At 40.1% G+C, this 66,915-nt stretch overlaps 1 protein-coding gene across 2 annotated transcripts; it reads right to left on the bottom strand.

The window, feature by feature from the left end:
• Nucleotides 1-10,165: 10,165 nt before the first annotated feature.
• Nucleotides 10,166-62,282, bottom strand: vps54 (VPS54 GARP complex subunit). Of its 2 annotated transcripts, none has more exons than XM_004914708.4 (23): nucleotides 62,035-62,282; nucleotides 40,988-41,144; nucleotides 39,953-40,194; nucleotides 38,639-38,714; nucleotides 36,723-36,760; nucleotides 35,007-35,138; nucleotides 34,046-34,431; nucleotides 32,897-33,023; nucleotides 32,521-32,628; nucleotides 32,256-32,311; nucleotides 26,043-26,139; nucleotides 24,455-24,798; nucleotides 22,814-22,943; nucleotides 21,832-22,013; nucleotides 20,308-20,420; nucleotides 19,397-19,460; nucleotides 17,495-17,600; nucleotides 15,902-15,989; nucleotides 15,525-15,646; nucleotides 14,136-14,216; nucleotides 13,141-13,248; nucleotides 11,844-11,938; nucleotides 10,166-11,178 (listed from the first exon to the last, which is right to left on the bottom strand). In XM_004914708.4, the coding sequence occupies exons 2-23, from the start codon at nucleotides 41,130-41,132 to the stop codon at nucleotides 11,073-11,075; spliced, it is 2,946 nt and encodes a 981-aa protein (XP_004914765.1). In that variant the 5' UTR covers nucleotides 41,133-41,144; nucleotides 62,035-62,282; the 3' UTR covers nucleotides 10,166-11,072. The 2 variants fall into 2 exon arrangements, with proteins under 2 accessions (XP_004914765.1, XP_002939365.2); XM_002939319.5 differs by lacking the exon at nucleotides 62,035-62,282 and adding an exon at nucleotides 61,923-62,022.
• Nucleotides 62,283-66,915: the final 4,633 nt, after the last annotated feature.

Below are 66,915 nucleotides of genomic sequence, written 5' to 3'. Positions count from 1 at the left end.
TAAGACAAGTTTATGTACAGGGAAGGAAAGGAGATCCGGTATACAGAATGAATGACTCAGTAGTGCTGTTATTTCATAAAGGGAGTATGTTAGTCAGTGGGACATGCTGTCACTGTATAAAGGGATATGATCTCAGATACTCTCACCACCCAGCTTAATGTTCTGTCTGCACAAGATCCAAATGGGTGTGATGGATGACAGCTGTATGGGGGTAATTCAGTGTTCTCCAAACTTATCCAGGAATAATAATCCTACAGTGACATTTTGTCTGAAATATATTTATTTTAGAATGCTCAAAATTAGTTTCTTAAATGGTACATTACTTTATGGTAGAAAAATGAAGGAACCAGGCCTGGACCAAGATTTGAAATAGGCCCAAACAGACCCACCAGCCCAATAAATAGTGAGTGTCTATGGAATCTTACAGCAGCCCCTCTGGCATTTGCCAGAACCCACAGATTGCCATTCCGAGCCTGAATTAGTCAAGTGACTAAAGATACAGCATTGGTAACAGAAATGTTGGCAAACAGCAGTAATCAGTAGTAGATTTTTAAGACATTTGTTGGCCCTTTGCAAAGATTCCATCCGTGGGCCCATTTACAGATGTATTTTTGTCCATACTCTGGAGCCAATGAGCCTGCCGGTGTAGAGTGTGTGTGGAGACAGAATACTGGAAGAGAAACTCACATAGACAAAGAGAGAACACAGGCAATTGTTGGTTGCAGAAGGAGTCACCCCCTGAGTCAGTACCTTTGGCTTCTATTAGAGCTGCAAGTCACTAAGGGTAAGTACATGCCAACTTTGCACACTATTTGGGAGTGACTTTGGCCTTATTTTCTCCTGGCTGTTCAGGTTTGTCTCGTGACAGACACATTCTCTGTTGGATGGAGATCAGGGCTGTGACTGGGCTGTGGCGCTACATTCACCTTTTCATTCTTGAGCCACTCCCATGTTGGCCTTATGTTTAGGGTTAATGTGCTGCTGACAAGGGATGAACTTTAGCAACTTTGTAGGCCTGGATCACTGCTGCTATAAAGTTGCTGAACCTTTAGGCTGGTATATTATATATATATTCATTGTATTAAATATGTAATTCATTTTTAGGGTTTAGTTTTCCTTTAAGCATAATCTATATTTGCTCTTAGTGGAAAGCAGTACTGCAGCCCAAAGAGAGTATGCTGAACAAATGAATTTTTGGATAGACATACACAGCAGTGGAACAAATATCCCTGTAGCTAAAAAAAAACATAGCTGAACATCTAATAATGGACAGTTTTGGGTTTACTGAGAATTTTCTGTTATATGATCCCAAATGCTACAATGAATCCAAATGATTAGAATTAAGGTGGAGAGGTTATACAGCTCTGCTCTAAGTGTAATAAAACCCAGATGTCTCGCTTGTATACACTGCTGCAGTGCGAGGCCTAGTTATACTCCTGCAGGGACTACAATCTCATCTCCAGCCATCGGCCCAGATGTTCCCAGAGTTATGATAACCTCTCAGCTCATACATTCTCTTACTGGCAGTGCTTTATTAGCTTTCCCCACTACGGCAGTGCAAGGGACATTGTTATTGTTGGGTGCCAACATCAAAGGACAATTGTATTCGCAGTCAAATAGAGAGGATCTATTAAAGAGCTTAGAGGACCAGGTTTAAAATCAAACCTACGTTTGCAGTTATAATATTGGGCTAATTACCTCCTGCACTGCATTATATGCTTTTGTATACAGCATTCGCTGCCCCCTAGAAGAACAGCAGCAGGAGGGTTGGGCTGGTGGAAACTGGAAACAGCGGCATAACAATGGAGGAAGCCAACTCCATGGTTGCAGAGGGACCTGGACCACTGGGTCTGCCTCCTCTATAGATGAAAGAAATCTCCCTCTCCAGCTGCGCCCTGGTGTGAGTGGTGGGGAACTTGGGACAGAGTGGGTCCCTCCAAATGTTTTTTGCGGGGTGGGGGGGTTACGGCACTGACTACGAGGTAAATGAAGGTGCGTTACGGACTCTGCCTTAAGTGGCACAGGGCAAGAGGCTGTTGGAAGGGGCACAGCTGGCCTGTACTGTGCAAGGAAATGCCTTAAGAGAAGGTTTAATCCTACATATTATTGAAAATATTTTTTAACCTGTTTGGGTTTCATGCACTAATATGGATACAACAAACCTTTTAAAGGAGACATATTGTGTGAAAAACAAGAATGTGCTAGTGCATTATACTCCTTCAAATAAGTAATGTGCTTACACAAGTAGTGATTCTGGCTGATTTATTGAATTTTTCTCCAAAAACCCTCATGGTTCCGCCCATCTGTTCCACTTCCTGCTGAATCCCTTCCCACTTCCTTCCACTTCCCTTCCCAGGCCTTGCAGCGCCCCTCTCAGCATGGGAAAGGAGGCAGCCTTTAAAGCTGGAGATTTTAGATGAAAGCACGTTTGACAGGTTGGCATTCCTTCCCATATTACTGAGAATCATATGATGTGTTCCTGACCTAGTTTAATAAGCCTGAGGCAATATAACACAGGTTGGTGGCTTCTAACTTACTTACCTCCAGAGAGCAGGATTCGCAGATATCCTAACATGACTATAGGTATTAAATTGTGGCCCTGACTCTTATGTGTGCTATTAATAAGAAGAAACCTCATTATTAGTAATCATTGTAACCTTTTATAAAAAAGTTTTAAATAATCCTTGACACCTCCGCCCAGTCCCCCGTCATAATTTCTATCTTCTCAATTTTTACAATGTATTGGGCCTGTTATCCAGAATGGTTGGGACCTGAGGTTTCCCTGATAAGAGATCTTTCAGTAAGTCTACTTAAGATCCTTTAAAAAATAAACCCAATAGGGCTGTTCTGCCCCCAATAAGGGGTAATTATATCTTAGTTGGGATCAAGTACAGGTACTGTTTTATTATTACAGAGAAAAGGGAATCATTTAACCATTAAATAAACCCAATAGGGCTGTTCTGCCCCCAATAAGGGGTAATTATATCTTAGTTGGGATCAAGTACAGGTACTGTTTTATTATTACAGAGAAAAGGGAATCATTTAACCATGAAATAAACCCAATAGGGCTGTTCTGCCCCCAATAAGGGGTAATTATATCTTAGTTGGGATCAAGTACAGGTACTGTTTTATTATTACAGAGAAAAGAGAAATAGTTTTGAAACATTAGAATTTTTTGCTTAAAATGGAGTCTATGGAAGATGGCCTTCCTGTAATTCAGATCTTTCTGGATAACAGATCCACACACATGGAGTTATATAAGTTTGCAAGTTTCTGGATAACTCTGCCCTAGCCAATATTCTAACATTTGGAATAAAAGACCAAAGGCCGGTTGGTGGTAAATTGCCCCAGTGCAATTGCCCATAGTAACCATTCACATCTTTGCTTTTATTTTCTGACAGCTGACTGATCAAAAAAAAAAAATTGGTCGCTATGGGCAACTGCACAATGTAGGTCTTTTAAAAAAAAACAAACAAACAAACAAATGGAAGAGGGTAACAGTATTCATGGGCACATTAAAGCAAGTAGGCAACAAATACAGTGCTTGTATTCAACATGTGTCTTGAAGTCTATATCCTCTTATAAATAAGACAAAGAAATACTGTACTGTTGCCCCCACATACCAAAGTGCTGAAAAGACAGATGAATGGGGACAGCACAAGCAGCGGCCATTTTGCCATACTGAGAGCCATAATAACAGGGTGGCAGCTGTAGGCCCAATGGGAAATAAAGTGAAAGTGCTACATATAAGGCAGAAGAGCCGTCACTGTGTGATTGTGTGACTTGCCCAGCTCCCGGGGCAGTGCTGTCTGAAGCTGCTGTGTGCCCTGTGTCATTACCTGTGAGGCACAACATTCCAGTGTGTAACCACCGCTGACATGTACATAATGTGGCCTTTCCCACAGGGTAAGGTAGAGGGGAGAACGAGGGGACCTGGTGTTCTTATTTTCCATTTGTTGGTCTAATGTAAATATTGAGAGCTGAATGTAATTTCCTGATGTGAAGATGGACTATAGATCTCAAGTATTAGGATGAAGGGACATAGAGCTACTTGTCACAGCTACTAGATGCCAGAAAATAACCTGCCATAGACAATACTGAGAATTGCCTCTGCTAAAACACACAGAGAGACAGTTATCAGTAAATGATCAGCATTGTCTATTTCTGTAGCTGTGACAAGTAGCTGCTACTCTGCTCTGTGTAACAAATATACATAAATGGAGGGCACTCACTTTGCATATAAATAGAAAAAGATAAAGAAAAATTGTATATATGGTGCAAAAACCCCCCCAAAAAATTCCCCCATACAGGGAACCACAACAATATTTTTAAATAGAGCAGGGTTTGCACACAAAAAGATGCATAGGCACTGTGGTAGTATTAAAACTCTTTTATATAGCATACAAAAGTTTTAATAACAAGGCAATTTTAATTTACAAATTTAGCAAAAAGTACACCAATTGAACAATATAATACATACCACAAGAACTGCACAGGTAAAAAGGACACACAGGTTTAGCGGATACACTTGCCACAAATGAGAATTACCCCAACGTTTCGGCAGAAAGCCTTTCTCAAGGGGAATCCCTGCTCTAAAACTAGTAGCTCTGTGTGTCTTCACCCTTAGCTCCACTTTGTCCAAGATCTCATTCCCAAACCTACAGTATTAATGAAAAGTTGGTGGTCCCTTTGCTGCTGTAACAGCTCTAATCTCCTGGGAAGGCTTTAAATGTTGGGCCATTGTTGGTGAGATTTGCTTCCGTTCAGGCACAAGTGAGGATGGCCACTGATGTTGGGGATCAGGCCTGGCTCACAGTCGAGGTTCTACTTAATCCCATAGTTAATTCAGTTAATAACGTACACACGGTGCTGCCCCTTTTAGCTGTGTCTTTATGAATCCATTGGAAAGACTCCAGCCACACACTCAAATGGCTTGTATGCTATGCATGGTCACATCAGCAAAGGCAAAATACGCCCACTCATGCCTCCTACTAGCATTCTCTTACTGATGTTCCCAAAAGCACACTTTTATATTTATTAACATCTCTTTCATTGCACAGATTACAGTTTATTTGTTCAGTTTTGGAATACAAATAGCAATTGCAGAGCTCCAGATGCTGGCCTAGAACTCCCAGCAACCCCCTTGTGTTTAAGAATGACGCAGTTGCAGCATAAGCAATGCGGTAGTGCAGCAATGGTCATCAATGAGCCCCTTTCCCAGGAAATGTTTGCTAAGAGTTTACAAAAGGAAGCGGCCTGTCTGTGTTTGCAGTTTCCAGCTCATTAAGCAGAAGATGTTTGAGGCGTGAGGCACTCGCTGGGAGTCTGCACTGAGGCTGCCAAACATACAGCCAGCCAAGGGGACAGAAAGAGAAATGAAAGGAGAGGTTGCTCAGCAGCAGTGAGGAAACAAAGGGGAAAGTGTAGAACAAAGTGAGTATGGGGTAGATGACCTATGACAATCTTGTATCCAAGGAGGATAAACATTATTCTGCACTGACCCACACTCACCCTTCTGATACCTCTTATCCACAGTCTACAGGTCCCCATACACGGGCCGATAATAGCTGCCGATATGGGTCCCTTGGACCGACTCAGCAGCTTATCTGCCCGTGTAGGGGCAGAAACGAGCGGACTGGCCGACCGATATCTGGCCTGAAATTGGCCAGATATCGATCGGCCAGGTTAAAAGATTCAGTCGGATTGGGGGCCGCATCGGCTCGTTGATGCGGTCCCCGAACCGACTGATACATTGCCGCCTACATAATCCAACGATCGGATTTTTTTTTTTAACTTCAAGCTCACCGATATCGCCCACCCGTAGGTGGGGATATCGGGGGAAGATCCGCTCGCTTGGTGATCTCAATCAATGGGCCAAAGAATAGATAGAGAGAAAGACAGCTTAATAAACTTGTAAACAAAACAATAAAATGACGGTTTTAAACATTAAGTCCAGTTTTCTTTATATAATCGTGCCTATGAGGTCCCAAATTATAGGAAAAAAATTGGAAAGATTATAAAAAGAGGGATCAGCGTCCGTGGGAATATGATTCGTGTAAACCTCTAGTAGACTTGTTTTCCATTGTCATATCCCTACCATATTGTTTCATCATATAGTTTAGGAAGTAAACGAGAATAGGTCATTGGCGTGTGGGAAAGCATAGGTGTACCAGGGTTCCCATATTTTCAGGAATTTATCATGCTTATCTAGAAGTACACTCGTTAGTCGTTCATTAACCATAACCCAGTTCATTTTGCTTTTAAAATGAGAAATAGGAATTTGGGTTGTTTTCCAAAATTTAGCAATTGTTATTTTGGCTGTTAGAAAAATAAAGCTTATCAGGGACCTAGTATATCTATTGAGGTTAGGTATTTTGCCGTTCAGTAAGGCGTTCTGAGGATCTTTCCTCAAATTGATTTGTGTCACCGAATAAATAATATTGTATATTCTAGACCAGTACCTTTGCACATTTGGACAGTCCCACCAGATGTGGAACATTGAACCTGTATGTCCACATCTCCTGAAGCAGTCTTTACTAATTTGGGGATTTATCTTGTGTAGGCGAGAGGGGACCATATACCAGCGCATTAAAACTTTATATGTAGTTTCCAACAGAGAAGTGTTTCTAGAGCAGCTGGCCGTAGTTTGCCATATCTGGGTCCAATTCTCATCAGTAATCGTGGTGTTAAGATCTTTACACCATGCCTGAGTATATGGTAGGGGATCTTGTAAATGTATACCTGCTAATAAATTATACAAATTAGAAATTAGTCCTTTTGAATATGGGTATTTAATACAGACCTTTTCAAAATAGGTAGGGGTTAAAGTAGAACGGTCCTTATTAGTGGTGCGAATAAAGTGGTTTATTTGTTGGTAGTGGAAAATTTCCATAGGGGGTGGATTGTAGATATTTTGTATCATAGGCCATGTCTTTAAACCTGTTAAGGAATAAAAGTTGTATATGAATTGAAGGCCCTTAGACATCCACCATTGGAAAGCTGCAAAGGAAAGTCCCGGAGGGAAAAGTGGATTTCCAAATATTGGTGTTGCTGGGAGGGTTGGTGATATTAATTTAGCAGAGTGTTTGTACTTATCCCAAACTGTCATAGAATGGGACAGAAAGGGGTCTGGGTATTTAGGCCGTTTTAAGGGGGGAAGCCAGAGTAATGCACATGGAGAGGTTGGGTATAATGGATGCTTTAATATAGTAACCCACTTAGGGGGGTTAAGAGCGTGCATATGAATTAAAGGGATCAGCTGTGCTGCTATGTAGTAGTTTTGTAGTTGTGGGACACTCAAACCTCCTTGCTGTTTAGATCTGTACATAGTCTGTCGGGTTATTCTGGGATGTTTATCTGCCCAAATAAATTTAAATATTTTCCTCTGCATGGTCTTAAGGTCTTGATCTGGAAGGGGAATTGGTAATGTTCGGAACAAGTAGAGCATCTTGGGTAATAGGGTCATTTTCAAGGCATGGATTCTCCCAAACCAAGATAGGTTCATTTTGAACCATAATTGTAGGTTTTCTTCCGCCTTTCTCCAGAGTTGTGGGTAATTATCACGGTAAAGAGTTGATGTGTTGGATGGAATATTAACTCCTAGGTAATGTATATTTGATTTTTGCTATTTGAAATCAAAGTTTAATTTCAAGAGTTTAACCATCTGCTGTGGTAGAGTTATATTTAAAGCCTCTGATTTATTATGGTTAATGGTCAGTCCTGATATGTTCCCAAATGTGTCTAGTAAGTGGATTAAGTTAGGTAGTGAGGTTAGTGGTTTTGTTATAGTCATTAATATATCGTCTGCATAAAGGCATTGTTTGTGCATTATTTGTCCAATTTGGGGGCCTGTAATGTTTTTTTCCTGTCTAATAAGTTCGGCTAAAGGTTCTATTGCTAAAATAAACAAAATGGGGGATAAGGGACAGCCCTGTCTGGTTCCCCTTTCTATACGATATGGGCCCCATTTTGGGATTGCCTTGGGGAAATGATACAGGGACTTTAGTATTGTGATGAAGTGGGGTCCTATACCCCATTTGTTCAATATATAATATAGATAGTCCCATGATATGGAGTCAAACGCCTTGTGAATATCTATAGAAAGTAACATTCCCTGTTGTTTTGTTATCTGAAAATTGTGTATAAGTTGAAATGTTCGTCTTATATTATCGGGAGTCTGTCTATTAAGGATAAAGCCTGTTTGGTCTGAGTTAATCAGGCTGGGGAGAAACTTATTGAGGCGATCTGCTAGAATTTTTGTTAATAGTTTAATGTCAATATTCATTACCGATATTGGTCTGTAATTTGCGCATTCAAGATGGTCCTTTCGAGGTTTCGGTATAAAGGACAATTGCGCTTTTAATGATTCCTCATTACATTTCTCCCCTAGTCTGAGTGCGTTGAACATATTTGTTAAATGTGGGGTTAAGAGAGTAGTTAGTTTTTTATAATAGAGGCCGGAGAACCCTATACGGATTCTTTTTCATAGCACAGACCAATACTAACAGAGTCGGCACTTACAACCTTATTAGAACAATTTCCAATTTAATTCTTTTTAAAAAGGTGAAGTAAAATTATTTAGACAACCCCTAAAAATAGGATTTCTCCTATTGGACTTGATGTTGTTTGAACTTACTTTCCTGAACCGGAGCAAGATGAGATGCTGTGTGTAAACAGGACTTTGGGGGACAGGAGAGGCACCCAATTTTATACTCATCACCCCCTATTTGTGTTTATATTTCTTTTTGGCGCAATGAGCTGTGAAAATGCTTTGCACGTTGCACAGTCTGATCCATGTGACATCGTTGGCAGACAGATGGGGGGCTGCTGTGGGGCAGGTCTGTGCTACAAACTGTTCCAAGTGAGTGGATACCCCTGCGCTCATCCCACCCGGCATTATGTGTTTATCCTTGGAGCCCAAAATAACAGATTCAGCAATGTGCCGTATAATTACCTGCTTATGGAAATTATTTCTGACTTTCTATATCTTCTAATTGCAAGAACTTACAACTCTCTGGTATCCCTCTACATTAAAGCTACTGGTACTTAATTATGTAAGGTAATTACCTGAGCACTGACCTGAGAATAGTATCTTCCATTTCTAACGTGACAACAGGAGCCTTTCATGGGAAGTCCCTGCACCTCTAATGCCGTGTCATATATATAAATATATACATGTACATTTGTGCCCATTTAAATAGAATGCCTATTACGTGTTTGCAAATGAAGCCATTAAATTGTGAGCGTTTGTCTGTGTATGTGAGTGTATGTAACAGGGCGCCACGTGGAAGCGGATACTGGCGCTGCTCGGCTTCTCTTGTGCTTCATATTTCCCAAACCGTTAGGGAACCATAGCTGCACAAATGAAAGCTCCTGTTATTATGAGAGGTGGCACTTGTTTGTCTTCGGGGGGATACTCCTGTGAGACTATGTACGAGGCACTTAACACCCCAGTGCTGAGAATACAGGTATAGAACCCGTTATCTGGAAACCTGTTATCCAAAAAGCTCCAAATTACAGGAAGGTCATATCCCATAGATTCCAATAAAATCAATTCAACTTTTTGAGAATAAGTACCTTTTGCTCTGTAATAATAAAACAGTACCTGTACTTGATCCCAACTAAGATATAATTACCCCTTATTGGGGGCAGAACAGCCCTATTGGGTTTATTTAATGGTTAAATGATTCCCTTTTCTCTGTAATAATAAAACAGTACCTGTAATTGATCCCAACTAAGATATAATTACCCCTTATTGGGGCAGAACAGCCCTATTGGGTTAATTTAATGGTTAAATGATTCCCTTTTCTCTGTAATAATAAAACAGTACCTGTACTTGATCCCAACTAAGATATAATTAATCCTTAACGGAAGCAGAACAATCCTTTTGAGCTTATTTAATGTTTTAATAATTTTTCAGTAGCCTTAAGGAAAGACCCCTTATCTGGAAAACCCCAGGTCTCAAGCATTTAGGACAACAGGTCCCATACATCTATTTCCAATGACAAACCCTTTGCAGCTGGGTCCTGTGCTGGGCAGCGAGCGCCCCTCGGGCACACAACAGAACAATGAGGCCCATTCAATTTAACCCTGCGTTGGCAAGGGTTTTACACTGTGACAATAAATTCCACTTTTTTTTTTTTTCAAAGACGAGCAAAGGTCGAAATTCTTAATTAAGTCAAATTTACTTAAAAATGCAACCAGAAAATATCCACATCAAGAGCAGATACTGCAAATAAATACCTTTGCCCCCAACAAATACAGCAAAGGCAAAAATACTTTAAGTTAAAAAAAATGATCGTACAAAAATACTGATTGAAAATCCCAGCAGTTTGTAGCAAGTCCCCGAATATTTCATAAGTGACAATCTAATCAAAGCACCGATAGGGAAAGGGTTAATAATGCACTCTCAGCGCTACTGTGCAAACCCAATGGGAAGTAGTCCTATGGCTGAAAGCGTTAAAGGTACAGGTAGGAGGAAAGGCTCCTTCATGCAGAGAAATCAAGCCGTGAGCCTCGTCCAGTAAAGGGGAAATAAGAAGCAACTGAAGCTGAGGCCCTTAACCCCTGCACTGCCAAAGTGACGCAATGCATTCCTCAGGTCATTTACATGAACCCCATCCGACTGGCATATCTGTACATTTCTTAAGATTTTGTTTTTGCAAAATAATTAAAAAAAAAAAAAAAGAATCTATATAATTTTACAACTTTCAGCAGAAAGAATCAACATTGTCGTTGCCCTAAAGAGAGGAGTGAAAGCGTTTGTAGAGCGCGTTGTTCCTGGCAGAATAAACAGATATGGAGAGAGTCTCCTTGAGGGGAGCTGGGTTACAGCCATGCGCTTGTTGGATTTGGTCCAAAGAAACCTGAGCCCGTTTCCAAAGAGAATGAAAACGATGTTGTCAGCCGATCATTTGTTTCCACTGGGGCCGATGGAAAGGGCAAGGCCTGACAGGCCAGATCCAGTTACTGGATTCAGAGATCCTTGTAGCCTTTCACTTGTACTCGGCCTAAAAAGCAAGACTCTCAGTCCCGATACACAAAGTCATTTCTGTTCCTTCTGTTTTTGGTTATCACCTTTTCTGCTCCCAAATTTCAGCCAAGCTAAGATCCAGATCTTTCAGGCCTTTCAAGGCTTGTACGTTCTCAGTGTAAAAGGCAATGTCAGCTGCCACCAATCTGTAAATGGATGGAAAAAACACAAGCTTGTTATAACAGGCAATCCTCTCAGTACTCTCTATAGGCCCCAGGAACAGGGCCGGAACTAGGGGTAGGCAGAGTAGGCGCCGGCCTAGGGCACAATCACTTTCGGCTAACCAGCACCTGAGGTAGGCTGGTTAGCCGAAACATGTAGTACTTAAGATGTCTCAATAAAACTACACTGATTCACTGCAAATAAATGTTCTCTCCAGGTTTTTGGAATTATATTCCTTTGAGGGGGCAAAGCTTACATACGGTATCCAACGGAGGGTGAATGGACAGATATCACACATGGGGCCATACACATTTTCACCAGGAAATCATAAAACTTGCTTAAATGACAGACCAACCAATACCCATAATACATAGATACCAGTCAGGATTGTTCAGTCACACACGTACTAAGAGCCATACAGCGCTTTGTTGAATAAAATGTTATTAGTACATGTATGGCAAGCCATAAGGGCTAGGACTATACCCCACAAGGCATTGTGATATGTAGCAGTGATCCTAGACAAGAGGGCTTGCTATAAGGCAGACTTGTTTGTTTCACATTCACTGACCGTTGTAGACACATTTGAAGGCTGTAAATAGTGTTTAGGTTGCTATAAAGCAAGTTTCCTGTAGAAAACTAAATAACTTACCCGTATTGTGGTCCTCCATCATTAATGACATTTAAATGACACAATTGTCGCCTCAAATGGAATATGTAGCTTGAATTTATTTTAAGAAACAGAGTCTGTGAAATTAAATAATGAAATGGTTAAAAACAGGCAAATGTATAAAATATATACAGGAAATATCAGTATTTGTATATAAAGGAACATACAGGAAAAGGTGATGTACCGTGTTAGCCAGTCAAAAATGTTTACAGGGTAACCCTTTGAATTAAAAAATAACAGAAGTTGTATAAAGGTGATACCGTTATTGGCTAAGATAACCATAGCAAGCTTTCAGAACATTTTAGTCCCTTTTTCAAGCTGATTACAATGAAGCTGTGGTGCTCTCTGATATATATACAGCATTCAGCTCATAGATCAAATAACCAGAAAAAAAGAATATCTGTGTGGAAGGTGTTAACAAAGTCATATAAACGCAAGGGACAAACAGATACAAACAGATAAGGTACAGGATAATGTGGATCAAAGGAACATACAGTAATTGTGTTAGGATCTCCAGCCAGGGGTGTAATGAATTCCCGCCACCCCACCTGAAAAAAATCTCCAAACAGCCCCGGCAAGCACTGCTAAGTACCAGCCGCCTTCCTCCCTGCCCACCTACAGGTGTGCACGTGCCCCCTGCTGACAGTTTGCAATAGGTTCACTATAGAGGAATCAGAGGCTGCGGTCCGACCCCCCTGCAACCATGGCATCTGCTTCCTCTATAGTTACACCATTGTCTCCACCCAAATTCCAATTCATTTTTCAAGATAGTTATTAAAACATAATGGTTTTATAGTTATTTAGAAATGCTATTGAATGCCATATCAGTCTGTGATGCATGGTGTTGGCCATATAGCCTTGCCTTTCATCACAAGGGACTAGGAAACTGGCCAGCACATCAGTGGCCCTAAACACACAACCAAAGCTACACTGGAGTGGTTTAAAACCAAGAACCTGAATGTTAAAGCCAAGACCACTATCAGGTTGAAAATCTGGGGAAACACATAAAAATTGTTGTTAATCCATGGTCAGGGCTGTATTTACTGTATAGGCACTCAGGGCCTGTGCTTAGGACGGTGGCCCGCAGGTACCTATATGGTAAATTACAATTCTCGAGAAGAAAAAAAAAATTCCCAGCCACCGCCAGATATTTGCTGTCTAAATGTGCCAACTGGGAGGGTACAACTATTCTGCCAGGAGGAACAGGTAAAAACTGCAGAACCCATTTGTGCAAAGCTGAACTAACCCCTGTAATTTATTTCAAAAGGCAGACACCGACCTGCGTTTGCTCTTCAGGAAGGAGGTCATAAATGGCCTCGTGCATCTTGGCCATTTGCTTGCAGATGGTTCTGAAACACGTAGAAGGAACTGGGGCTTTTACCTCATACTGGCAGGAAAGAACAGAATTGCACTTTAAGCTGCGACATTGTTGCAAAGTCACCACCACATGCACACAGTGTTACAGAAACAGCATTCAGAATCTTATAAAATATGAGTCTAGATCTTAAAGGCATTCATGCTATGTGTCCTTCAATAGATGTACAGTGATATGAAAGAGTATTTGCAATAGTGCGGTTATGGCAAACTTGCCAACAAGTCCACTATCTTCTCATTATAGAGGGGAAACTGTCACAGGCATGCTCATGTCCTTTGCTTGGTTTGTGTCCACTACAAAGGAAGATGTGTCGATATATAATAATATATGTTGCAACAAGACAGCACTTTTGACCCATTATTACAAATGGAGTAGTTCAGACACAACACTATTTTATACTGTGTATTACACACACACTCACTTTCTGCATGCTTACTGTATAATAGGGCTTTATGTATAGAATTTGTTTCACTTTTCAGAAAAAAGTGGGATATATACTGAAATGTATACACAGGTATGAGCCTGTTATCCAGAATGCTCAGGACCTTGGGTTTTCCGGGTAAAATGGTCTTTCTGTACTACTATAAATTCATTGAAACATTAAATAAACCCAACAGAATGTATTGTTTTATTATTACACAGAAAAAGGGAATCATTTTTTTTTTTTAATTTTTCATTAACATGGAGTTTTTGGGAAACGGTCTTCCCTTTATTCAAAGCTTTCTGGATAACAGGTTTCCGCATAACAGATCCCATACCTGGATATAACTGAAATATATGTTCAATGTGCAAACTCCACAATCAGTTGTAAAACAGTTTCTGCATATTTGAAATCCACATAATACATGAAAAGGAAGCCCCACTTATACCAAAGCAAAATATTATGGGGAAAGAATTACCTTGGAAAGTAGCTTTTCAAACAGGCCATCCATTATTGTGACAAGCTTGGCAGAAATCTCTGCAATGTGGTCATTGTAGTCCTGTTATATAAATATATATAGGTAAAATAAACAATGCATTTAGATCATATTTTACCCCACACAGCATCCCACTTCCAAGGATAGAATATGTTTTTTTTCTAGCAAATACATTTCTCTCTGTTTCCTTTATTTTAATGCCAAAAGGCTTCATAAACTGCACATTTTTGTTGCACCACTGCTTTGTTTTTACACCTGATCAGAAGGACAATGGTGGTAGCAACACAGAGGCCAACAAGATCAAAGCAATATCATTTATCATACACAGGGGTTCATTTATAAACACTGGGCAAATTTGCACCTCAGCAGTAACCCATAGGAGCCAATCAGTGAGGAGTTTTCTTTTAGCCAGCTGAATATATAACAATGAAAGCAAATACCGGATTGGTTCGCATGGGTTACTGCCTTGTGTTGATAAATGTCCCCTTGTGAGATTTAGCCATCCATCTTGGCCTGTGTTCGGCTGGCTTAGGGCCCGGGCATATGGAGCTCTCAGCCTGTGTTTCCTCTTGAGGTTGAGAGAAGCCAGTTACACAGCGGAGTGGAGCAGAGGTTGGCCTAAAAACAAAAAAGCAAGCCGACCTCTGCCCAGCTGTGTGTGTCTGCACCCTGAAAGAAGCTGTACTTTTGAGTGCAAATCAATGAAGCTGGGGATGGGAGCAGATCCACCTGAAAAAAAAAATGCAGGCTGAGAGCAGCTGAGCCAACGCTCTGTGTGCCATCAGTCTAAAGGCGAAGACACACAGAGCTACTTAGTAGCAGCTACCTGTCACAGCTACTAAACGCCAGAAAATCCCTGCCATAGACAATACTGAGAATTGCCTCTGCTAAAACACACGTAGAGACAATTATCAGTAAATGATCAGCATTGTCTATTTCTGTAGCTGTGACAAGTAGCTGCTACTAGTAGCTCTGTGTGTCTTCATCCTTAAAGAGATAAAATGTTTTAGACTCAACAAATATTTTTTTTGGAGGAGGGTGGGGGCACAAACACCTACATGTGACAGGCAGCACTCTTCACAGGTTTTTATTATTTTTGAAAGACTGTATTACATTGATCTGTAAGTTATTTTTAATAGCCCCAGGGGAAGACCTGTGCCATATGCACATGTATTAGCTTAGTACATATGCAGTACTATTACACAGCAACAACAGTTGTAAGCAAAACTTCATCTGTCAAACTGCTACTATTGTGTTATGGAAAGTCTGCCTTTGGAAAATCTTTTACAACAATATTATAAATACTAGAATGAGTAGGACAGGTTACAGTTCAAATATAGAGTGAAAATGAATGTACCAGAAGTTCCTTACCTTGGTTATATGGTCAAAATGCCGGAGCATGCTATACTGCTTAGGCTGCATCCGAGCTTCAAAGTGGGCCCTTATGAGGGGAATGTAGTGTACTATAAGCTGCAAGCACCGCGAAGACAAGGCTGCAAGAAAAGCAAAGTATAAAACCATGGCCAAATGCAAAGAGACTGGGAATTCTATACACTGACATGTAGCGGGAGAATGTGGCAGCAAATACGTTACATTCATTGTGGTGCGTGTGTGAGATGGGGTGTTAGGGGAAAGGGAGAATTTATAAGTACAGGTAATGGGATCCATTATACAGAAACCCAATATCCAGAAAGCTCCATATTACAGGAAGGCCATGTCCCAAAGAGTCCATTTAAAATCTAACTTACCTAAGTTCTTGGTGGTTATTGTCTTCAGGCCAACCACTTGCAATGCTCCTGCTCCCAGAACCAATTGGCAACTCCGTGAATTAAAATACTGTGGCAGGGGAAGCGTAATGGGAAGGAACTGAGTTTTTTGTCACAATCAGTTTGAAGGAATACATGTATTTAAAAAGCATACTTTGAAAACTTATGTAATGGCCTCTATATAAGCTCCACATTATTTGCCAGCTTGCCTTCCCTTAATTAAGAGGAAAACCAACTAGTTTTAAAGCCTAGTCTATACTATGGGGCAAACGCAGATCTGACAGCAATAATAGTGAGAGAGAGATTCATCTCCCAGAAAAGGGAGATACTAGTATACACAAAGCTTTTGGCTGAATCTGAACCATAAATGGAACATAAACTCTACATGTAAAATTCCTTAGAATGAGCATTTGTACTATTAAAGTTATTCTATTTTTTTATTTTAATGTTACAAGTAGTTTTAAAACTTCCAATATCATGGCAACCTTAGTGCCCCCCTGCTATTGCCCCTTGCAAGGACTGGGAAGAGCAAAAAAGGTTTAAATTACTGATACAGGAAGTGTTTCCTGACACATCCAACGTTCCGGTCACATGGAGTAATAGAACTAAGCTTACAAGTATCAGGAGATGCTTCGTACTTCAGTAAAACTACCTTTGCAGACCTGCCTTGCCCTTGCCCTTGCCCAGGCTGAACAGCAGGGGGTGCTGAGGTTACATAAGCAGTATAAAACGCTCAGTAAATTTAGTTATGTGCCTTTTTATTTGTTTATTAGTATTTTAAATACAGAAAATAAATTACATAAATGGTTGGAAACTATCCCCTTCAGTTGTCCAGTACACTTAAGTACATATCCAATTTGGCTGAATACTAAGGATCTGTCTAAATCCAAATACTGCAGGAATAGGATTTGGACATTTGGTGAACCCAATGCTGGATTTATAAAGTACATCAAATCTAGATACTTAATATTTCTGATGCAAACAACCCTTTTCAAATAATGTGTGCTATAATAGGGAAATCTAAGGATCTATTTGCCTGTCCAGCTATGCAGGAAATCAGCCACATCTGCTACTTTCAGATAGAAGGTAATACACAATTCATACACAATATCCGCTCCCTCTCACATATTCTGTATTTCTTTTTTCCAGCCTTTTATTTCCACTCTCTGCATAGCCCTATATGATTGTTACAGAGTTTGAAAAGGAGGATCTTTAGAAAACACAAAGCTGGATGTTTAAAGCTCAGCAAATAATTACTCATGTATATTTTTCCTAAACAATATAAACCACTATTCTTCCTAAACAATATAAACCACTCCCTGCTCATTCTACTTGCCCCCCGATTCCAATAATTTGCTTTCTTTCCCCTTCTCCTTTAAAGCCCACAGCAAGAACGGTACATTAAATGCATGGATGTTACAATGGTAATGCGAGCAGCAGGTTTAGTCATTAAAGAGCTTTATGTACCTTTGTTATGGTAACGAGAGGAACATCTATTGTAATATATTTAATCAACAGATTTCATACAGAATTTTGTAAGCATGACACTGAGCAGCAATAAAACTGACAGGGTACCTTTAAAAGATCAGACAGCCGAGTCAACATGTCTGTAGTTACAGAGGGGATATCATCTACGCAGCTGCAGTACTCGAGAATGATTCTGATCAAAAGTAGCACTGTGCTGCAAGACATACAAGGGGTGCATTAGTGCTAAATGACAATAATCTGATTTACACACATTGTACACCAGGGATCCCCAACCGTTTATACCCATGAGCCACATTTAAATCAAAAGTGTTGGGGAGCAACACAAGTATGAAAAAGGTTCCTGATGGTGCTAAGAAGAGCTATAATTGGTTATTTAATTGCCCCTATGGGGACTGGCAGCCAATAGAAGGCTCTGTTTGGCATTATATTGGGTTTTTATGCCTCCAAAACTTGCCTCCTTACCAGGAATTCAAAAATAAGCACCTGCTTATGGCCATTGGGGGCAACATCCAAGGGGTTGGTGAGTAACATGTTGCCCCTGAGCCACTGGTTGGGGATCACTGTTTTACACCTTAAAAGGATTCTACCATCATTTTTATCGTGTACTTTTTATTTCTAAAAGACACTGTTTACATTGCAAATAATCCACTTTAACATTTACAATTAAAATTTTATTCTTGAACCAGGAAAATAAATTTTTTAGCTGTAATATTGGTGTGTAGGCACCATCTCAGTGCATTGTGCCAAATTCCGAGCTTTCAGAAGGAGCCACATTAGAACTGCTTTTAGATAAACGATTGTTTCTCCCAACTCAATGTACTATGAATATGACCCAAGTTGAATATAGGATTTCTCCTGCCTGGGTGCTATTCTCATATCTACCACTAGATGGGGCATGAAACCACATTTAGTAATGCAAACCATTCCAGAATTCATTTGGTTTCCCCAATGCTGAAATCTTATCCAGCCTTCAGGATACCTGCTTTTTGGAAGGGTAAGAGGGGGTCTGAGGTGTCAGAAATCATTTCCTCACATTGTATTTAATCTATATGGGGCTTAATGTATTTGGGCTAAAGTATTCACTGTATACAGTATTCACTGTATCAAGTATTTCTCACTGTATTCAGTATTTGGGACTCTGCCTCTTACTGTATAATGTATTTAGGATCTGGAGTTATTGTTCACAGAAGTCAATGTACCATTGTTTACAAGTGCATAGCGTGAGGGAGTGTGTGTGTGTGTATATGTATGTATGTATATATGTGTGTATATGTGTATATGTGTGTATATGTGTGTATATGTGTGTATATGGGTGTATATGGGTGTATATGGGTGTATATGGGTGTATATGGGTGTATATGGGTGTATATGGGTGTATATGGGTGTATATGGGTGTATATATATATATATATATATATATGTATGTATATATATATATGTATGTATATATATATATGTATGTATATATATATATATGTATATATATATATATGTATATATATATATATGTATGTATGTATGTATGTATGTATGTATGTATGTATGTATGTATATATATATATATATATATATATATATATATATATATATATATATATATAAATATAAAGCCCTAAATCACTGGGAGGCAGTATAGGCAGTTTTGCCTGTTTACCCACTCACTAAAATTCAGGACAGTGGCAGCAGTGCTAATAGCCCAGGGAAGCACTATGCTATCTTGTTTAGCTAAATGGCTGCTGAGGGGTAAAATGAAGGGGGTTAATATCACTCCAATTGCAGCGCAGCATTAGAGAGACTGAAGTTTATCAGAGCACATGGCTGTGGCTGGAAAAGTAAGGCAACCTAGCCCCATGTAAAAATAATAAATCTGTTTGCTTTTTTAAAAAATGAACTTAAGTGCAAAATTCTGCTGGTGCAGTACAATTAACTGATGCGGTTTGAAAAAAACAGGTTTTCCCGTGACAGTATTCCTTTAAAAATGCAGCTTACCCAACAACTGCATACTTCTGTCCGTCCACTGTAAGAAAATCTGTGGGTTTCCTTTCTTCTGTACCTGATGAAAAAAAGAATTGGTTAAAAACATTTGCTGCAAAGGAACAGTATTTTAACGATGACAGTCTGATGGAGAAGTTTGGGTTTAGCAGAAAAACACTACATTTGGCCTTATTCATTTAGGCAGGTAAAGTCTGTACGCTCTAGAGAAGAAGGACCCCACTGTACCAGTGTGTATATCGCTGAAGAACATGGCAGCAGGTAACTGACATAGGATAACAAAAACAGCAAACTTTTCTATCCCATTTGTTTTCTAAAATGATGGCTTCAATAATTTAATTTAATAATAACAGTAAAAGGAAAACATAAAGCACACATAAAAAGCATTTAGTTCACAAAATCCAACTTCATAATAATGATTTTGAAAAATTGCAGGCTTTGTGTGAATATAGAGTGCCAAGCTCAAGCATGGCTGTACCAAAACTGTCAGCACCAACAGAAAATTCTGCGTAAAAGCCCTGTAATTAGCTCTTCTCCTATAGAACGTAGTGGATAAATGTGTGGAGCAAAAGCCCATATCAGTTTTCAGTCCATATGCTCAGAAATGGGACTGTATAAGAATCAGCACTCATATGGCTAGCTTTATGCAGCTCTATGCAAACTAGGATTCTATCCATGAATAGACTGGCACCATCTTCACCAAGGCTCTACAAGTAATGATGTATGTGCTATTCAGTGAAAAAATAATGGATTGTGCCACAGAGCCAAACAACCACATTCTGTATGTGGAACAAAAAGACCCCTTTTAAGATTTAATTTCTCCTTTAGTAAAACAAATATTAAAACATTTTTATTCTTTAAACTAGTTGTGCAGTACAGATATGCCGAGTTCAAGGAAACAAACGTACCTCCAGATTTTCGCTCAGGAAGCACTATTTTACCGTCCTTTATAGAATCTACTAAGTCCTGAAATTCAGCAGGGACATCAGCTTGTTTCCAGCGTTCATTATCAAGCAGGAGGCTATAAGGGGAGAAAAGTGTTACTTTAGAACATATCCAGCTTTACTATTCTTAGGGTAATGTGGAACGCTAGCACCATTCTTGTTTTGTGTAATGAATTCTCTCCCAACCTAGAATTGTACATATACTATAGTATAGGTCCCCAAACCTGTCCTAATTAACCCAGTATTAAGGCAGGGTCTTCAAAATATCCACAGAGCAACCAGTAGAGGGGATCCAAAAATGTTCTGTTGTTTTTAGTCAATCAATTAACGATTTGTGGTACAGGTATAGGACCCGTTATCCAGAATGCTCGGGACCAAGGGTATTCCGGATAAGGGGTCTTTCCGTAATTTGGATCTCCATACCTTAGGTCTACTAAAAAAATCAATAAAACATTAATTAAACCCTATAGGATTGTTTTGAATCCAGTAAGGATTATTTATATCTTAGTTGGGATCAATTACAAGGTACTGTTTTATTATTACAGAGAAAAGGGGAATCAGTTTTAAAATTCTGAATTATTTGATTAAAATGTTTACAGATAAGGATCCCATACCTGTAATATGAAATAGCATGACAAACAGAGGCCAAGGTACATAGCACCACTGCAAGTAGGAGCTGAAGAATTTTTTGCACAATAGTTGCTGACCTCCTCCTCAATGAGAGGATGGTTCCCAAGAGGGATTTGCCAATAACATGTCCAAACTCAAGATATCTGAGAATCTAAACCCAGAAAATACATTTATGTAAACTTCATCAGGGTGCATCTCTGAGCACTTTTGCACCATACATTATTTTTCTATTTTAGTTGTTTCTGAGATATCTGAATTTTTTTTTGCACTTTGCACACTGTGCTCTGCATTGTGTAAATTGCTACAGGCCTCTGTGCTCCATTCAGGAGTTGCCATTCCTCTCTGGCCATTCCTGTATTGGTGAGAGTCAGGAATTGGGGTGGCACATAGGCATCCACCCATCTGCCCCCAAACTTGCACAAGGAACAGAGTGCAGCTTAACCCAGGTGAAAGTTGCCTGCTAGGGTAAGGATTAAGGGGCATACTCTTGGGTCCCATAGCACTCTCGTAATAGCATTTCACAGTAATGTAATTTACCCCTTATGAGTAAATAGGTGAATTTATATAGAGTTTAGGTCTTCTTTAACAGACTAGGCTGTCACTGAATGGAAAAAGCCTGAAAGTGCCAGTACAGAATGTAAGAGTCTTCCTGCTGAAAAGTTCTAGTTTTGGTGTATTCACATTTCCAATTCAAATCATGATTTTGTTCAATATCTAAAAAGCACTGCTTGCACCAGCAGCCTCAAGTTTCCCATTTGCACAGTGTTTTTAATTGCAGTGTATTTATCCTACAGATCAATAAAATAGAGAGAAAAAACGGATACTACATGGCACACTGTGTTAGTGGTTGCTCTTTACCTCAGTTTGGTTTTTCTTTCATCATGGAACCGATTTACAAATTTGTTGGCTTGGCTTTGCAGTGCCCCTCTCAGTGACATGCTCCTTCGGCCACAGATCTTTTCAGTACCCAAAACGAATGCTTCCACTGCCCGTGAGAGGGACACAAATTCAGCAGAGTTTAGCTTCTCAAGAAACCCTTCCTGATAAGGAAAACAAATTGAGAATATCATGAAATGGAGATACAGAGTTAAGCTCAAAAGGGAAGCCTAACAACTACCAGTAACATTAAAGGGATTGTCATGATTATTATGATATACTTTTTATTTCTAAATTACACTGTTTACATAGCAAATAATTCACTCTATCATTTAAAATGTTATTCTTGAACCAACAAATGTATATTTTTTAGTTGTAATATTGGTGTGTAGGTGCCATCTCAGTGCATTGTGCCTGAGTCTGAGCTTTCAGAAGGAGCCAGCACTACACATTAGAACTGCTTTCAGGTAACCTATTGTTTCTCCTACTCCCATATAACTGAAGGAACCCCAAGCCAGACTTGGATTTCTTAATATGGAAAGCTATTCTGATACCTACTGGGAGCTGCTATCTTGCTACCTTCCCATTGTTCTGCTGATCGGCTGTATATACATATATACATACATACATACATACATACATACATACATACATATATATACACATATTACATATGTGAGATTAAACAAATGTTAATAATATTGTTAAATTGAGAACATGTTTTGAAGTCCATAATATTATGCTCTGCTTGTAGACAACTACAAATGTTTTATTGTAGTAAATAATAAGCTATAGAATAGGCCAACATACAAATGTTTTGGACACTAAATTGAATCTGCTGTGGAGCCCAGTAATATCTAGTTATGCCAAACGCCATCCAGGCAGAAACGTTCACTTACAACAAAGCCTTGGCAGATATGAAGTGAAGTACATCCTAGTAATAAAACAGAGGCTTGTTATTTACCTTGGCCCTCGCTAGCAGGAACTTGACGCAGCGGTCATGGCAGATGTCAGAGGCATCATACAGTAACTCCTGTATACTGTTGGCAATTTTACCAAGTTCCAGGTCAGTTAACTTCATTTCTTCAGTTAGACTAAAAAAAAAAAAATCATTGTTCGGGGGTCACCTTACTGCACACACAAAAGTCATCTAGATATCGACAAGGGAGCTTATGAAATTAACTGGAGAATACCACTTTCCACATCACAATAACACTTTAATGGTGAACTACCCTTCTGAACATTCTACAGATGTGCACAGAACCATAGAGAAGTGATTAAAAATATAGGAGCTCAGCAAATCTAACATGCAATCCCACCCCCCTATATCAGTCATGTACAGATTTGAAGTCATTTGTGGTTATGTAATAAAAAGCAATAAGTTTGCCCATGAGTAGTAACACATAGCAACCAATCAGAGGGTAGCATTTACTGGTCACCTGTTTACAAGCAAACATCTTATAGGTTGCTATGGGTTACTGCTCCTGGGCAAACTTAGTGCCTTTTATTACATATGTGAGATTGTGAATTATGTGGCAATTTTATTGGACTGTTTCTCAAAGACCAAAAGAGGGGGTAGTTAAATACTATTGCCTATATAACTTCGCTCATATAGGTAATAACTAAATAAGCATGGGCTAAACTTATAAATAAGCATATAGTCTTTGCATGGTTTTTTGAAATGTCAGATATAAATATACTTTTTTTGTATACAGACATACCTGATTTCTCAGACTGAGGAAACCATGATATTTTGCCTGACTAGCAAGACTCAATTCAACACCACCCTTAGGGGTCATTGTGTTCCATTAGGAAGTGACAGATTCTTGAACTTAAAGTCCCTCTGCTTTCCAAGCAGGGCAGGGCACAGATTCCCTGGAATGCAGACATAAACCCAACTTATGTCAAAAAAGGGAGTATTTTGTTCCTTTTAATTACTCTGCCTTTGGCATGTCCAAATGAGCTTATGGACTGTATTGCAGCAAGAGGGGCATCTATACTTTCCCTAAATTCCCCATAGTGTCAGGACTTCTATTGAAGGTCTATATAAAATATGGGGATTGGTGACTAAAGAGAATGTGTTACTTGTTTTTTTTTTTCTATTTATCTATTATATAATCTATCATTTCAGCCATTTGTTTGAATCTGTTAAAAGAGATCTGAAACAAATGCATAATAGAATATGTTATATATTTTTCAAAAAGGATGTACAGGTATAGGACCCATTGGAATCAGTTTTAAAAATCTGAATTATTTCATTATAATGGAGTCTATGGGAGACAGGCTTTCTGTAATTCAGAGCTTTCTGGATAAGGGCTCTCCGGATAACAGTTTCCATACCTGTAATACAACACCTATAAAAGCCTTCAGGCTATATCCAAAACAGTGGTGGCGACTACTTTGTCTACAACCTAAATGCTCAGTACATAAGGTACAAGGAGTAAAAATGTGTTACTCTGTGCTCTTTGCCATAAAAAGGTAAATTAATTGATCGGCACACTGGTATGCTCATCTTAATATCATCCATATGGCACAGCTCCCTGAACAAGGCACAGTGTACAGTGTTGGTTCACAGGTTAAGTTTATAAAGTCTAGTTTTACTCACATTATTTCTATTCCCCCTTGGGTAACAGAAGGCAGTGTGTGTTCTTTGCTGGAAGAAGAGTCTGTGGTACACTCAGGATCAGATACTGTATCGCTGCCAGAGGGCTCGCTACTGCTGGGTGATGTGTTCCTTTGAAAGTTAGTGCTGGTAGCAGCATTGGGAAGCTCACCTTCACCGAAAGCATCACTTATAAATAAGCCTTCATGAGTCAAGTACGCCAATTCATTGTCCACATTGCTTTCTCTTCTGAGATTCTGTTGAGCTGCCAACATTTCCATTTCCCTCACCCGCTGATTTTTGTCTAAAACCATGAGCACTACATTACGGATGACGCTTAGCGTTGCCTGCAGGGAAAGAAATAGCCGTTATACTAAATAAAGTCTGTACCACTTGCAGCAAATTAAATGAGAACAGAAGATATAGCAAAGCTTTAAGAACAGAAAGGGAAACTGTACAGCATCTCCCTGAAGGGTTACATTTACAGTATTTAATCTTACTCTGCATGTCCTGAGGTTTAACAGCCCTTTAACAATTATGATCAATGCCTGTAATGTTGGTCACATCAACCCCCCTTATTCTGAAACTTTTTATGCCATCTTTTCAGTGCCCGTGATCAACAGCTTAGGGGTTGTTGGAAATCATTGAAACATCAGCAGAGGAGAGGCTGCATGTGTCATGGATGCTGATGGTTATTAATCAATTCTGATGCACACTGCAATGAATGATATTATTCATAAGCTCAGGCAACTAAGTGTAGCCCAGTACATGTGCAGTGGCTGCACAAAATAAGATGGGGAGGCATTTCTAAAGGCACAGATTTTGCATTTCTGGCTTTTATTATTTGTTGAGCTTTAGTTCTTCTATCACTATAGGTTACAGTCTGTATACAGAACATGTATACGAGTGTTTAAAAGTGGCTTTATTGCTGAAAGTGGCTTTTCTTTGGCTGAAGGAGAACAAAACCCTGCCCCAACCCCCGCACCACCTTTTACTGCCAAAGGGCCTCTATCTTCGTACCTGACAGGCACCCATTTGTGCCACTTCAGATCCTCTTCTGTCAGAGGTCAGCAGCTAAGGACAGAGGCAGACGGGGAGATTAGTCGCACCACAACAAATCTTCGTTGCTGCGGGCGACTAATCTCCCCGCAATGCCATCCCACCGGCAAGAATGTAAATTGCCAGTGGGATGGCATATGCGTTGCCTTGAGAGGAAACTTCGGAAATCGTAGCAACGCGTATACCATCCCACTGGCGATTTACATTCTTGCCGGGGGGATGGCATTGAGGGGAGATTAGTCGCCCAAGGCAATGAAAATTTGTTGTGGGGCGAACAGTTGCATGAACAGTTGAATGCTCCTGCATGCAAAGTGTTGCCAATCTGACAGAAGAGGGTCTGAAGCGCTGCCCGCCAACCCCGCTGAGCAACTCTGCATTGGGGAGACTTTTAAAAGTAATGCATGATGTCAATCTGGGGAAACATCTTGGCTGAAGCAACCAATTTAGCAAATCCCATATGTCTAAAAAAAATCCGCAGACGAGTGTTATGGACAAATAAGATGCCATCACATGTATTTTTTTTCCCACTTACCTTAACTCTCTCAATAAAAATTGTAAACTTAGAAAAAATATTCTGAAGCAAGCCAAACCACTGAGAAAAATTCATCATCCGAATCTGATCAGTAAGCCTGGAAGCAGAAAATTAAAAAAAAAAAGAGGTAAATAGTTAGCATGGACCTCCTTTCTCTCCCCAATATTTGCTGTACAAATGACTTCTATTTGGTATGGTATAATAAAGCTAACATAGCAGCAATTATTGGTGTGTGCAGAGCTCCCTTTATCTATATCTGGGATCCCCAACCTTTCTAACTCGCGAGCCACAGTCAAATGTAAAAAGACTTGGGGAGCTACAGAAACATCATAAAAAATTATGGGGGTGCCAAATAAGGGCTGTGATTGGCTATTTAGTAGCCTCTATGCACACTATCAGCTTAAAGGAGGCTTTGTTTGGTAGTACATCTTGTTTTTATGCAACCAAAACTTGCCCCCAAGTCAGGAATTAAAAATAAACACCTGGTTTGGGGGCACTGGAAGCAACATCCAAGGAGTTGGTGAGCAACATGTTGCTGAACCACTGGTTGGGGATCACTGAACTACACTGACTGACGTGGCCTTAGGGTCAGGGAGTCGCACCACCAGAAGGTAAAACTATTTGCATAGACAGGAAAAGCTCCCAATTCCAAAATTTTGTTGCACCTTTTTTTCCTCTCACCTGTACTATTAACATGTGCAAAATAGCTAAATACAAATACATGCAGCGCTGCCACAGCATGCATGGGTCCCTTAATAGATACTTTCCTGTTACTTTAAATAAATTTACAGGGTGATTGCTCTTCCTTCAAAGATAAATGTTTCAGAGAGCATTGCCTTTACTATGGCTAGTACAGCTAGTACTGGGGTACCGAGTTCAATTCCAACCACATCACCTGCCTGCCTTACACCTATTTTGGTATATGAGATCCCTCTGAGGAAGGCTCTTGGCAGTGCACCTAATCTCACGGTCTAATTTGAACAGATCCACTTGAAAGTATCCCCCTCTATATGATTCTACTTCTGTTCCAACCATGGAAAAGAGTTTGCACGTTTGGAAGGGCCTCCTACCACACTTGAAAAACAAGCTCACAGAATAACAAATTTCTCATGTAATTGGCCCAAGTGTGTGTATGTTTGTGTGATGCAGGTGAGATATTCTAGTAAAGTGCTTCTCAAACTGTCCAGTTTTATGATAACATTTTTTATGATTTAATGTTGCATCTAAAATAAAATCCCTTAATGTACAAAGATGCCAAATCCTTGCTAGCAAAACTAGAACTTTGGCTATCCACTACAGATTAATCAGCCCAGAGTTCATATCATTTTCTGAATAATTTTGGTTCTGTATTGTGTGGTTAATAAAATTCTGCAATAAAAGAGCAATCACTGCTTAAACTCTAAAAGGGTGAGGGCTCTGCTCATCACACAAACACTATAATATTTTCCCTCTGAGATATCCTTTGGGAAAAACACTTTGCAAAGGGCTGCTCTATTATTTGCATTTTTATTACATAGACAAGGAAAGCACAAGTAATAAACCTTATCAAGAGCTGACACTTTAGAAAACCTGCTTCCATACTTGAAGGCATTAGTTGTGATAATAAGCATTTTTTTTGCTTATGTTGATTATAAACAGCCCTTTGTGAAAAATGCTGCGTGCAAGGGGCCGCTGACATGCTATTTGCATTTTTATTACAAATAAAATAACACATAATAACGCTGACACCTGCAGAAATCTAAAAAGCTGAATACTTTTCAAGATATTTGGATTGACTTTACTCTTTTACTTTATGTTTTGTTTGCAACAAACACTAGTTGCCCACAAACTGTAGGCAGTTTCTGGGGTGCTCAATGCCACTAACCTTCTTTTTAAGAAGAATCATGGAACAAAATAATTTTCTTTCTATATTTAACCTTTCCTTCCTTTCAATACTACCTGTACATTCAGCCATTATAAAAAGGTTATACATGCGGGATTGCTTTAGTCAATCCTCCATTCAAATGAATTAACATTAAACAGCTGAGCAGGCATTTTATCTGGTTGGGGCCCAGCATCAGAAGGATCCTGAGAAGGGGAGACAGATATATGACAACAACACATTATACCCTGTGAAAAGGTAAGATATTTTCCGGGAATAAATCAGAGTGTAACGTGTAATTTTCTATTATAGTCAACATGATGTATACCAAGTATAATGTATGGGTGAGATTATACGTTAACCCTTACTCTGTAAACAAAGTATGGGTTTTGCTTTTAGCAGGCAAAGTGTCAGCCTGCTAACAACTAAGCACATACGTTTCCAGGTCTGAGGTTACTCTACACAAAAGCCTAGCAGCACATTTTCAAAAAGTGCCCTTAGCCTGGCAAATTAAAGGGTTAAAGACATATGTATTTTAGGTTTATATTTGCACTACTTATTATGATTCCCACTACTTATAACAAAAATGTCATGTGCAAAGTTGGTGTTGTACAGGTCAATAGCAAAATAAAGTACAAATGACAGTATGTTTTAAACAATATCTTGGTTGGTATATCAGCCATCACGATAATTAATCAGCATCTGTTTGATTATAGTAAGCCTTATACATATCACACATTTATTAAGAATAAGTGTCTACTGCAACAAAAGTCTATATAGGAGATTTAGGCCTTCAGTATGTGAGGAATAGGTACAGTATCACATTTTATGTCAGAGTACCATGCCTACCTAGCCCTGCCTCCCACCATGGGCTCCAAATTTTTTCAAATTTCTTTTGGGAACCTCTGGCTAGCAGGGTAAGTATGATAATGGGTAATGTTTGAATTACCAAAGTGATCCAGTTTTGAAACGTGGGGTGTTTGGGTCCCATCCATGTCATTGCAATGATTTTTCTTGAATAATATCAAAATGTTCTACATATAATTCTGGCATAGTTGTCATTAATTAGTTCATCCAAAACTCCCAATATAAACAAATGGGGTGTTAACAATCTAGGAGAGATAAGTTTGTCTACTAAAAGATTGCTCAGAGTGCTTTTTTGAGCACTTTACAGTAATTATTTTTCTCATTCTGATGCCGTATTAGTATTTTACTCAATATTAGTGGTTCACCATGAATACATGATCAACCCTGTTGTTCACAAAACAGATAATCAGCAGCTTGATACTAAGGAAGGAAGTATCTCCTGACATTTCTCTGCTAAAGCTGGCCATACACGCACCGATACTATCATACGAAACCTCGTTTCGTACGATATTCGGTGCGTGTATGGCATGTCGGCAAGTCGACCGATATCGCAGGAAGCTGCCGATATCGGACGACTCGCCGATCGGCCAGGTTAGAAAATTTTGATCGGGCGCCATAGAATGCGCCTGACCAAAATCTGCCGTCAGGGCTGAATCGGCAGAAAGAGGTAGAAATCCTATTGTTTCTACCTCCTTATCTGCTGTTTCAGCCCTGACTGTGTGAGGTGGATCTGCACGAAACATCGTTAGATCGCGTGTATGGCCAGCTTTAGTCCTGTCACACTGAGCAACAGAACTGCACAGATAAACATAAGTAAGTTAAAGGAAAACTATACCCCCAGAATGAATACTTAACCAACAGATAACATAATATAATATGGAGCCTAGCATGTATGGGTGCCTTGGTTTGTTTGTGTGCATGCTATAATCCCAGGAGGTGGCCCTTCATATTTAAAATGGCAATTTTCTATTTAGGATTACCCAAGGGCACATACTACAGGTATGGCATCCCTTATCCGGAAACCTGTTATCCAGAAAGCTCCGAATTACAGAAAGCCCGTCTCCCATAGACTCTATTTTATTCAAATATTTTTTTTTTTTTATAATTCTTTATTTTGTAATTTTTCAGGTATGGGGAAGGGATACAGAAGGCAAAAGGGAGGGGTAGGGGGGGGGAAGGAGCATTGCATATGATAATCTTGACATTTCTTATACATTTACAATTTCAAGCAAGCTGTCATCAAGTTATTTCTACATTTTCAGGTAAATATTCGTTTAACTAAACCTTATAAACATTAGTTCCAGAATGCTTCTTTTGAATGACTGATATGTGGTAATTTTTTCATAAGGATCTTAAATAATCTAGCCAGGGAGTCCAAATATTTCTGTAGTAATTGCTTTGATTATGTATCATGAAGGTTATTTCCTCCATTTGCCTGATATCTTCCGTGTTAGCTAGCCATTCTGTAAAGAGGGGGGGATCGGCTGATTTCCATTTTCTGGGTATTAGTGATTTAGCGGATTGTAATAAATGTAATGTGAGTGGATCTGAAATAGGGACATTGTTACGTAGATTGATGTTGAGTAGAATTAACGCGGGGTCACCGATATCTATATTAAATTTCGTGATTGCATTTATTGTGTTCAGTACTTCCGTCCAGTATTTTTGTATTTTTGGGCATGTCAGCCAAATATGTGTATGAGTCCCTTTATGTGTGTTGCATCTCCAGCATAAGTCGGAGGTGTTGGGATACATTTTGTTCAATTTTGTTGGTGTATAATGCCACCGTGTTACCAATTTATAAATTGCCTCATTTGTTCTCGATGCTCTAGATGTTTTATATTTTATTCAAATATTTTAGAATTTTAAAACTGATTCCCTTTTTCTCTGTAATAATAAAACAGTACCTTGTAATTGATCCCAACTAAGATATAAATAATCCTTATTGGATGCAAAAACAATCCTATTGGGTTTAATTAATGCTGTATTTATTTTTTAGTAAACTTAAGGTATGGAGATCCAAATTACGGAAAGAACCCTTATCCGGAATACCCTTGGTCCTGAGCATTCTGGATAATGGGTCCTATACCTGTACTAAAAAAATTATATTTTTATTTAAATGATTTATTTACATGAAGCAGGGTTTTACAAATGAGCTAGTTATAATATATTTTTTATAGAGACCTACAATGTTCAGGGGGATTTCTGTCTGGCCACTGTCCAGACAGAACATGGCACTTCTGTTACACATTCTATAGCAAGGTTCAACTGCAAATATCATTAAATGAAAAAATGTAATATATTAGATGAATTACAAATAATGTAAATTGTAAAATGCTCAAATAGTTTTGTGAAGGACATATATCCCACTGGCAAGCGGCTACTGGATAAAAGTGCTATTTGGCTCCTTGGCTCCTTTCTTCAGAGCAGTGGTTATCAAATGTTTTCAGCTTAAAGCCCCACTTAAAAGCCTAACCCTTGGCCAGGGCCCTCTTTAGGGCTCTGGCACACGGGGAGATTAGTCGCCCACGACAAAACTCCCTGTTCGCGGGCGGCTAATCTCCCCGAGTTGCCGCCAGTTGCCATCCCACTGGCGACAATGTAAGTCGCCGGTGGGATGGCACACGCGGCAGTGCGATTTCGGGAAATCGCCGAAGTTGCCTCGCGAGGCTTTTTCGCCAATTTCCCGAAATCGCCCCGCCGCGTGTGCCATCCCACCGGCGACTTACATTGTCACCAGTGGGATGGCAACTGGCGGCAACTCGGGGAAATTAGTCGCCCGCGAACAGGGAGTTTTGTTGCGGGCAACTAATCTCCCCGTGTGCCAGAGCCCTTAAAGATGCAGCCTTTTCTCAGAGACATTTAGTTTATGAAAAAACCCTTCAAGAATATCTGGAAATACAAATACCAAATCCACTGAGCAAAATGCAATTTTCTGTTCTGCCCTATTGAGCTTACAAAACATGTTGCTTGATTAAAGAAAGCTTGGTTATTACTTCTAATGATCTACTACCAAATAAAAACAAATGGCATGCCTGTTCTTGTTATTATATAAAGTACTCTGTGTATCCTGGTAATATAATGCGGAATAAAAGATAAATAGTGAGGGGGCGGAACAGAAATGTAAGTAATATAAAATAAGGAAGCCTGACACAATTGATCCTTTTGTGGTTGCTAGGGTAAGTTATCCAGATAAAAGGGTGGAAACCATAAAAAAGGACTAACCAGAGTAGGCCTAGATATAACATACTTAAAATGTGTATTTTAATGGAATATACTTAGCCTTTTAAAGCATAGCATGAACTGGTTATAATGGACCTGCCAAAAGACATCTACAAAATAATTACAGGGTATGGGGCATTGCAGTCATGACAGGCTGGGCAGTAATAAATAGAAGTAATATGACAATCTTAGACATTTTGTAATCTATCACTGCTTACAGAAACAAAAGATTGATTGTTAAATGTAAAGTTTAAATCACTTACTTTGTAACAACTTCTGAGTCTATTTCCTCAATCTGAGACACAGTGTTAACCACACACTGAAAAGAAAGGATACAAAAGAGAAGTACTATTAAGGCAAAATCTCTCTATATGAAACCCAAGAGGGCTAACAGGCAAACTATGAAGTTACCTCACAATTAAATATTAAACAGATCATTCCACTGTATTGCCTATATTTAACTGTTGGTTTATATTAGACAGCAATACATTTTTCACACAGACAGCTATGTGAACATCATTTTGATACCTGCTTGATGATATTTTTTGCTGTTGCCATCATTTCGTCTGAGTAAATCTCAAAGAAATCCAGTTTTCGCTGCTTTAACATCCCAAATACGAGAGAGACCAGTCTTTCCTGTTGAAAACAGGTACAACAATGAATTATAGGAATGAAATGCTACATTAAAAATAGTTTGTATACAAAGGAAATTTTTAGATTGTAAAATATTCCAGCAACCAAATTATAGATGCAGAATCTGTAAAATCTCGGTTAAAGCTGATGAGTTTGCTCAAAACCTAAAGAATGATAAGGTTATGCAATAAAATCTTTGCTTGTCAGCTTATAAGTATCTTTCTCCAGGTACAAAAATATGGCATAGAAACAACTCTGGGTAGTTATTTACCTCTTCCACTACATGACTGTCTTCTTCTAAAGGTCTGTTTAAATCGCTGCGAGCATACGAAGTAAATTCAGAGATGATCATTTTATCAATGAGTTTTTCCATTTCGCAAAGTTGTGAGCTGAGATGTCTAAAAAAAAAAATATATGATTTAGTGTGACTAGACCCTGCAAATGGAGCTGAGGTCATAATAAATGAATATTAAATTGAAACCAGCTACTATGTTTTGCCTCTAATAAGGATGAATTAAATCTTAGTTGGGTTAAAGTACGAGATACTGTTATTATTACAGAGAAAAATTAGAATTATTTCCTTATAATGGAGTCTATAGGAGATGGCCTTTCTTTCTTTCTGGATATCGTGTTTCTGGATAATGGACCCCATACCTGTATATAAAAGAGTCTCAAATCTAATCAAAGGGCTGCTTTAATATGAAAAGCCATAATAACATGGGACTTCCAATATCCCTATTACACCAGAAGACAGAAAGTAGCACTCTACATCTAGCACCAATATATCTAGCGCCTTGTTGTTTTTGCCTGTTCTTTTTGATGTTGTTATCTTCCCTATATTATTCCAGGTTTTATAGCAGTAGTGTGCAAAGGGAAAAATCTCAGCAGATGACAAATATCTAATACTTTTATGAATATCTTTATAAAGTACACTTTACACAACAGGGTGAAAGGACTAGATTCCTGCAAAGAGATGCAACAATCAGGTTCTAATCTTGCAGGACTATTATATTTCCCTATTATTTTTCCTTTTATTTTTCTACTATTATGTTTCCTAGTGCAGTTGCCCCAGGAATATGGAAAAGCAGATAGGCAGTCAACTACATGGAAAAAGATGATTAGCAATACCATAGCATACATCACTCATTTGTCACTATCACTACAAACACAGGAGTTGGAACCAATAAGAAGAACGGGTAGAAATGCGGTTTTACTGAAGGACATTGAAGGACACTGAAGGACATTGCCACACCCACTATTTTCAGCACTATCGCCATTTTGTTCTACTTAAACAATGTTCACTCCTGAATTGAGATTTGCCTAGTGTTTATGTAACAATAAGAAATATGAAAATATTTTATTTATTTATTTCCTTAATATATTGCCCCATAGCATATGTAACTGTTACCTAGCAACTTACCGAAAACTGTGAATACCCTGTAACTCCTGCTGCAAGACCTCTTGTGTCGTTGCTATTAAGTCCAAAGCTCCTACATACTCAGAGGTTGATAATAGAAGCTGTACAGTAGGCTGAGTTTGATGCACTGTTGCCATTAACTTGAGCTTATTGTATATTTTAATGCAGTTGTTCCTGGTCAGTGCTTGCCGTAAGATCCGCAGAGATCCCTCACACATGACTCTGTCTATCTGAGAGATCTTGTCTCGCAGCATTTTAACAGCCTGGGAAGTCTTCCTGAGGTAGTCCTGCAGCTCATGTTGAGAGGTCATAGCATGGAAAAATGCTTCAGAGCGCAAGGAGATTTGGTGAGCGATGTTAACCTCAACAATATCCAAATAGTGGCTTAGCTTCAAGGAGAGAAAATATACATTACAAAACTGATAATGTACAGTATCGTATTAATAAATAAGGTAACATTTAGTAAAAACTCAAGAATGAAAAATATAGCCTACGACTGGTATGCACACAATAAATGCATAAATACAAGTATAATAACAGTATACTTGTATTTTTTAAAAATAGAAACAAACACCAGTTTGCACCAAATGTCTAGTGCAATGTGGCTAAATACAATTATATTGCTCTGATCCTCACAAAGCTATAGGTGGAAACATTGCACTACAGTACTAATTGAAAGTTTACTGTATTGTAATGTATCTGTCCTTTAAAACACCTACCTATTACTGCACATGCTCTCACAGACCCATATCTCCCCACCCCCACAGCCCTCTCCTGCCTTCACCCACAATGTCTAATCCATTAATTTGTGCCCTTGCAAGTATGAAGTAAAGCATGATAAAGCAATGTGGAGAAAATTAAATGAAAAAAAAATAATGAAATACATTTTGCTGGGGGCCTAGGAAAGTCAAGTTACCCCACTGATTTTCAGTCTATCCTTACCATATTTGAGCATATACAGTACCTTTTCTTGAAGTAATTTCGAGGATGCTGCATCTCTGCTTCCTTTCCCTCCGGCACTGCTAAAATGAGACCATGGCAAAACAGCATTAAATGTTAAGGAGTCCTCCAAGGCAAAGTCTGGCTTCATAAAGATCTGCAAAAAGAAAACGATGGGAAAACTTACTAAACAGACTTGTACTGCATATTTACACAAATTGACGGCAGATAATATTGTTAGATCATTTACAGGCAGATCTCCACAAAACTGTTGTGTGCAGGTGAATTCCCCTTTTGCCAATGAACATGCATACAGAACAGAAGGGGGCTAAATCTGTTGAGTTTTTTTGTCCACCAGCAGAGAAAAAGCGACACTTGCCTAAAGCTGGCCATACACGCACCGATAATATTGTACGAAACCTCGTTTTGTATGATATTCGGTGTGTGTATGGCAAGTCGACCGATATTGCAGGAAGCTGCTGATATCGGTCGACTCGCCGATCGGGCAGGTTAAAAGATTTTGATCGGGCACCATAGAAGGCACTTGAGCAAAATCTGCCGTCAGGGCTGAATCGGCAGAAGGAGGTAGAAATCCTATTGTTTCTACCTCCTTATCTGCCGTTTCAGCCCTGAACGTTAGTGGCGGATTTAACGATCTTTCGTGCGACCGATTTGATCACAAATCACCACGTGTGTGGCCACCTTAAGAGTTCAGCAGACACAGAGGTTCTGTTGTTTTTCATAACTTATTAACTCAAATAGAGTTGGCACTTTTTTTCAGTAATTTACTCACTAAAGTGAAAAATCAAGTGATGAACCAAATTTATATTTATTGAAATAAATAGATATATTACACCAAATTACAATCAATTAAATACAATAATCTATCTAGTGAATAAAAAATATATAAAAATACAAAGTAATCAATTATATTTTATATACAGGAGAGAAACACATTAGGTAGAAATTCATTGATTACAAAAAAGGACAGAAATTACCTACAGGTAATATACCCTAGATTGCCTATCTACTAGAATTCATTTAATCAATATGGATCAGAATAGTTAGATTAGAAAGAGAATTCATTCGGCAGACTCATATTAAAAACAGAGAGAATCAGTATATACAGTTATGAATCACTCACTGCTCCCCTATTGGAAAACCTAAAAGATTGGGAACTAAAGACGCCACAGAGTAACTAATTAAATGTTAAATCCCATTATCAGATACATTGTTAAGCCCCTAGTAATAAAAATACAATAAATAAACAGAGTAACTGCACTCAATATGATGATTAGAGCAAAAAGGCCTCTATTTCCCTTCTCACTTAATGTCAGAATCCAAACTACAGATGAGTATAAAGGACGCTACTTATTTGTCCCCATGTATCGCCTATAATTATTAAACAGTAGCAGACATAACTAACAGAGGATTAGCCCCATACAGGCTTAGAAAACATACACAGACCTCCCTTGTCCCGGCCGGGAACTTACTTGGGATAAAGTTTTTCATAACTTAAGCATGAGAAGGCCTGTGCCTAAAGACAAATCATACTGGGGCCTTGCTTGCTATGTTGTGACCATTACTAACACTGTTGCACCAGTGAGTATCTAAGCTATAGTCAGTTGCATTCAGCAAGCCAGAAGGGTGGGCCCCTAATGCAGCCATTTGTATTTAATGAAAATAAAAAAATGCATTTTCACAAACTAATTTCAAAATCCCCATTTTTAGTAATATTTACCTTAGGTACTTGTTCCAGATCTGCTCTCGATTTGAGAACTGAAACAATAAATACAACAATATTTTTAGATACCAGTGGCACAAATTCACAGTAAACATTAAAACTTAATGAGCTAGTGCCACACTGTTGCTTTGGTTATTCATCCTTTTAAACTTTTAGGGCCAAGCAGTAATTTTATAGAAGGATAAAACTGGTTTTCTTTGTTCCCTAAGCAGATGAAGCAGTCTTTAATTTCATTGCCTGGCTACCAGCACTCACCATTAAGTAAACAGAAGAAAACAGTGTGCCAGTGCATGCCAGATGTCAGAATGAGTGTGCTTCAGTATCACACTGGTACTCCAAGGGCCCAAACCCTTGATTATCTACTGCTCACTTTTGTAACAATTAGCAGACAATGCTAAATGTCACGGGTGTTATATAGGCCTGTGATCGAAATAAGAAAGAACAGATGGGGAACAGTGTATTGCCGGGACCCGAAGAGCTTGGGCCCACCTGTAGATCCACTGGTATTCTGGCAGGCCAGTCCGACCTTGGGGTGTTTCATCAAGGCACCAGTACAAAGACTATACATTGTAGAGCAGTCTTGATAAAGACATAATGAAACTACAGCAGCACTTAAAGTGGTGATATCAGTAGCTTTGCAACTTAGGCATTACATAGTACCACAGGTTGGGCACAAAAGCTCAGAATTGTGCTTAAGAAACACTGACTGCCATGTTGCAAAACTTATCTCCATTTTTATTAACATACCCATTATTTCTATGCTGTACTAGTAATGGCATTTTGGGTCTCTTTTTTTTTTTTTTTATTGCATTGTGTTTGCTTCAAGTTGTGTGGTATTCTCAGCAAAGTCATTTTTATTAGCTTAATGTGTGAAAATTGCATTCCTATTTGCATTTATACACATGAATAGGATTTGCCTTTTCTGCAGCCTGAGCAGAAAAAGTTTACATAAACCACAGCAACCGCAACGTAACTTTGAGACCACAAGTAATTCATCATGAAGCATGCCTGTGTCAAGGCAGTTCCCACCAATACCTATGCGAGCAGGCATGCAAGTTAGAAATAGTGTGTCCACTACACACCCCCTATTGATACAACTGTTATATATTTTCACATAAAGCATTAACTATATTAATGCTGAAATACATAAGGGGTAAAAGGAAGCATTTTAACAGTAGGTGTTAACTTTGCTCCAGTTCTAGTTACTCATCATCTGACATTTCTGAAAGCCAGACCACATTATTTGCCCAATATTCAGCCACAGTTATCAGTTTCTGTGGTTTTATAAACTGGTACACATTTTGTGTGTATTGTACATACAGTTGCAAGAAAAAGTATGTGAACCCTTTGGAATTATATGGATTTCTGCACAAATTGGTCATAAAATGTGATCTGATCTTCATCAGTTCATTTGTGTGTTTTTTATAGGGCAGCTGTAACCAACACCTCCAATCTCATTTCATTGATTGGACTCCAGTTGGCTGACACCTCACTCCAATTAGCTCTTGGAGATGCCATTAGTCTAGGGGTTCACATACTTTTTCCACCTGCACTGTGAATGTTTATATGGTGTGTTCAATAAAAACATGGAAACATTGAATAATTTGTGTGGTATTAGTTTAAGCAGACTGTGATTGTCTATTGTTGTGACTTCAGATCAGATCAGATCACATTTTATGACCAATTTGTGCAGAAATCCATATAATGCCAAAGGATTCACATACTTTTTCTTGCAACTGTAAGTAAAGGTTTCAGAATTTAAAAAAAATATATTTTTACAGAGAAAAACAGGCTGTACCATTAAATGTAAAGCTTAACGTTATACTATCATTTTATAAGAATATATTTTACTTAAAATAACCAGTTTGCTATGTGCATATATATATATAAGTTTGAGAACAGATGCAACATACCATGAGAATAGGCTGGTCTGTCAAAGTCCACCTTTAGTGGGCAAACACTCTTACATTTTTCATGATTTTTTTCTCTCTATAAAAAAATAAACAATGTAAAATTATACCATGCATAATTGTTAATGCAAAAATAGAAATTAATCATGGTTTCTCATTCATTACACAACCCCTCCATAGGCTAACAGAGACTTTAAACCCCTTCCTTACCTTGTCAATTCTGAAGTGATGGATTCTGGACACAAGAACATGTATATTTCTGGATGTCCAGATAGTGTTTATTTACCTTTTCTTTATTTGCCCAACTGAATGAGCTCAAAATCCATTCTTTAATTTCAAAACTGTTATAAAACAAAGTGTAAGGCAGTGATTCCCAACCAGTGGCTCAGGGGCAACATGCTGCTCACCCAACCCCTTGAATGTTGCTCTCAGTGTCCCCAAACCAGCGAGTTATTTTGAAATTCCTGACTTGGTGGCAAGTTTTGGTTGAATAAAAACAAGATTTCCTACCAAATAAAGCCCCCTGTAAGCTGATAGTGTGCATAGAGGCTGCCTAATAGCCAATCTTAACCCTTATTTGGCACCTCCATGAACTGTTATGAAGCTTGTGTTGCGCTCCAAGTCTTTTTACACTTGACTGTGGCTCACGAGTAAGAAAGGTTGGGGACCCCTGTTGAAAGGCATAATGAGAATCTGAATGAGTATGTGGCCCAGCTGAGATCATGATTTAATATTATTATTCTGCATTTATCTAAGAGTTATTTATGCAGTGTTTCACAGAGTCACATTCAAATCAATCCCAGCTCCACTGGATCTCACATTGTAATTTCTCTTTCACATGACCACAACAAACTCTTGGGTCAAATACCATTAGATGCCAGTCAACCTGTCTGTATATTTTTGAAGTGTGAGGAAACTTTAAGGAAACTGAAAATGTGGAGAAAACTATGCCAGGACTGGAAATGAACTCAGAATCTGAGCTTTTTTCCCCTAAACTTACAAACTACTCTTTGAAAGGGTATAATGAAAGAATGCAATGTAAGGCTAGTGCCACACAGGGCTGATTTTCGGCCTGCAGATAAACACAAAATCTGCCCCTACGCTTGAAAAGGCACCAGGGCTAAAGCAATGGCTCCGGGTGCAGCCACAACTATAAGGGTTGTGACACATGGGGAGATTAGTCGTGCCACAACAAATCTCCCTTGTTGCGGGCGACTTATCTCCCCAAATTGCCATCCCACCGGCTGGAATGTAAATCACCAGAGGGATGGCATATGCGGCAGCACGATTTGCCGAAGTTTCCTTCCAGCAACTTACACTGATGGTTTGCTGCGAATATGATAGAAACTGTTCCTTAGTAATTGCTGGGAGGTAGGGTGATGGTAGGACTTCACTTTCCACAAAGTCTTGCCCCCATGTTTTTGTGAAAAAGTCTGATTCCCGTTTTGCAAGGCGGGGGTCATTTAATGCTGCCGGAAGGTTTACTTTAGAATTATAAATTGTCCATTTGTGCTGATCTGCAACTACAGATGGTTCATCACGCAAACTCTTAGTATCACCTATAAAAAGAAACAAAACTCAGGTTAATAGGACTCAAGAGCCTACCCATTCTATTAAATTAGCCGGGGGACATATTTTGAGTTTGCCCTACTTACACAAAAATGTAAAGATAAAACAACTAAAATTACCTTGTATTTGTCCCAAACAAGAATTGTTTAAAATCTCAAGCACTGGGCTATGGTGCAGGTTTTCAGCCAAGAATCATTTCACAGATGCCAGTATTTGATTCTTTTTAACAATCCTCAATGGGTTAATTAAGGGCAGTTTTGTGCTTATTTGACACTGTGTACTTACCCATAGATACATACAGGTCTGGACTGGGATTCAAAATAGAGCCTGGCATTTCAAGTACACAGAGGCCCAAGCATCACCAGCCCAATAAATAGTCACTGTCTATGGCATCTTATAGCAGCCCCTCTTCCATTAAGCTGTTATTTCGCAAGCACAATGCCTCAGTGTTACCAGAAATAACAGTTTAATCTATTCATGCATTTCTCTGTCCATAGTCTCATAATACAACTGAACAAACATTATCTAAAGATGTTTACCTAGTTAAAACAAATGCACTGTAGTTACAACTATAAAAGTTTGTACATGATAACTAGGTTGCATAGGCCTGCTGTGCCACAGACAGAAGACCCTTGCCATTACTTACTGCACAAGAGGTGCACTGGTAAGTACTGTATGTGTGGGGAAATACTAAGGGAGTGGCACAGTTGCCCTATGCCCTAATGCAAAGCCATACATCGTGGTTTTGGGTGCCCTTTAACACACTATGTTATCAACACTCACCTGTAGGCTCCTTGGGGCAGACATCAGGCAGTGATCGCACCATTCCCACTTGCTGAGCAGGCTGAAGACCCTTTTTGTAAAAAGCTTTGTTGCTGTTCGAGTGAGGCACTAGTGAAGAGCTGTGGCTGGAGGCCATTGCATACATTTAAGAAAAGTGCTGAAACAAGCAGAAGTTACACTGTAATATTGATCACACTTTGTTCTATACATTAACATTTATTTACTAAATATTTTGAAATGTGTAATTTTATAAATGCACCAGCCCTTAGTCTCAAAGCTTTATTTAAATACACATGCACGTGCACACCTCATTATATATATTGAACCTGTATGGGGCTATCTGGGCCTTTCTGTATTCTCTCACTCTCGCTACTCTTGAATAGGGGTGCTCTCTCTGTGGTCCATGCAGGACTATTGCAGTAAAGCACTGCATATATCGGTGGAGCCACAGATGTACACAGTAAATATATGAATACAAATACAATACAAATGTTGCCTGACATTAGTCTCTTTATAAATAGCATTTTCATAAAGTAACGTTTAGTCTGCTAACCATGTGGTTTCCCCTCCTTTTTATAGCTTCTTTCTTATAGTGCACCTTTACTACTTCACAATCTGAAAAGGATTTTAGGATCTCTAAGAAACTAATAATCGTATACTAACATGAGCAACAGAAGTGCATAAAATAGTCACGTGCAAAAAGAAAAAAGTGCATAAAATAGTCACGTGCCAAAGCCACTGACTCACACCATCCTCATACTCCCTCAGGGCAGCTCACAGAGAAACACAATTGTTCTTTTGAATAGTGTGACTTTTACTATAACAATGGGGTTCTCATTTATATTTCCTTTATTTTTATTCCAATTTTAGCCAGAAAAGGCTTAAAGGTGGCCATACACATAAAGATCTGATTTCAGGCCAGATATCAGTCTGGCAGGCCAGTCGTTGTTTCCCCTACACGGGCAGATAAGCTGCCGAATCAGTCCAAGGGACCGATATCGGCAGTTACAATTGGCCCGTGTATGGGAACCTTAAGTATGCACTTTCCAGCCAAAATCTGCACAGTGTGCCCCAGTGACAAGCGGTTGCCATTAAAGTCAAAGGCTTCCTGCATGGGTAGCTCATAGTGAGTAGTGTATCAAGCTTAGCAATGAGGGAAACTGGCCCATTGTGCTTTACTGAAAATTTTTCAAAGCGCCAACAGTTTTGCAGACAAAATTTGCAAACAGAATTGCACCAATCGCATTGGAGTCAACGTGAAGGTGTTGGCAGTTTTACAGCAACTTTTTCCCAGTGCAAAAAAAAAAAAAAAAAAAAAAAAGATTGTTTTCTGCAAAACAAAATGCAAGGAGAAATTACAATAATGCCACTGATGTTTTTTGGCGCAAAAAACATTTTGTTTGTTTTTTCATCTAAACAAAATAATTATAGCTCAGATTCACAAAAATAATTGCTGCTGGCAAAAACGTGAGTTTCATCTTATAACTGTAGTGAAAAAAAACGTTCCTAATAAGAAGTGTGACATCAGCCTTTACTTAACTTTTTAGTATGCTATAGATTTTGTTTGGATGAAAATCATTCAAACATTTCATTTCATCCCACGTCTCCAATTTTTAATTTTATTTGCTAATTTAAAGGGCAAAAAACACCTTTTTAGCATGTAAAAAAGGTGCATAAACATTTTCTTCTGAATTGCATGGCCCACAGACTGGGAGAATCATTCCAACTCTTTCTCACCTTGACTCATGTATTAATATTATATACATATATATTGTATTTATTTATTTTTGGATGTTCGGATATTGTTTATGGACATTTTTTTTACATAAGTCCAACTAAATGAGCACATAACAAAGGGGGCTATATTTTCCCCTTTAACTCAATGTAACCCTAGCGCTATTTGCAACACACTTGAGAAAACTGAAACAAGAAATGATATGTACCATGTGAAACTCTTCAAAAGGAACTGAGAACTTTATGCATCTGTTGATAAATCTGCCACTTGGTGCCAATGTTTATGGTTTATGAATTGCTTTATTATTCTAATTCTTGCCCAGATGCTATTTTAATGTCCAGGTTACTGACTGACGAGCACAACTGTATTGTGTTCAAAATCATATGAATATAAAGCTAAGAAAACTTAAATAATCAAAATCATGTATAATGCAAGGGCCAAACTTTATAATTTTATGGGGTTTTTTCTTTGCTTTCCCTTTAAGGCATTAGTAGCTTTTGTGCAAAAGTCTAAATTGAAAAGGACATGTATACTCTCAGAATGACTACATTCCCTTTCATTATTAATAAGATTTGGTTATGATACATCTACTTATCACAATAAAAGGCACAGTAGCCTCTGAAAGGGACAAGTCTAACCAGTGAGTATTGAGCTTTTTAGATGGCTGTGTAAATGGTGCGATTACTGTAAATTGCAGTACAGGTAAAGGACCCATTATCCAGAATGCTCAGGACCAAGGATATTCTGGATAAGGGGTCTTTCCATAATTTGGATCTCCATACCTTAAGTCTATTAAACAATCAATAAAACATTAATAGGATTGTTTTGCATCCAATAAGGATTATTTATATCTTAGTTGGGATCAAGTACAAGGTACTGTTTTATTATTACAGAGAAAAAGGAAATCAGTTTTAAAATTGTGAATTATTTGATTAAAATGGAGTCTATGGGAGATGGGCTTTCCGTAATTCGGAGCTTTCTAGATAACGGGTTTCCGGATAAGGGATCCCATACCTGTACTTTCGTTTAGAAATTTCAGCACAGGGGCTTTTGAATTATTTTCCTTCTTCTTTAGACTCTTTGTAGCTTTCAAATGGGGGTCACTGACCCCAGCAGCCATAAAACTATTGCTGTTTGAGGTTACAGTTTTATTGCTATTGTTACTTTTTATTACGTATCTTTCAATTCAGACACTCTCCTATTCATCTTCCAGTCTCTCATTGCAACTCTACCATAGCAAGTCAATGGTTGCTAAGATAATTTGGAACATAGCAACCAGATAACAGCTACAATTCCAAACTGGAGAGCTGCTGAACAAATAGCAAAATAATTACAAAAAAAAACCACACAAATAATAAAAACATGAAAATCAATGTCTCAGAATTTCACTCTCTAAATCATACTAAAAGTCAAAGGTGAACAATAGGACCCCCCCACTTACAATAAGGGGAATGGAGAGAAGGAAGTGAGCCGTGTGATGCAGGAGCAGTGCACGTGGCACAAATAAGAGCGGTCACAAGACAGTGTTCTCCTTGCTCTTAGCTGAACGAACCTGAACGGAGTCAAATTCTCATATATCATTAACTCAGGCAGGAGACTGTGCCAGGCTTTTGAAGTGCAAAAAGCATTACAGGCTGTGCAGTTGATATTTTATTTATGTCATGGCCATTCATTTACAAAAGCTTATGGAACAGCCACAGTGAACTCTTAATTCATTCTCCAAAGAAAATATTTTAAATCAGTAATAGTAACCCTATAAGTGAAGTTAAGGAACAAAGGTGGATGAATAATTCTGTGGTTGATCAAAAAGTGGTATCAGTGCAAACTGATCCTCTTATGTCCCTGTAGACAAAAAAGGTGCATAAACATTTTCTTCTGAATTGCATGGCCCACAGACTGGGAGAATCATTTCAACTCTTTCTCACCTTGACTCATGTTTTAATATTATATACATATATATTGTATTTATTTATTTTTGGATGTTCGGATATTTTCATTCCTTTTAATATATATATGTTTTTCCTTCAAATCAAAGAAAAGAATTTAGCTTCAAACTGACGAAAAAGATTTTTTTACATGTGTCCTTATATAGCCATGCAGGCTAAGGAGGAAGAACACACCAGCTTTAATTTGTTTGTTGTTATGTGAATGCAAGTGACAGAGGTATGTAGAGGGGACAGCATGTAAAGCCACTTTATGTAAGCAAGTGAATGTATTTTTCAGGAGTGAGTTCTTTGACACTGGGCTGAGAAACTTGCAATCTGTAAATTGAAGAGCTTCCTATCTCCCCTGCTTACTCATGTGAGGTGTGTTGGACGTCCCATGGGACAGTCAGTCTGATACTTGGCTTGAGCTATACTAACATTAGAATGGTTACACCCATAACTGAATAACACTTTCATAATTTTAATAAATGTGGCCCATAAAGTTTTATTTTGGCATCACCAAGAAAACTCCACCTTACAAAGCATTCAGCTGTCACTAGATGGTGGCAGTAAAGGACCAAAAATTGTGACATTACTGGCACATATTTTACAGACAAATCATGAAGTAATAAATATAAGCTACTGTATTATTAAGTTATGTTTAAAATATTGGCAACACTGTTCCACTTAGAGCTAAAATTGAAAACGGCATCAAACACAGTCAGCACAGCTCCGGGGCTTGCAAACATGGAACCAGCAAAGCCACAGGATTCCAAACAGAGCCAAGGGTAATTCTGCCATACAGAAATAAAAAATCCCCTGATCCTTAGCTAGTTTCTTTTAAGGAACAAGTGGCACACAAAATGTGTGCACTACAAGTGTAGGTTGATTGGAGTGTAGGGGCTGATTATCAGCCTTGTGTGCTTCAGGTTGCAGGTTAAATACTTGATTTTATAGAGAAGTTCATTGTTTTAAACATCAGCCATTTGCTGTGAAAGCTGCCAGATACACATAGATCAGTGCTGTCCAACTTCTGTTGTACCGAGGGCCGGAATTTTTCCGACCTACGTGGTGGAGGGCCGATAATGGAATCCAGTTTTGACCACTCCCCTTTTTGAAATCGCACCCACTTGAAACCACACCCATATTATCACATGACCATACCCATATTAATGGTTGTAGTACAGCAAAAACCTGCCATACTCTGCCTGCCCTACCCTGCCTTTGTGTGTGCCATACTCTGCCTTCCCTACCCTGCCTGTGTGTGCCATACTCTGCCTTCCCTACCCTGCCTGTGTGCCATACTCTGCCTGCCCTACCCTGCCTGTGTGTGTGTGCCATACTCTGCCTTCCCTACCCTGCCTGTGTGTGCCATACTCTGCCTTCCCTACCCTGCCTGCGTGTGCCATACTCTGCCTTCCCTACCCTGCCTGTGTGTGCCATACTCTGCCTGCCCTACCCTGCCTGTGTGTGCCATACTCTGCCTTCCCAACCCTGCCTGTGTGTGCCATACTCTGCCTTCCCTACTCTGCCTGCGTGTGCCATACTTTCACTGTGTGTGCCATTCTTGGCTGGTTTGTGCCAAACTTGGCCTGTGTGCCATACTCTGCCTGCCCTACTCTGCCTGTGTGTGCCATACTCTGCCTTCCCTACCCTGCCTGTGTGTGCCATACTCTGCCTTCCCTACCCTGCCTGAGTGTGCCATACTCCACAAGAGTAAGCCATCAAAGCAGCCAGACAGGTGGGGGGCCACACAGAGGGGGGTCATAGATGATAACGATTAGCGTTTTTGCGAGTGGAGAAAATTTCTCTGTGTAGAGTTTTGCTGGGAAACAAATTGTGTTTTTTTGTCCTCAAAAGAAAATGCAAGAAAAATGCCCATTTACGCCAACACATATGGTGCAAGAAAAAACACCCACTGACATTAATGCATTTGGTGTAAGAAAAACACAAAGAAAACTGTCCATTGGCTTTAATGCATTTGGCATGAGATAATACAATAACGTCCATTGACCCCAATGTATTTGGTGTGAGAAAAACCCCAGTGGCTTGAATGTATTTGGCGAGATGTTGCCATTTCACAATTTTTTCATTGTAGCGAAAGACAGCAGTTTTGCTCATTAGTAGTGGTAACACTATTTCCACTGTCCATAATAGCAAGTTAAAAAGCAGCAGGACTCATAAAAGGCTGAAGGGAGAGCAATCTCATACCTCAGGGTGCCCTATGTGCCAATACACATGGTACATTTGATGATGGTAGATTTTACAAGCACTCCATCACATGGCAACGTAGGCAATTACATCCACATTCACAGCCCCCTTGAGTACAGACCCACGGAGATACTTAGATCAGCTCACACCCCGAATCTGTCACATAGCAGAAGCAGGTACAATCACACATGTAAGGCATTGATAAGCTCATCTGAGCAGTTGCACTTTGCAGAAAAATTAGCAAAACGAATAGTCAAAGGGCCTTTTTTTGAAGCTTTCTTTTTTGCGCAAAATGCATTGAAGGCAATGGATATTTTTTCAACTCTATTTTTCTCACAGTGGAAATGTTCAAATCTGCACCTAGCAAAAAAAATTCCTTTAATTACTAGTGTAAGCTCTAGGGTTGCCAAAATATCAACCTTCCTATATTATTATCTTTCTTTCTTATTAATAACATTGGCATTGAGCATCATTTTTATTGGCCAGAGAGGAATAATCTTTGCACCCAGGGGGGAAAAAAACGTATGTGGCTGATCACCATTAAGCTGGAATCGAACCAAAGCTGTCAGGACTGGAGCTAACCCTTCCAGTCCCCTGCTCTACCACTAAGCTATTGATGTGATCGCCAGTTGTGTTGCACACAGGCTTATAACTATGCCCTATTTGCCTATTAAGTAGCAGTGAGGTTGAGCAATAATGTTGGCAGATCAGACCTGGCTTACAACCAGGGCTATGGCACACACGGAGATTAGTCTCCTGTGATTAATCTGCTCTACTTGGCAACTAACCTGAAAAATGTTGTATTTATTCTGACATGAGAACACAGTTTTTAGAAATGCACACACAGGTTTAAAATGTGTGCACAAAATAATTTTTTGAGCACATGGCCTAGAAGGATTTAAAGGGAACATTTACTAGGTGGACTCTTTGAATTAACAACAGAACTTGGGAGCAGGAAACACTAAATCAGACATTCTTAACCTGGTCAGGACCCCCCACCCAAAATTGTCAGCACCAGCCATCAGGGAACCAAATCCCTTTAGGGGGAAGAGCCCACTGAGCAACAAACCACTCCAAAAAGGCTTTCCTCCGCCAACAGTAGGAGTCGCCAGTGGAAAGTCCTTCGCATCACTTAAGTAATCTAAAGTCATGTGGAGTTTCCTTCTGCAGGAAATTTTGTGCGACTTTGGAAATCAAAGCGATGCGAAGGGCTTTCCACCGGCAACTCCTATTGTTGCTGGTGAAACGCCTTTTCGGTGCGGTTTGTTGCTCATGATAGCAGAGATCTATCGCAAGCAACTCAATCACTCTGTGAGTTCTTACCCTCAAAGAGAGGCATTTCCTTGCCAAAGACAAATTACATATCGCACTGAATTACAACAGCAAAATTAAAGAAGGCAACTGTGTTATTAACAGCTGGGGGTTGATGACAAAGGTAAGTTTCTTTACTTCCAATTTATTCTATTTACTTCTGGACTGAAAGTAAAAAATGCCTGTGGCCACTAAATGTTCTCTAGTTTTATAGAGTTACCAGAGCTCTAAGATGAATTGAGATATTTTATAAATAAGAACTCCTCTGTGATCTTCCTCTCCCTATTACACAACACAGACGCCTGAGGCAAGAGTTCATCCGAAATAGAATTACTGATAACATCAACTGCAACATTTCTTCTTACTTTTATCACTTCATTTTACTGCAGACAGGTAAATGTTGATGCAAGATTTTAGCAATAAAAGGCAAGCATAATATTTGGAAGTGTTTTGCTGCAGAAGACAAGTCACCATCAGACCCTCAGCAGATTTCAGCCAATGTTAGGTTACTGGAATTTGAGCAAGCAGTTCATGAATGAATGATTACACAGTAGTCTATTGATTCGGTACACATCACAATTATATTTACAAAGTGCATCAAAATACTTTTTTTCCTGTAATAATTAAATTAGAGGCAACAATATCCATGCAGCAGTCAAACAGAGAAACAGGACTTAAAATGCAATAATTTAGAGGGACAGGGAAGGCAAAAAAGGATACCAAACAATGAATTAATTCTTAACCTTAATTTTAACCCTTTTACTGCCAGCCATTTTGGTCAAAGCGGAACTTGTATTGCCAGACAGTTTTTGAACATTTTGCACTGTTTCACTTTAGGGGCCTTTCCTCGGGGGGACTTTTAGTTTACCAAGGAAAACAATATATCGTTTTTTTCAGAACAACCTAAGCTTTCAAAATATGGTAGAATTTTTGTGTAATTCCAATTCTGTAACAAGATATAGGCTTCTAAATGTCTAAAAATGCAAAAAAAATCAAATTTTCCATAATATAATCACACATACTAGAAACAAAAATTATTTTATGCACGAATATACAACTGATTTGGAAAGTCCCATGTCTCCTGAACGTGCCAATACCAAATATATATAGTTTTATGGAGATTTCTCACTTGTATAGGTCAAAAACTCCCAGCAGTACACTACCAAATTCCCAAAGCACTGCTCCAAAAAAACTGCATACTTTGGATTTCAAGGCCAAAATTCCACTAACAGAAGGTTTATCCCAGAAAATTGTAAATTTTTGGAAAGAACAGATTCTGGGGAATACAGAATAGGCACAACTGTCTGTCTACTCCAAACTATCAAGTCGCAATGCTTTCCTAAAGTTATTGGTTTTTATCAAAATTTGTGATTTTTTTTAAAAATCGCTTCAAAGCTTCTAGTCTATAGTATCTTATCTCCTACAGGTCATAAAGTAACCAAATAAAACACCCTAAATATGAATGCCTGGGGTCCACTGAACAGTTTGATGCCCAATATGTATAGGTTTACCTAAGTATGTGGCATGTAGGGGCCCCAATGTGAACATGCCCCCATATGTACTGTCATTTCTGTCATTTCAGCTTCTGCAAAATCAACACATTTACATCATTATATGTGGGATGAAGCTAGTAAAAAGTACGCTCACCCCAGAAAGTCATATATTTTTGGAAAGTACACATTCCCCCGAATCTAAAATGGGTACCCATGTCTTTCTACTCCAAAGTACCAAGCCGCACAGCTTTTCTAAAGTTAGCAATTTTGATGACATTTCCAAAAATCCCCTCAAAGCTTCCAATTTGAAGCATCTTATCTCCCACATAGCATTAGGTACCAAGATAAAACACCCTGAATTTGAACACCAGGGGTCCACTGAACAGTTTGATGCCCAATATGTATAGGTTTACCCAAGTATGTGGCATGTAGGGGCCCCAATGTGAACATACCCCCATATATACTGTCATTTCTGTCATTTCAGCTTCTGCAAAATCAACACATTTACATCATTATATGTGGGATAAAGCTAGTAAAAAGTATGCTCACCCCAGAAAGTCATATATTTTTGGAAAGTACACATTCCCCCGAATCTAAAATGGGTACCTATGTCTTTCTACTCCAAAGTACCAAGCCGCACAGCTTTTCTAAAGTTAGCAATTTTGATGACATTTCCAAAAATCCCCTCAAAGCTTCCACTTTGAAGCATCTTATCTCCCACATAGCATTAGGTACCAAGATAAAACACCCTGAATTTGAACGCCAGGGGTCCACTGAACAGTTTGATGCCCAATATGTATAGGTTTACCTAAGTATGTGGCATGTAGGGGCCCCAATGTGAACATACCCCCATATGAACTGTCATTTCTGTCATTTCAGCTCCTGCAAAATCAACACATTTACATTATTATATGTGGGATAAAGCTACAAAAAAGTACGCTCACCCCAGAAAGTCATATATTTTTGGAAAGTACACATTCCCCCGAATCTAAAATGGGTACCCATGTCTTTCTACTCCAAAGTACCAAGCCGCACAGCTTTTCTAAAGTTAGCAATTTTGATGACATTTCCAAAAATCCCCTCAAAGCTTCCACTTTGCAGCATCTTATCTCCCACATAGCATTAGGTACCAAGATAAAACACCCTGAATTTGAACACCAGGGGTCCACTGAACAGTTTGATGCCCAATATGTATAGGTTTACCCAAGTATGTGGCATGTAGGGGCCCGAATGTGAACATACCCCCATATATACTGTCATTTCTGTCATTTCAGCTCCTGCAAAATCAACACATTTACATCATTATATGTGGGATAAAGCTAGTAAAAAGTATGCTCACCCCAGAAAGTCATATATTTTTGGAAAGTACACATTCCCCCGAATCTAAAATGGGTACCTATGTCTTTCTACTCCAAAGTACCAAGCCGCACAGCTTTTCTAAAGTTAGCAATTTTGATGACATTTCCAAAAATCCCCTCAAAGCTTCCACTTTGAAGCATCTTATCTCCCACATAGCATTAGGTACCAAGATAAAACACCCTGAATTTGAACGCCAGGGGTCCACTGAACAGTTTGATGCCCAATATGTATAGGTTTACCTAAGTATGTGGCATGTAGGGGCCCCAATGTGAACATACCCCCATATGAACTGTCATTTCTGTCATTTCAGCTCCTGCAAAATCAACACATTTACATTATTATATGTGGGATAAAGCTACAAAAAAGTACGCTCACCCCAGAAAGTCATATATTTTTGGAAAGTACACATTCCCCCGAATCTAAAATGGGTACCCATGTCTTTCTACTCCAAAGTACCAAGCCGCACAGCTTTTCTAAAGTTAGCAATTTTGATGACATTTCCAAAAATCCCCTCAAAGCTTCCACTTTGCAGCATCTTATCTCCCACATAGCATTAGGTACCAAGATAAAACACCCTGAATTTGAACACCAGGGGTCCACTGAACAGTTTGATGCCCAATATGTATAGGTTTACCCAAGTATGTGGCATGTAGGGGCCCGAATGTGAACATACCCCCATATATACTGTCATTTCTGTCATTTCAGCTCCTGCAAAATCAACACATTTACATCATTATATGTGAGATAAAGCTACAAAAAAGTACGCTCACCCCAGAAAGCCATATATTTTTGGAAAGTACACATTCCCCCGAATCTAAAATGGGTACCCATGTCTTTCTACTCCAAAGTACCAAGCCGCACAGCTTTTCTAAAGTTAGCAATTTTGATGACATTTCCAAAAATCCCCTCAAAGCTTCCATTTTGAAGCATCTTATCTCCCACATAGCATTAGGTACCAAGATAAAACACCCTGAATTTGAACGCCAGGGGTCCACTGAACAGTTTGATGCCCAATATGTATAGGTTTACCTAAGTATGTGGCATGTAGGGGCCCTAATGTGAACATACCCCCATATATACTGTCATTTCTGTCATTTCAGCTCATGCAAAATCAACACATTTACATCATTATATGTGGGATAAAGCTACAAAAAAGTACGCTCACCCCAGAAAGTCATATATTTTTGGAAAGTACACATTCCCCCGAATCTAAAATGGGTACCCATGTCTTTCTACTCCAAAGTACCAAGCCGCACAGCTTTTCTAAAGTTAGCAATTTTGATGACATTTCCAAAAATCCCCTCAAAGCTTCCACTTTGCAGCATCTTATCTCCCACATAGTGTTAGGTACCAAGATAAAACACCCTAAATTTGAACGCCAGGGGTCCACTGAACAGTTTGATGCCCAATATGTATAGGTTTACCTAAGTATGTGGCATGTAGGGGCCCCAATGGGAACATACCCCCATATGATCTATCATTTCAGCTCCTGCAAAATCAACACATTTACATCCTTTATGTGGGATAATGCTACAAAAAAAGTACATTCACCCCAGAAAGCCATATATTTTTGGAAAATACACATCCCCCCGAATCTATAATGGGTAAATATTTCTTATTGCTACAAAGTACCAAGCTGTAAAGCTTTCCTAAGTTTGCAGATTTATATGACATTTTCGAAAATCGCATAAAAATGTTGCAATTTGCCGCATTTATCTCTCACAATTTCTTGATAAAGATCAGATAAAGACAAATCACCCCAAAAAGGAACACCAGAGGTCTACTGAACAGTTTGATGCCCAATATGCATAGATATACCAAAGTCTGCGGTGCGTACTGAACCCAAAATGAAAATAGCGCATAAGGATTTCTCGCCTGCCAGCTCAGCTTTTGCACACAGAGCCCCCTGTCAGTGTATTATGTGCCAAAACTTCCCCTAACCATACAGTGACCCCCACAAAACCATATATTTTTGGAAAGTACACATTCTGACAAATCCAACAAGGGTAAAGAGTCCTTTCTACACCAAAGTACCAATCTGCAGAGCTTTCCTAAAGTTATTGGTTTTTATGACATTTCAGAAAATCGCCTAAAAATGTTGCAATTTGTCGCATTTATCTCACACAATTTCTTGCGTACAAAGGCAAGTCACCCCAAATAGGAACACCAGAGGCCTACTGAACAGTTTGATGCCCAATATGCATAGATATACCAAAGTCTGCGGTATGTACTGAACCCTAAATGAAAATAGCGCATAAGGATTTCTCGCCTGCCAGCTCAGCTTTTGCACACAGAGCCCCCTGTCAGTGTATTATGTGCCAAAACTTCCCCTAACTATACAGATCCCCCACAAAACCATATATTTTTGGAAAGTACACATTCTGACAAATCCAACAAGGGTAAAGAGTCCTTTCTACACCAAAGTACCAATCTGCAGAGCTTTCCTAAAGTTATTGGTTTTTATGACATTTCAGAAAATTGCCTAAAAATGTTGCAATTTGTCACATTTATCTCACACAATTTCTTGCGTACAAAGGCAAATCACCCCCAATAGGAACACCAGAGGCCTACTGAACAGTTTGATGCCCAATATGCATAGATATACCAAAGTCTGCGGTATGTACTGAACCCTAAATGAAAATAGCGCATAAGGATTTCTCGCCTGCCAGCTCAGCTTTTGCACACAGAGCCCCCTGTCAGTGTATTATGTGCCAAAACTTCCCCTAACTATACAGATCCCCCACAAAACCATATATTTTTGGAAAGTACACATTCTGACAAATCCAACAAGGGTAAAGAGTCCTTTCTACACCAAAGTACCAATCTGCAGAGCTTTCCTAAAGTTATTGGTTTTTATGACATTTCAGAAAATTGCCTAAAAATGTTGCAATTTGTCGCATTTATCTCACACAATTTCTTGCGTACAAAGGCAAGTCACCCCAAATAGGAACACCAGAGGCCTACTGAACAGATTGATGCCCAATATGCATAGATATACCAAAGTCTGCGGTATGTACTGAACCCAAAATGAAAATAGCGCATAAGGATTTCTCGCCTGCCAGCTCAGCTTTTGCACACAGAGCCCCCTGTCAGTGTATTATGTGCAGTAACCCCCCCCTAACTATACAGTGACCCCCAGAAAACCATATATTTTTGGAAAGTACACATTCTGATGAATTCAAAATAGGTAAAGTTATTTTTGTACATAAAAGTTACACCTGGCAAAGCTACGCTAAAAACAGATCAGGAACACTTATATAGGGATAAAATGTGATAAAACCACAAAAATTGTGCAAATCAGTGAAACAACAAAATAAGTTACATGACAGTGTAATTAGTGGCCAGAATATCTGATCCAATAGTTACGCTGTCAAAATAAACAGTTTTTAGGTAAAAGAAAATAAAAACAAAGTGGTAAAATGAAAAAAAAAAAAAAAAAAAGCAAAACAAAAAAAAACCAAAGTGTTTGTGTATACATGTGTGTACATGTGTAAAAGTTGTGTGATAGTGTGTAAGTGTGTATATGAGTGTAAATAAGTGTATAAAAGTGTGAAAAATGAAAAAAAAAAAAAAAAAAAAATAAAATAAAAAAAATGCTAAAATGTGTGCTGTAAGTGTGTGTAAATGTATGTAAGTGTGTATAAATGTATGTAAATGTGTGTATAAGTGTGTAAAAGTGTGTAAATGCAATAAAAAAAAAAGTCCTTACCTGTTCCTGAAGACCGATCGCCTCCTTCCTCATTTGGGCCGGCGCTGGGGGAGAGGGAGGAAGCAGGAAGCAGCAGATGCGATGCGATCGCATCTGCTGCTTCCTGGAGGGTCCTGCGAGCGATCGGCTCGCAGGACCCTGATGACAGCCCCCCTGGCACATTGCCCAGGGGGGCTGTCATTGTTAGAAGCCCTCTGCAGCGGCGGCACATGCCGCCGCTGCAGAGGGCAGCGCTTAAACGCCAACGACGTATGAGACACGTCGTTGGCGTTTAAGCCCTTTTACTGCCAGCACGTATGCCATACGTGCTTGGCAGTAAAAGAGTTAAAGGAGAAGGAAAGGCTAAGTCACTTGGGGGTGCTGAAATGTTAGGCACCCCCACATGACTTTAATCATTTACCTTTTACCCCGGGCTGGTGCCCCTGTTAGGAGAAAACTGCACCAGCCCGGGGTACCTGCAGCGAGCGCTTTCTTCTTCCTTGCTGATCTATTGGCTCCAAACATAATGTGGGGATTTGGGGCAAAAATGCGTACCTGTGTGTTTCCTTGATGATATCAGCTCTATGTATCTGCACCCAGGCCGATGCAGTGCCTTTTGGCACAGACACAGGAGCCAGCAAAGGCCAGCGCATAGTACTGCATTTTATCTCTAGGGTATATGGCAACTTCTATATTTTTTTGTGGTGCTTGCTGGGTAATCACATTATATCATTAAGTGAAAACCACACAAGGAGGATTTCAGAGCCATTGCATTGGGCTGGGTGAAGGCCTACACAGCAGAATACAGCACAAAACTTTTCACATAGCTCCAAATTACACTTGGCGTGCCTGCACCAAAGCAAACACAATGGCTCCGAGTGCAGGCACAACAATAAGATTTTTGAAGTGTAGGGGCGGATTCTTGGCCTGTGTTTATCATGCAATAATCAGTACGTATATGGCAGGAGACGAGGCGACAAATATCAGCAAAAGCCTTGGATATTGGTCATCTTCTTGATTGGGACAGATGGAAAATTTTTACAGTGCGTCTTTAAAGGCACCTGAGCATCAGCAAATGTTTTGTGCTGAATCATCAGATAGGGGTACAATTCTTTTGTTTCTATCTGCATATCTGACGATTTAGCTCTGAAAGTTAGTGGAGTATACGAACAATCTTTCCTGCGATCAGTGGTCACAGGAAAGATCATAATTGTAACGTGTATTGCCACCATTAGCTGCCGTTTTTATCCCAGTATTAACCTCTCATTAGTATATTATGGTGAAAAGCAAGTCTATCATTTGTACATAGGCCCTATTTTCTATTTACATATGGAATAGCAGGACTAAACATGGCCATAAACAGGCAGATTACAGCTGATGATTCAGCCGATTCAGACCAGGCAGGTTTAAAAATCTCACTGAGGTGAGGACAGCATCGACCACAGAGGATTTTTCAGTGTATAGTCAGGTTAAAGGTAGTAAAACACAGGCAGACTTAAGCTGCCTATTTGGCCTATTCAGACCATGTATGGGGCCCTCTGATGTACCCGCCCAACCAATATATGGCTGAAAAACAGGCAGATGTTGAGCATGCAGGTTTAAAAATCCCACCAGGACAAGGGCCATATTAGTTTGTTGATGCGGTCCTTACTCTGATGGCTCGCATACCATCATTGTAACCCAAATCATTTGGTCCTTGGATAAGTTCACCAAACAAACAGATCTTTCTCAGATAAAAGTGTATCATTCACATTGTGGCCTTAGCCTAAAGGTGGCCATACACGCACCGATAATATCGTACGAAACCTCGTTTTGTACGATATTCGGTGCGTGTATGGTATGTCGGCGAGTCGACCGATATCGCAGGAAGCTGCTGATATCGGCCGACTCGCCGATCGGACCAGTTTGAAAATTTTGATCGGGCACCATAGAAGGCACCTGACCAAAATCTCCCTTCAGCGCTGAATCGGCAGAAGGAGGTAGAAATCCTATTGTTTCTACCTCCTTACCTGCTGATTCAGCCCTGAATGGTGTGTGGCGGATCTGACGATGTTTCGTGCGACCATGCCACGTGTATGGCCAGCTTTAGGCTAATCAGGCTGCAGTCACTTAGAATATTGCCAAATGGGCACTACGTATGCCAAGAATCCTCCTATCCACTGACCTTTGCTCCCTCCTGTGTCTGCATCAGCTTAGATGCATACACACAGGGCATGCCAGCTCTGAAATGTGTGAGTATGCATTCAAAATCCGCTCCATGTGTCGGCATTTTTAAAAATCAATTCTGTATCTAACAAAATAATGTTTATCAGGACAATTATATGTAAAACAACATTTTTACTTCTCTAACAAAAGATAAAATCAGGAATTATTAACAAAAAATATCTGCATTTTATTTTTGTGTTTACATGGTGATTCTTTTTCAAGGTTACTAGTCAGATGCTTTACTCTCTGCCTTCCTAGCTATAAAATCTGCAAAATACACTCAGTACTCAAGGTAAGATCAGTAACCATACACTGTATACCACAATCTATATTTACCTCACTGTGGCTGAAATAGATCAAAATATATTTAATCAGAAGCACAGGAAAAATTAGTAAGCAGAGTTGAATAAAAGCAAACAAAACCACAACCCTATAGCTATTACGAGGAAGAACATAACAAAACCTTTTTCAAAGGTCAGGTACTGGGTTTATTCTCACTTATGAACCGGTGATTCAGTCAGAATAAAGCTAGATATACACAGGCATTTTAGAATGCCAATTTGGCTCCTTTAGACTGAGTCGGCAGCTTACGTACCCACATATGCCCAAACCCACCCCCCGACTTTCTCCCAGACGGATATCTACGGGGCAGGTTTAAAAATCCTGTTGGATGGCCTTCATTATGATCCAATCATTGGCCTAAGGGTGAAAGGATCAGATCTGCCTGACATAACCCAGCAACACATAGGTGGCAAAGATCAGCTTGTTTGGTGACCTTGCCAATTGAATGTATCTTCAGGTGTATAGCAACCTTTTAAATTAATAAGCTGTTCTTTTGCTTAGATATAGTTAAATATTTTGCCCAAGAAATGGAAAGCCCTTCATTTGGAATCAACTAGGCAGGCTTGATCCAAGAAGCTTTCTACTGATTGCGACAAGGACCAGAATACTTAAAGCTCCATACTAACTGGCAGGGAATGTCACCACTTACAGTAGGTAAGAGTAAGAAGAGCAAAGGGGCTGGGCACATCTAATTGCAGGGAAACAAGCTCAGGTCTCCCACTGATTTTGTATTCTGATTAGCTATATTATATTTTATAATGTAGTAATAATAATAAAAATAAAGTGCATAATATAACATTAAATAATTACATTTACATTATATATGTCATCATTAAAATATATACTATGCACTAGTTGTGCCACCCCCTCACTCGCGGTTCTTGTTAAAATTGTCTTACTTGAAAACAGTCCTTGGTGCGAAAAAGGTTGGGGACCACTGCAATATGGGATTTAGCAAAATCTATGCACTTTCAGAATTCTGACTGGGCCAAATCTTTAGCATTCAGCCCCTTTATGTTATGTTACTTTAAAGGAGAAGGAAAGGCTAATAAAGAGTTAATCTCAAGCTGCAGGCATACCTTCAGTTCTCTCAATAGTGCCCTTAAGTCTCCCCATATTTCAACTATTCAGATGATCAGAAGCCAAACAGGAATAAAAAACGCTGAGCTGTGTAAAGAAAGTTCCCATAATGCCTCACTCTGGCACGGAGACCCAGACCAGTGTACATGCTCAGTTAGTAAGACTATGAGGAAGCTTCCTGCCGATTGGCTCAGAGTGATTTCTTAGCATTCTTGAGGGAGGGGGGAGCAGGAGAGGGGAGAGAGATGAGAGCTGTGTTTCTGGCACAAGAAAACAGACACAACAAATCTTTTGACAGAGAAGTCAGTGCAGCGTTTCTGTGAGTGCTTATGGCTGTATTTACATAGACCTTTCTGATAAAGCTTACCGTATATACTCGAGTATAAGCAGAGTTTTTCAGCCCCAAAAAAGGGCTGAAAAATTCAAACTCGGGTTATACTCGAGCCAAAGTAGAGATCCCCTGCTAGTGCCAGACCCGCCAGAGCCACCACAGCCACCAGAGCCCCCAGACCTGCCGCCGCCAGACCTGCTGCCAGACCCACCGCCAGGCTTCCTAAGACTGCGCTCTTCTGCGCGTCAGGCGGATGTGACGTCACACGCCCCCCTTCCTGCGCGCTTCTGCCCTGCCACGCTCCCAGAGACATCAGCAGCTCAGCAGCACCAATAGTGGTAAGAGTGTAGTGGAGACAAGTATGCTCACGATGGCTTGGGTATGAACTGCACCATACACTTTAATTGCTACTTTGCATTGCTCAAGCTTAGTGACAGGTGGATTTGCAGAGGCATGTAGCAGGCATGATAGAAGTCTGGGGGGGAATGAAGTATCATTTACACCCCAGACCCTGTTGTAGGGTATTGGTAGGGGGCAGGATAGGGTTGCCAATGTGCTGAAGCAGGCTCTGAAAGACATGGTGCAGCTTGCCTAACAGTTTCAATAATCAATATGTATTGGGGCATTAATATAACCACAATATGGAGCTTATTTGTGCAAGAAGCACCAAAGTGAATAAAATCAAAAACATAGAAAACCACTGTAGTGTGTAGTCACCAGTTAAATGTATAAAGATTGCCAACCTCATCGGAGCTCCATTTGATATGATATTTTTACCATATTGTTTTTGTTGACCCTCTTCTGCACTTACAGAGCTAGTTTACTGTTTTTCTTTGAAATAAATATTTAATAATATATACCAAATTGATGCCTCAATTAATGTCATTTTATTGGAATTTATTTTGATTATTGAAACTTAGCAGTAGCGGCTGCATTTCCCACCCTAGGCTTATACTCGAGTCAATAAGTTTTTCCAGTTTTCTTAGGTAAAATTAGGTACCTCGGCTTATATTCGGGTCGGCTTATACTAGAGTATATACGGTACTTAGTATCTACCTTCCTTTCTCCTTAAAGCTCCGAACAACTGAAATTGACTATTTCTTGTCCGCTGTTTTTCCTCAAATTTTAAAATACACATTTCAATTTAAACAGACTGGGTGCCACAAGAATACTTTGGAGGCCATCACTTGACTCACACACCTCCGGACACCACCGGCTCGCTGTACTTCCTACAATACAGCATGCTCAATATATTTTTGGATAAGGTTTCATGCACATACGAGGTCCAATCCAAAGCTAGAACTACTGAATAGGACTGAATGCAACTGGCTGTGTCATGTAGTAAGGACATTTACACTGTTTGATAACAGGTTCCCAGGCCCAGACTGGCAAATACCTGAGGGGCTGCTGTAAGATGTCATAGACAGTCACTATTTATTGGGCTGGTGGGGGGCTGTTTGGGTCTCATTGTTCTATAAATACCAGGGCCTATTTTGTGTCTCAGTCCAGACCTGCAACTTTGTCTGTCAGACCACAGATGAGTACGAAAGTGAGTTTAAGGCAACCTGGTCTGACACATGTATTCCTATGGTGTATAGGGCCTTACCAAGAGAGTGTCCAAAAAGCTAGCACCCAGAACCTCTTGAGCGCTACAATGTTGGTTGTTATTGTTCTATGTTAGGCAGCACATCTATGGCAACTACACTGCCACACAACAGTGTGTAAAACAACAAGCACACATGGTCCCTATAGCAGAGTACACTGCACATGTTAACAAACCAGAAGTAGGCTGCTCCGTGCTTATTAAAAGCAGAATGCACATCTATAATTTATTATAAAATATAACCTTTCATTAGACAGAGAGCGGCACAATAGCATGGAGTACAGCACACAAAGCACCTTTATTCAGGTCCGAACTTGGATTCAGAGACCCAAACAGCCCAATAAATAGTGAGTGTCTATGGCATCTTACAGCAGCCCCTCTGGCATTTGCCAGAATCCACAGATTGCCAGTCCGGGTCTGCCTTTAAGTATGCATATTATCGGGGTGCCATAATGATGAAGTTATTCTAAGTATCACAATTAATATGTGTGACATAACAAACTGTATAAGTTGGATGAAACTATTAGATATTTCTGTTTATGCTGAAATGTACCCCCTGCCCCCTCCTACCTATTGTAGCAAATGCATTGTGTAGGTTAATCTCATCTAGGTGTGTATTGTGTGTAGCCAGCCGGCTCTGTCTGGCCCTTCTAATGTAATTGCCCCTATTGTGAGGGCACACAAAGCCAGACCCCATAGTGACACAATACACATAGTTACCCCTTGTGAGAGCAGTGCTCTGTCTAGTAAATGCAAAAGACTGAACTGGGCATGCTCACTAGGTGGCTTCCCATAGGCACAGTGGGATTAGCTATGATTGGCCCCTCTAGAAGCTGCCTTTGGGTTGGCAGAAGGAGTGAAATCCTGTTTTGGTTTTACGACAGGGGCTGCTCCCTTTCTGGCTACAAAGGTGGCTGCCAACAGTTCCAAGGAGCCTTTTGTCTGGGGTGTAACCTTAGCTACAGCAGGACCCCCTCCCCTGTGTTCCCCTGGAATCTACCTTAGCTGCGGCAAGAAGATTCCCCCCAACTGTGTGTATTTCCCTATTCCCTAAGGAACAAGAGTGCAGGCTGGCTACCACCTACTGGCTTAAGGAAAACTGCTGAGGGCTACTTGCCATTTCTCCAATAAACGCCTTTCCTGTGAAACCAACTGTTTGCTCTTTGGGTCCTGCCCTATGTCTGGGAACTCACGGCCCTGAGGTTGTGACAATATGCATAGTAACTGAGGTTGAAAAAAGACAATACACCCAAAGGGTTGTGTTTTATCACCATATGTGGAGAATACCCCTAAGAGATACAAGCAATATGGCACCCCCACTCTTGTAGGAAAGGAATGTTCAGTGCAAGCAAGTACACACACATATACACACACACACACATACATACATACATACACATACACACACACACACACACACACTCCTATTTGCAAACACTTAAGCTCTCCAGGCAGCAGTGTAGCGCTTAGCAGGCACGGAGATCCAGCCACAGATATACAGCACACCTGCTGTTGTACAACCTGCCGTGCCCTTACACCACACAGACTATTTCTCTTACTAATTGAAATGATGAAGCGTACGCCGGTGCGTTTCCATAGCTAATGCTCGGAGAATATAGGCCTCAATCGGAGCCGGGGGCTTTCCTACTCACCGAAATAAGCCTTCCCGTCTCACAGCCCGTCCTCCCAGCTGCCCCAACACCGGATTTGCTGCGGCTCTTGTGACTTGCCGCCCACACTGCCAACACCCCCTTCCCTATGTACCTGAGGTCACTTCTCCAGCAGCAGCAGCAGCATCTCCCGGGCGGGCAGAGCCCCGAGCACCGGCGGCATGAGCAGGGCCCGGCATGCACAGCGGCTAGTACCGGGGGAGGGGACTGCCACACAGCAGCTGGGCATGGCGGCGCGACTGCACTGATACCGTGCCTCAGCCACGCACTCACTTAGCAGGAACCTGACCCGGAAAGCATGGGGAAGCTTCAGTGTATGAAAAGAAACCAGGGCAGGGTTGGCCAAGCTGCGGCTCTCCAGCCATCATTAAACTGCAACTCTCAGATGTTAGTGCTAACGTTGTATAGCACTAAGGGCTTGAAATAAATTCTTACCATTATTTCTTTATTGCTTTATTTTTCTGTTCAGACTATACAATGTTTCGCTGTCATTCGAACCTTATACTGGCTGCTTGGTTGCTAGGGTAATTTAACTCTAGCAACCAAATAGCCTTCATTGACAGAAACAAACGTAAACAGTTCGAAAAAAACACAAAGGATTATACCTTACTAAAAGAGCTAGGAGGCCTATTCATTAAAGGGAAATACAAAATTCCACATTCATGATCAAGGTTTTACCACCTAAAATTTATTACATTTTCCATCCGATGAAATAATTTTGTGAGACACTGGGCCCATAATGCCTGATTAATTTATATAATTTGCTCATTTATAGCTGAACTATTTGGTTGGGCTGGTTCTAGGCTTTACTAGATGGTTACTTTGCATTATGGGTCAATCTGTACTATTGCTACATGGCAATATGGGCCATTAGGGCTCATACACATACCTGCATTTTAAGCACATATGGACCCAGTCTTGCATTTGTTAGGGCCACTGGGCAATGTGATTCCTTTTCACCCAATATTAATAGTTGTAGCTGCCACATTGTAGCAGGCACCTTTAAGTAACCCTATTAGGTTCTTTTGTCCTAAGGTTTTAGTGGCGCCAGTGTTGGCCGGCGGGATGGCAGAGGCGGCGGGCGAGTCTTTTTCGGTGATTTGCGCGAAATCGCGCCGGCGACTTACATGTTCGCTGGTGGGATGGCAGGGGTAGGCAACTCGGGGAGATTAGTCGCCCGCGAACAGGGAGTTTTGCCACGGGCGACTAATCTCCCCGTGTGCCAGAGCCCTAAGTGTAGTGTGTAACAGCAGTCCAACAGTATAATCCAATTGTAGCTCAAGGATCAAACAACTGGACCAACCAAATTGACTAAACAATTGGGTGGCCCGGGCATGAACTGGGATTCAAAATAAGCCCTGATATTTCAAGTACACAGTGGCCCAAACAGCTCCCCGCAGACTCAATAAATAGTGACTGACTATGGTATCTTACAGGAAGCAAATTTTCAGAGGCAGCATAAACCAATTGCTGTATTATTTGGGAGCAGTGGGGACATTGCTGCCTGTCAAATATCCTCAGTACTAGTCCTCTTTTTCTTCTGGTGGCACAATGTACAGGTCACGTTTAGGTCCTTAAAGAAAAGAGGACACTGTTCCTGTGCTGGTCACGGTAGGTGGTGGTGGTGGGTGGCAGCAGGGTTGGCGGTGGTTGGCAAGCAGGAAGGGGTGGCCTGATCTGGGAGTGCAAAGATTTTTAAATCCAGCCCTGGAAACATCACAGTCCATGCACAAGGCCAAATGATACAAAAAAAGCTTCATTTACAAGTGCAAAGGGGTAAATGGACACAAAATCTCCATTGATGCAGATACTTGCACCATTACATGCTCCTAGCATCTTGTGACCAATGGCAATGCACCCCCAGCCTGCTTGTGTATGCACAAGGGACCCTGGAATTAGACCTTTCATTTGTTATGGCAACATTATCAATAGGAAATTACAATGAAGAACAGCATTATTTCATTCTGGCCGCCCCACAGTGGCTGCTTCAATAACTGTTTTATGTGGCTTTCATCACCTTTTGCAATATTCTTATCTTCCCTATTTCCCGAGTGATAATTATCCAAATGAAGCCATCACAAAGCAGACTCAGATATGAGGAGCTGCCTGAACATAGCAGGTACATGTAGATTGTATTTACTGAACTCACTCCATAACTGGAGCTTGTTACCATGGCTTTGTTTCACATCATGCCATAAAACATATATACCCAAGGGTTTATTGATCTGAAGCAGCACACTAAAAGATGTTGAAATGAAATCTAATACTAGATACATTTCCTTTATCTCTAGTTCATTAAAAGTATAGCAATCCCTCCCATACCCTTAAACCAGTGCGTCCCACCCTCTCCTGAACCATTTTCCCAGAGGCTGCCCCCTTCTCTTGTAACAGCAGGTCTAGGAATGTAGAAGATCCAATGTGACCCTGAAAGACTATTAATACTCTTAATAGTCTTTAATATTCTGTCCTTCACCCCTCATATCCAATCGCTTATCAAATCATGTCACTTTCACCTAAGAAATATCTCCAAAATCCGATCATTTATCACCCAAGATGCTGCCAAAATTCTTATTCACTCTCTTATAATATCTCGCCTGGACTACTGTAACTCCCTATTAATTGGCCATCCCCTCCAAAGACTGTCCCCTCTCCAGTCCATAATGAATACTGCTGCCAGGCTCATACACCTCTCTAACTGCTCCTCCTCTGCCATGCCGCTCTGCCAATCCCTGCACTGGCTTCCCCTACCATCCAGGATAAATTTCAAGCTATTGACCCTCACATTTAAAGCAGTCCATAACTCTGCCCCACCCTACATCTCTGAACTCATCTTTAGATACCATCCAACCCACTTGTTACGCTCCTCTACTGACCTGCTCCTCAACTCCTCTCTCATTCCCTCCTCACACGCTCGCATTCAAGACTTTGCAAGGGCTGCCCCCCTTCTCTGGAATTCGCTCCCACAAACTGTCAGACTTTCTCCCAATCTCTCTGCCTTCAAGAAATCTCTAAAAACACATTTATTTAGAGAGGCTTACCCTAATCTAGTTTAGCAATACCCTGTGCCCCACTTCTCACGACTCTGGTCATGCCCATTCCCACACCTTGTGTCTCAACCCTTTCTCCTTGTAGATTGTAAGCTCTTTTGGGCAGGGCCCTCTTCACCTCTTGTATCGGTTATTGATTGCTTTATATGTTACTCTGTATGTCCAATGTATGTAACCCACTTATTGTACAGCGCTGCGGAATATGTTGGCGCTTTATAAATAAATGTTAATGTAATGTAATATGCAATATTTTTTTCTTGCTGAAGTTTTAGTGAACCCAGTACCTTCTGGTTATGACACTGTATGCAAAGTATACACAACATGTCCTGGGACCAGACTTAAGTAATTGATGATCATAATCAGGAGGTCAGTGGAATTTTGGGGGGCATAAAAATCTAATGGATGGCCATATCCAGCCACAAGTTGGACAATACCCCAGGCAGGCAATCAGAATGACTGTAGAAATCTCACAAGAATCAGACCACACATGGTAACAGGACACAGAATGAAAGCCTAATGGAGAAGCAGTTAATACCCTTCATAAGACAGTTGCATATTAGGTATAAGCAGCCAGGGGCCCTCCAGATGGTAAATTACAGCACATATGGCAGCCCTTCCTCTTTCCCATGATGGGTAAATATGATTGGCGGCACAGTGAGGTATCATGAGCCCACCAAGACAGGGGACTCACCATCAGACTTTTCACCTGCTATAACTTTCATCACCCTGCTGAAACAGCATTTGAATCATCTAGAGCAGTGCTGTCCAACTGGCGGCCCCCCACCTGTCTGGCTGCTTTGATGTCTTAACTTTGTGTAAGATTTAAATGGTATCAGTACTGAGATTAACTGGCCCCCTGCATGGTTCTCATCTCAGATTCAGGCTGTAATCCCCCTGTATTGTTTAAAAATGTAATCCCCTGGATTGTTCACACCTTTTAATCTCTGTATTGTTCACCCACTGCATTGTTCACACCTCAGGCTCAGGCTGTAATTACCCACATTGTTCTCCTGTTCACACCTCAGCCATTGTATGTACTGCCTGGACTATGCTGCCTGTGTGTAGGCAACATAAAGTAGGCAGAGTATGGCACATAGTCAGCATAGGGCAGGGAGGGTATGGCACACACAGGCAGCATAGGACAGACAGAGTATGGCACACAGACATTGTATATACTGCCTAGCCTATGCTGCCTGTGTATAGGCAGCATAGGGCAGGGAGGGTATGGCACACACCGGCAGCATAGGGCAGGGAGGGTATGGCACACACAGACAGCATAGGGCAGGGAGGGTATGGCACACACCGGCAGCATAGGCCCGGGAGGATATGGCACACACAGGCAGGGTAGGGCAGGCAGAGTATGGCACACACAGGCAGGGTAGGGCAGAGTATGGCACACACAGGCAGCAGAGCATGGCACACACAAGCAGCAGAGCATGGCACACACAGGCAGGGTAGGGTTGATTTTGGCACACACAGGCAGCATAGGGCAGAGTATAGCACACACAGGCATCATAGGGTAGGCAGAGTATGGCACATACAGGCAGCATAGGACAGACAGAGTATGGCACACACAGGCAGCATAGGGCTGGCAGAGCATGGCACACACAGGCATCATAGGGCAGGGAGAGTATGGCACACACAGACAGCATAGGGCAGGCAGAGTGCTGCCTGTGTGTGCCATACTCTGCGTACCCTATGCTGCCTGTGGGAAGTGAACCTGGCAGGGGTTTGTTTTGGGAGTTTGTTAGCAGTTGGAAATAGCAATTAAATGGTCCCTAAGGTGTGTAATTATGTGCTGGGGCTGCTGTGCTATCCACAGAGAAGGAGGAGGCATATGGATTTAAGGGTACATCTTAATATGACATAATATAATTCTTTCACATATGAATGATGGTTGATATCCCTGCAGTGAGGACAAAGCATTT

This window comes from Xenopus tropicalis, chromosome 5 (assembly GCF_000004195.4).
Source record: "Xenopus tropicalis strain Nigerian chromosome 5, UCB_Xtro_10.0, whole genome shotgun sequence".
NCBI classification, from domain to species: Eukaryota; Metazoa; Chordata; class Amphibia; order Anura; family Pipidae; genus Xenopus; species Xenopus tropicalis.
The sequence above is the reverse complement of the archived record's forward strand: the minus strand, read 5'-3'. Positions and strand labels throughout refer to the sequence as shown.

Bases quoted from the DNA above. Each gene is read 5' to 3' on its own strand.
- vps54 (XM_004914708.4), bottom strand. From the start codon at position 41,132: ATGTATGCAATGGCCTCCAGCCACAGCTCTTCACTAGTGCCTCACTCG. The intron at 32,312-32,520 runs GTATCAAAATGA...CTTTCTTTTCAG, and splicing joins CAAAAAATATCATCAAGCAG to TGTGTGGTTAACACTGTGTC. The intron at 24,799-26,042 runs GTAAGTGGGAAA...CTTTCCCTGCAG, and splicing joins TTTTTATTGAGAGAGTTAAG to GCAACGCTAAGCGTCATCCG.